A 60,967-nucleotide genomic window follows, 5' to 3' on the forward strand; every position below is an offset into this window, starting at 1 on the left:
CCTTCCCTTGACCTGTTGACTGGGAAAAAAAAAAAGCACAACCTAGAAGTTGAGAGTTGTGTTTTATTTGGTAGACTTTCTGAGGACTTCAAGCCCGGGTGGGGACAGACGCTCAGATCGCTCTGAGGAACTTCTCCCCAGAGGTAAGGGAGGAGCTAGAATACATAGGGGTTTTTGCAACAAAGACCAGGTAGTCAGAACGTCGAAAGATTAGCATCAATGAAAGAAAACCAGACATCTCAAGTTAAAGAATTTAGCATTTTTGTATGTATGAGAAGATGCAAGAGTCTGGGCTCACTGAAATCATTCCTTTGATACGCACCTTTGATATCTAGGGCCAGTATCCTGTGCTTTCCCATCCTGAGTCCCCTCAGGGCTCACTTTGGGCGGAGGAGCTCTAGTGGCTGGATGGTTGCAACACCCTTTGTTTACCGACAGGGCAGGCAACATTTTTCATTCACAGATCTTAACCCATGACCCCTAAGAGATATTCCCTAGGTTTTTGCTTTCCTTTCAGTTCTGTCTATTTACGCCTTTGCCCAGGGTAACTCCCCACTCCTCAACCTCCTTGGAAAAGTCTACCACAGAAAATGTGAGTCACTGGGGAGAGCCTGTATGTCTTCGAACTTAAGGGACTAGAAACCCAGGGTGACCCCATTTAGAAAATAGCACTGAGAGCTTTACGTGCATCAAGTCAATCACAACACCCCTACCAGGTGGGTTCCTTATTGTCCCCATTTTACAGATCTGGAAATGGAGGCACAGAGAGGTCCAGTGACTTGTCCAAGGTCACACAGCTGGTAAGTGATGGAGCTGGGATTTGAATTCCAAGGGTCCAACTCTGAAGTCCTCACCCTTAACCACAGGTTACATTGCTCTGAGGAAATGTAAACGGTGGTTCTCTCAGGAATTAGTGAGGACAGGAATGAGGCTTCTAGAATGTTTGTATCAGAGTCCAGAGGAGGAAGTTCACACAGAGATTTTTGTGTTTGCTGCTAGTCCTTAAATTCTTCCTGATAATGTAATGCCGGTGATCTTTTAAAGCTGGGTGAAGGAGGAGGAGAGCTATAAAGTATTTGATCTGAATGAGAGCCGGACGACATCCACAAAGAAAATTAACCTGGGTTATGTTTACAGGCTACCAGGCAGGCAGGGCATCTTGGACTGTGGCCTGAGGTCATCAGACCATGTGCTCCATCCCTAAAAAGGAGCATGAGGGCAAAGACTAGAGGGACTTTAGGTAACCCTTGGACCCCCTTAATTAACAGATGGGGAAACTGAGGCACACAAAATCAAGTGAAGCGATGACCTCTCGGTGACCTTCCTTACCTTTGCTAACTCAGCTCACGGTGGTGGGCAGAGCTGGGACTTGGGTCTCAGGATTCTTCCTCGGGATGCCCAGCTCAGCCGCCAAACAGGTGTGAGCCCCTGGGCAGGTTACTTAAGGCTGCTCTGAGCCCCGGGGTCCTCATCTGTAACAGGAAAGTCAGAGAACAAACCTCCTAGGGCAGCTGTTGCAGGGGAGGGGGGCGTCAAAGATAAACAGAGCCTGACATTAGTTAAAGGGGTGAAAACAGATTTTACGCAGTGACTACTGACAGTAGGGAAAGAGCTGAGTCCCTTCTGATTTCTGCAGAGGCAACTGGGCGTTTTAAGGAAGAATGAGGGGGTGCGGAGGGGGGAAATGGAGCTCAAGTGAAAAGTTGCAAAGGTTTGGGTCAGGTAAATGGGATGAGACGGGGGTGTCTGGAGGTGGGCAGTCGTACAGGCTGAGATTCTGTCCTCCTACAGATACTGGGAGACAGGACTGGCCTCCCTGGTGATGGCTTTTCAAAGGGATGGTTTTCATTCCGGTCCTTGAGGAAGATACTCCTGGGCTGTAGGAGAAAGAGACATCTCAAAGGGACAGAGGAGGGATTTGTCATGGTGAGCGCTTTCCGGCAACCTCTCTAAGAAACAGAGGACAGGGACCTATGGTTGGGTGTTGGCTGCAAAGGACAGTACATTCTCCGTGCAGCGTGAACTTTCTCAGGCAGGCCTTTCAATGGGAGGCCTGGGGTCATCCTAGGGGCACAGCCTTACTCTGCCAGAAGGCATGGTAGAGTTTGGTCAGCTCTCTTAGTGCAGGGGTTTGCACGAGTCTTTATGCGCTAAGAGTTCTGCAGTTTTGAGCGGCAGCCCGGCTGCCCCTGTTGTGTGTGGTACCCAGGAAGCCAACCACCCCATTTACCGTTCCCCAGCAGCCCGAGTCAGAGACCTGAGGCTCTCGTGTCCTGGAATACAGAAACCTGCTCTCTCTCACACACAAACACACACAAATACACCATCATGGACATACACAATCACTGGAGCAAATGTGTATTCACAGATGGCTGAACATGGTCATGACGCTTACACACAAATACACGTGTTTGTACACACGTACACATATGCGAGGCATAGAAAAGCATCGCAAACACGCACACATCCAGACTCAAGTGTGCAAGCAGGGATGGCTTCATGCAGTCGCACAAGGCGTCACGCTCACAGGGACCCCACTCTCGGTTTAATGATCTACTGTCGTGCTTTTGAAATGCTTCATAATGTTTGAACACACGCACACACACAGGTGTTCTCTATCTCATTCTGCCTTGCTCTTTCCTCCCGTCTTCTCTTCACACTGGAAGTTCCCACAAGTCTCCATCTTCAGCTCTGAAACCTAAGGACTTGGAATGAAAACTGCCGGCTGGAGGGGCTGCCCCTAGATAGCGGTTGAAGTTATGTCTGACGCTGACCTCCAGGTGGCAGCACTAAGCCGAGCCAAGCCTCAGCTCAGGCCGGGAAGGAAGAAGGGCGGGGCAGGCGGAGGAAGTGGGTGACCTGAGAGCCACCAGGCATCTACCCTATTCCAGAAAGTTTGGAGATTTCCCAAAGCAACAGATCTTCCAAGGGTTTATCTCTTCCATTCTTCTGTGCCTATATTTTCATCCAATTCATTTTTTCCTGTTCACTTTTTTTTAATAAAGAGATTTAAAAAAAAATTATTTATTTATTTAGGTTATGTTGGGTCTTCGTTGCTGCACCTGGGCTTTCTTTCGTTGCCTCGAGCGGGGGCTACTCTTCGTTGGGTGCGCGGGCTTTTCATTGCAGTGGCTTCTCTTGGTGCGGAGCACGGGCTGTAGGCACGTGGGCTTCAGTAGTTGTGGCTCGTGGGCTCAGAGGTTGTGGTGCATGGGCTTAGTTGCTCCGCGGCATGTGGGATCTTCCCGGAGCAGGGCTCGAACCCGTGTCTCCTGCATGGCAGACAGATTCTTAACCAGTGCACCACCAGGGAAGTCCTCCCGTTCACTTTTAATATTTTTCTTCTTTTGTTCCTTAAAATTTTCTGATTACAAATTCAACACATTTTATTATAGAAAATCACATGCAAAAGAAAGTAAAAATCATCCATAACTTGACACTTTTTTTTTTAGCCGCGCTGCGAGGCATGCGAGATCTTACTTCCCCGACCAGGGATGGAACCTGTGCCCCCTGCAATGGAAGCACGGAGTCTTAAACACTGGACTGCCAGGGAAGTCCTTGGCATTTTTTTTTAAGGCTGTAAAAGAAAGTGACAGTATCTCCCCTCCCCCAATGACATACTCCTCCAGACATTTTTATCTACTTCAACACAATTTCTTCTGTATACATGTAAACACACATACAAGTGTTTTATTCCACCCCCCCAAATACACTCATATTCTACACACATTCTCCAACTTACTTTTTCACTTAATATGACTTCGTCCTGTTTTCAAGTCATCATGTATAGATAGATCTGCCTCAGCTTTTAAACATTCAGAATCTAATATTCCTAAGTCTGATTTTTGCATAAGTTAGGTATGAAAAGGCCACCTACAAAACGGAGAAAATATTTGCAAACCATATATCTGATGAGGGGTTAGTATCTGAAATATATAAGGAAATCTTACAACTCAACAGCAAAAAAACAAATGGCCTGATTAAAAAGTGGGCAAAGGACCTGAACAGACATTTTTCCAAAGAAGACATACAAATGGCCAACAACTACCTAAAAAGGTGCTCAACATCACTAATCATCAGAGAAATGCAAATCAAAACCACAGTGAGATATTACTTCACACCTGTCAGGATAACTTTTCTCCAAAGGACAAGAGCTAACAAGGGTTAATGAGGGTATGGGCTAAAGGGACTCCTTGTGCACTGTTGGTGAGAATGTAAATTGCTGCAGCCACTATGGAAAATAGTATGGAGGTTCCTCAAATTAAAAGTAGAGGCACCCTATGATCTAGCAAGCCCACTTCTGGGTATATATCCAAAGGAAACGAAATCAGTATTTTGAAGAGATAATTGCCCTTCCACGTTCATTGTAGCATTATTCACAATAGCAAAGATATGGAAACGACCCAAGCATCCATCAGTAGATGAATGGATAAAGAAAATGTAGTATATATACATAGTGAAACATTATTCAGCTATAGAAAGAAAGAAATCCTGCTATCTGTGGCAACATGGATGAATCTGGAGGACGTTATGCTAAGTGACATAAACCAGACACAGAAAGACAAATAATGTATGATCTCACTTATACGTGGGATCTAAAAAGTAGGACTCATAGAAATGAAGAGTAGAGTAGTGGTTGCCAGGAACTGGGGGTGGGGGAAACGGGGAGAGGCTGGTCCAAGCGTACACATTTTCAGTTTTAAGATGAATAGGTTCTGAGGTGTAATGTACAGCATGGTGACTGTAGTGACTAATACTTTATTGTATGCTTGAATCTTGCTAAGAGAGTAGATCTCAAAAAATGGTTACCATGTGAGCTGATGGATGTATTAATTAACTTGATCGTGGTGATCATTTCACAACGTATATGTATATTAAATCATCACGTTGTATGAGAAAAGCACACTGTACCACCTAAATATGTACAATTTTTATCTGTCAATCATAGTTCAATAAAGCTGGGGAAAAATACTTTGGGGTGGTAAGATGTGGCAAAGCCTACTGAGGATGGGGAAGCCTCATTCCCATCAGTCATCCAGGGACACGGAGCTGCACCGCAGTACAGATGTTCAGCCGCACGAGACAAAAATATCCAATGAGCGTGTAGAGCGTCTGCTCAGAATGCTTCGTTGTTAGGACAAGTTCACAGCAGGACATAATTCGTGATGTGCAAGCACTTCGCAACTGATCAGACTAGCTGGATCTTTCAGGTGTGATCTCCCCACTCCCTGCAACCTCTGTAGCGACACTAAGGGAAGGTGTAACTTACTGTTGGAAGATAGGAGAAACCAAATGCTTGACTGAGGGATGTTAGCATCACCGTAACACCTTCTTCTCTTTAGTCTCTTTGCTTCACTTTCTATCAAACAAACCACATGCTCCTAGAGACCTTTGGAAGTGTAATAATCCCTGCTTCAGTGGTGAGAGGAACACAAGCCTTCTTAAAAGGCTCTGCAGTGGTTTTCTTTGCAGACCAGGGACAATGGTGGGAGATGCCACCTTTGCAATGGGTTCCTGGAATTCAGTGGGGCTTGATGGGATCCAGGTGGAGTGGAGCCTAGGAGGAAGTACTTGAAAGGTGGGTGTGCTTGGCATCATGGGAAGCAGAGCTGAAATAGTCAAAGGATAGTACGACCTGAGAGGGCTTTAGCAGAAGTTAATTGGTCACGGGGTACTTAGGACTGATGTAGTGGGGCAGCCTATGGAAGTCTTAATCTGTACAAGTGAAAACACTCTTAATGGACAGAGATGTGATTAGAATCACCACACTAGGGAGCTTTACCCCCTCGTCTGGGCCAGTTCACATACCCGGAGCCCCTTGATTGAAGGGAAGGGTGGGTTCCCTCAAGGAAGGACCCTGCTACACTGCCAAATATGTATATAGTAAATGTTCTAGCCCTCTCCAAAGGGACTGTGCATCGGGGAAAGGAAAAGATCCAGACTTTTGGAAAATACTGGTCCAGGAACAAGGGCCAGAACTGGGACTGGCCTTTCTTAATGGTCCACTGGCAAAAATTTTGTTCCTGTCTCTGCCACGTTGGGTTTTAGTGATTTAGAGATCTTACTTCCCAAGGGAGAAACGCTTCTAACAGGGGACATCACACAAGTGTTCTGGAAGCTGGGGCTGCCACCTAGCCTGTTAGGGTTTCTCACATCACTAAACCAACAGGCAAGAAGGGAGTCACTGTCCTGTAGGGGTGATTAGTTTTGACTCTCAAGGGAGAAGAGGATTGTTATTACACAATGTAGAAGGAAGAGAGCCTCTGGAGCCCAGGGCCTTTTGGCAATGCCTCTTAATATTACATGGTCAATGGTAAAAGTTAGAACAAAACTACAGCAACCCAAGAGAGGCAGAACCACCTTCAAGGATGGTGTGAGTTGCCCCACCAGGTAAAGAACCAGGAGCGTGGAAGTGCTGGCGGAGGGCAAGGAAAACACAGAATGGGTGGTGGAAGGAAAGTTGTTAACACTAGTTATGTCCACGTGGCCAGTTGCAGAAATGAGCACTGTGTAAGTGCTATTCAGTTTTTTCTCCCCCCCCTTTTTTTTTAAAGAAAAAACTCTATACTTCATTTTATTATTTATTGACTGAGTTGCTAAGTGTATCCTGAAGCTTCAACATCCACAAACTAAGTCAGTTTTATCTGTGCTCTGATACTTGACTGATGTAAATGTCTTTTAAGAAATTCCTCAGAGACATCTTTGGTTGGAAATGCATTGTCAGTAAGTTCATACACATCATTTTTTAGATTCTGCATATAAGCAATATCACATGATGTGTGTCTTTCTCTGTCCGACTTACTTCACTTAGTGTGACAATCTCTAGGTCCATCCATGTTGCTGCAAATGGCATTATTTCATTCTTTTTTATGGCTGAATAATATTCCATTGTGTGTGTGTGTGTGTGTGTGTGTGTGTGTGTGTGTGTGTGTGTGTGTGTATATATATATATACCACAGCTTCCTTACCCATTCACCTGTCAGTGGACATTTAGGTTGCTTCCATGTCTTGGCTGCTGTAAATAGTGCAATGAACATTGGGATGCATGTATCTTTTTGAATTATAGTCTTCTTCAGATATATGCCCAGCAGTGGGATGGCTGGATCATGTGGCATCTCTATTTTTAGTTTTTTAAGGAACTTCCATACTGCTTTCCATAGTGACTGCATATGGTTTTGTTTTTGACTTTACTTTTAGTGTTCACCACCACATACACCTTTAAAAATTGTATATAGTCAAATCTGTCAGTATTTTCTGTTAGGGCTTTTTGGTTTCATTTCTTCAGTCATTTTTCAAGTATTACTTAAGCATTTGTAACATGCCAGGTACAGTTTCTAGTCCTGGGAATACAACAGTCATAACAACACCAGGGAGCTTCTTTCTCTCATGAATTGTTCCCACTAATCAGGTTTAGAGGACATTCCTATCTGCAGATCATAAAAACCGTTGCCTGTATTTTCTTCTACTATTTTTATGGTATTCTATTGTTTTATTTTTCATAAATTTATTTATTTATTTATTTTTGGGTGTGTTGGGTCTTTGTTGCTACGCGCGGGCTTTCTCTAGTTGTGGCGAGCAGGGGCTACTCTTCATTGCGGTGCGCAGGCTTCTCATTGCAGTGGCTTCTCTTGTTGCGGAGCACGGGCTCTAGGTGTGTGGGCTTCAGTAGTTGTGGCACGTGGGCTCAGTAGTTGTGGCTCGTGGGCTCTGGAGCGTAGTCTCACTAGTTGTGGCACACGGGCTTAGTTGCTCCGCAGCATGTGGGATCTTCCCGGTCCAGGGCTTGAACCCGTGTCCCCTGCATTGGCAGGTGGATTCTTGACCACTACGCCACCAGGGAAGTCCCTATTGTTTTATTTTTAGATTTTTAGTCCATTTGGAAATTATATTTGTGAATAGTATGAGGTAGGGAACCTAACTTCCAAACGAGAGTTAATTATCTCAACAATTTTGGGGTGAGTCATCCACCCTTTCACCAGGATGTGAAATGATACCTTGTCTGATAGTGAATTCCCACACGTATGTGGTTTTGTTTCAGACTCCTGTGGTTGGCAGCCTTCTCAAACGATTCCCAATGATCCCAGCCTTCTGGAAGTCATGCCCTTATGTCTCCTCCCCAGGAGTATGGGATGGACCTAGTGACTTGCTTCTAATCAGCAGAGCACCATGCAAGCAATGGGACCTCACTTCTGAGATTAGGTTGTAAAAGGCCGTGGCTTCCTCCTCCTGGTACTCTCTTGGTCTCTCTTGCTAACTTTGGTGAAGCCAGCTGCCATGGTGCAAATTGCTTGAGGAACAGCTCACGTGTTACGAAACCGAGCACGTCAGGCTCTGGTCAATAGTCAGAAAGGAGGGCTGCCCTGGTGGCGCAGTGGTTGGGAGTCCGCCTGCCGATGCAGGGGACACGGGTTCATGCCCCGGTCCGGGAGGATCCCACGTGCCGCAGAGTGGCTGGGCCCATGAGCCGTGGCTGCTAAGCCTGCGTGTCCAGAGCCTGTGCTCCGCAACGGGAGAGGCCACAGCAATGAGAGGCCCGCGTATTGCCAAAAAAAAAAAAAAAAAAAAAAAAGTCAGAAAGGAACCGAGGCTCCTATTCCTTCAGTACACGAGACACTGAATCCCTCCAACAATCACTGAGTGAACTTGGCAGCAAATCCTGGCTCAGTCAAACCTTGAGATGACTGTGTCCGCAGCTGACACCTTGACTGTGTCCTTGCCAGAGACCCTGAGCTGGACCGTCCAGCTAAGCCACATCTGGTCTGACCCAGAGACCATGAGATAATGCGTGGTGTTGCTTTAAGCCAGGCACCCTGGCCCTGTTCCCAGCCCTCTGCTCGAAGACGGGGTTCTTCAACCTCTGGGGCAGTCTTAGAGTCTGGCTTTCTACCAGTTCTCTTTCCAATGGTGGCAACACCAGTGGGGTTTGCCTGTGGCCAAGAGACCCCCTGCAACGGCCAGATGAAGTTACCAGGGCCCACGTGACATTCAGTCACATGTTCCTTTCATCTCGTTTGGGATAATGATGCAATCACGCACTTTTCTCTAATTTTTAAGAGAAGCATGTACGTACAGAGACAGCAAGCAAGTGGAATTCCAACCGCAACTCTGAATTATTTTTAAACATAATTTTGAGAAGGCAATTTAGAATGAAGAATTTGCAGACAGGGTGTAATTCCTTCTTTTTAGAGATAAGCTAACTTTACCTGGAGGGACGTGAGGCCCTTGGCATAGCCACTTAAGAAAAAGAGGCAAGAGCTAACAAGAAGGCAGGATGGAAGGAAGGAAGGAAAGAAGGGAGGGAGAGATGAAAGGAGGAAGAAGGAAGAATAATTCCCCTCTTTCTTCCCACCAGAAGAAAGTCCTGATGTTTTGGTATCATGAGGTCTTAGGTTCCATGTAAAGAATTTTCTTGAAGGAACTGATAACGGCCTGCCAAAGGTGAAATGTTAATACTGATGAAGTTGTCACTAGGACTTTTTCTGCTTCTGGGTTAGAAAACATTTTGCATTGAGGGCATTAATGATCTTATCTAGCATATGTAGATTATATCAATAATTTTATTCTGAGTATTTTAGAAGACTTAATGCTGCCCTGGCCTAGATTTAAGTTTTAAAAGAGAAAACAAAAGCGTGTAATGTTTAAATGAGAAAAGTAGATATTGTCATAGAGATAGAGAAAATTAATAGAAGTATAGGAAAATATTATGTGCAACTTTGTGTCGATAATTTGGAAGAGCTGGATGAAATGCCCAATTATCCTGTAAGCTATAATGCACCAAAACCAATTCAAAAAGAAGCAGAAACGCTAATGAGAGAAAAAAAAGATGAGAATCTTTCTGATGTTGGTTTTAATCTGATGCTCAGTTTAATAATATGCACCATTGCCATGGGGGAGGGGTGGGGGGAGAGGGAAGGACTGGGAGTTTGGGATTAGCCGATGTGAACTATTATATATAGGATGGATAAAAAACAAGGCTCTACTGTGTAGCACAGAGAACTGTACTCAATATCCTGTGATAAACCATAACGGAAAAGAATATGAAAAGAATATATATGTATAACTGAGTCACTTTGCTGTACAGCAGAAATTAAACACAACATTGTAAATCAACTATACTTCAACACTTCAATAAAATTTTTAAAAAGTTGGGCTTCCCTGGTGGCGCAGTGGTTGAGAGTCCGCCTGCCGATGCAGGGGACACGGGTTCGTGCCCCGGTCCGGGAAGATCCCACATGCCGCGGAGCGGCTGGGCCCGTGAGCCGTGGCCGCTGAGGCTGCGCATCCGGAGCCTGTGCTCCGCAACGGGAGAGGCCACAACAGTGAGAGGCCCGCGTACCGCCAAAAAAAAAAAAAAAAAAAAGTAAATATGCCACAGAAGCATATTAAGTTAATACTACGCTGCAAAAGACAGACATAGCTCTTACAGGGGCTTCTGCTTTGGACACAGATCCTTGAGAGGTGAATGTAGAGTGTTTTTCAGACACCAAGTCTCCTTTTAAGTTGTAAAATACCAAAAAACAATAACCATAGAAACAAATGGAAAAGCATATTTAATAATTAAACACTTATAAATGTATCAAGTCTAGACAGTTTAACAAGCAAGTTCTTTTAAACTTTTAAAGTCTTTTAAGTTTTTAAGTTCTTTTAAGACAAGTTACCTTTTAGCAACAGATAGTCCTTGTGTTATTTAAATGATCCCAGAGGAAAGGTAAAGATGGAAAGAAAACTTCCTAATTAGTTCAATGCAGCTGCCACATCCCTAAACTGTGGGGAGAAAGCACATAAGCCCCTCTTTATTTATTTTTTTTTTTTTGCGGTACGCGGGCCTCTCACTGTTGCGGCCTCTCCCGTTGCGGAGCACAGGCTCCAGACGCGCAGGCGCAGCGGCCGTGGCTCACGGGCCCACCCGCTCCGCGGCATGTGGGATCTTCCCGGACCGCGGCACGAACCCGCGTCCCCTGCATCGGCAGGCGGACTCTCAACCACTGCGCCACCAGGGAAGCCCCGTAAGTCCCTCTTTAGAAAGAAAACCTAAGATCAGGAAGATGAATGGAGATCGGTCAGCAGCTAAGCAGAAACAGGCTTGCAGGCTAGAGTTTAAAACTAAAGAAAAAGGCTCAAAATGAATGCAGTTTTTCTTTACCTGCTTTACCTAAACTCGAACTCACCTCCCAGAAAAAAATGAATTCCTCTGATGCTAATAAACGTGTTCATTTACTTTTTATTGCTCATATTAAGAATCTTTGAATAATTCAGTTGTTTCAAAGGCTTCTGAAACATTGTTCAGGGTAAATTATATCATTCATGAAAACTGATGATGGTTCAAAAATTATGTCAGAATACATAAATGACGCAACAGCAAGCTTAGTAAATTTCTTAAAGCAGCGTGATATTCAGAGAACATGCTACCTCAATGCATATTGCAGCATTAAGAGAGACAGCCTTCTGTTTCCTTTTTTACTGTAACAGAATTTTAAAATACTTGATATTTGACAGCTTTTTTCCTCCTGAAATCCAAACGTGAAAGCAATGTTTTTTAACTTATCATACTCTTTAACTTTTTCTTTCATGTTCCCAAAATTTGATAAAGCTAACGTAAAAAGAGATCTATAGATTAACCTGACTTACAAATGCTGGTGCAAAATCATCAATAAAATATTGGCAAATCAGATCCAGCAGTGTTTTAAAGGGATATCTGACTGAATAGAATTCAATCCCACAAGGCAGTGATAGTGCCAACTTAGGAAATCAATCAGCACAATAAATTAAAGGAGGGATCCTACCAGTAGGTCCCATAACATTAGAAATCTCTCCATAAGCCATAATCCCTGGTGGGTTTGGGACTCCAAGGGATTGCCCCACCGCTGTGGCTTCCATTGCCAAAGCGAATTGTACCCGGCAAAATAAAACAAGGAAGACTTTATTTAAGATCACTGCAACAGTAGAGAAAGATTAGAACCAAGTTTAAACTCAACTTTCCTGAAACAAAAAGCAGGGTTTTTTTTAAGAGCTTACCAGAGAGGAAGCTCACGGGCTGTCTGTGTTTGCCAACTGGCTTTAGCCAAAGAAGACGTAAACTTTATCTTATCTCATGTCAGGAGGCAGTTTTACAACTTGGAGTGAGGTGCCCACCGTGGTTAGGCACCTACCTCTGTGCAGTAACTGGGAGAGAGAGACACATATTCTTTGCTGATGAGACTTCAAAGGGCTGGAAGCCAGGTCCTTGAGAAAGACAGTTCTGGGTTGTAAAACTGGAAAGGGGCTTTTAAAAATGATGTGATATCTCAAAGGGGCAGAGAAAGAGCTTACAAGTTTTCTAAAGAAAAGGCTCTAAGAAAAGGGACGTCAGAGCCTAGGGTCAAGAAGCTGGTCTAAGGTTTAGTAAATGATGGTTTCTTTCTTCTTTTCTTTTTCCTTTTTTTTTTTTTTAAAGGGAATGCTATTTATTTATTTATTTTTGGCTGTGTTGGGTCTTCGTTTCTGTGCGAGGGCTTTCTTTAGTTGCGGTGAGCGGGGGCCACTCTTCATCGCGGTGCGCGGGCTTCTCACTATCGCGGCCTCTCTTGTTGCGGAGCACAAGCTCCAGATGTGCAGGCTCAGTAGTTGTGGCTCACGGGCCTAGTTGCTCTGCGGCATGTGGCATCTTCCCAGACCAGGACTTGAACCCATGTCCCCTGCATTGGCAGGCGGATTCTCAACCACTGCGCCACCAGGGAAGCCCTTCTTCTTCCTTTTTCTTTGCACGGCATGTGGGATCTTAGTTTCCCAACCAGGGATGGAACCCTCGCCCCCTGCAGTGGAAGCACAGAGTTTTAACCACTGGACAGCCAGGGAAGTCCCAAACGATGGTTTCTTTCTTTCTTTTTTTTTTTTTAATATTTATTTATTTTGGTTGCGCCAGGTCTTAGTTACAGCAGGCGGGCTCCTCAGTTGTGGCATGCATGTGGGATCTAGTTCCCTGACCAGGGATCGAAGCCGGGCCCCCTGCATTGGGAGTGCGGAGTCTTATCCACTGCGCCACCAGGGAGGTCCCTGATGGTTTCTTTTTAATTGGTCTGATTAAAAAAAATAAAAGTTGGGGGCTTCCAACTTCCAACATGGGAAGCCTGTGGCCCTGGGCCTGGTCACGGGGAGCTGGCTCGTTTCCTGTCCTGGGAATCTCCCACGTCACCAATCACCACTGGCAGGCACCTGCCCAGGTTTCAGGGGTGCCCAGGTCTGCATCCCAAGTTCCTAGCTTCAAACGCACAGATCTTGGGGGTCAGCGTTCGAGCCTGCCTTTCTCTGGGCTACGGTTATTCCAGACCTTTCCATTGCTCCCTCTCCACTGTATAATTTAATTCTTTTGAATTAATAGCTTTGAATGAGACAGAGGAAGTGGTCAGCTTGTGCCTTGAGAGATTAGGACAGAGGTCGCTTAGACACAGGGCTGACTCACACCACAAGGGTCCCAAGGAGATAAGGGGTTGGGGCTTGGGGGTGACTTGGGGAGTCAAGTGGATCTAGGCTGCATGAGACCATCAGGTCCTGGACTGTCCCTTCTCCACAATCAAGGTAATGAACATACCCCTCACCCCATCCTGATGGAAGGACTGCCAGGTCTCCTCAAGGTACCCCAAGGTGGCAGGGGCTCGGGTTGGGGGCTGTGGCTGACATGCAGTAAAAAGCATCACAGCTGCAGTAAAAGCGTCAGTCTGACTCTGGGACCACTTCCTTGGGTGAGATCGACTTGCAGGGCCTTTGCCTCCGTGCTACAGATGACATTTTTTTTTTTCCCACCTCTGATACTCCGCTGAATGCTGATGAATCTTAAAGGAGGACAAAATCATGCAGATTTAAAGTTAACACAAGTTAAAGATTTCATTTAATTCATTATTAATGAGAAGACCAAGTAGACATTACATCCAGTTCAAAGGAGAGTCCAAAGAACAGACATATTTACACTTACAGATTGAGAATGTTGAAATAAACCAAGTGTGTGTGTGTGTGTGTGTGTGTGCGCGCGCGCTGAGGTTGGGTGTCCCTCTGCTGAACAGAATTTATTTGCATGTCTATAGGCAAGGATTATTTTATATTGCTTTAGGTTATGTACCATTTATAGAGTTTAAAATAGCTCAAAGTCAGTAAAAGGCTAGGATCATATGTCCCCTCTTCCTACGCGGGTGTGCTCCAGACAAGGTGTCATCTTCCCTTGGAGAAAACTTTTTTTTGTTTATTCCAACTTTCCTTAAAAGACAAGAGGAAATTTTAAGTATCTGATTAAAGGTGATGTAGAGTTTCTAGCCAGCCAGGGGCAAGACACAAATTGTACTGCAGCCATTATTCATAAGTCAGATGTGTCACGGTGTTCAATTTATCTCATGGGCACTCTTTATCTTTGACTTTAGTGATTATACAAATATGTGTCTAAGGACTTTCAGAGCCTTCCTGGCAATCTCTACCACCCAACTCTGTTGAAAGATTTTGCAGAAGTGGTGTTGTGGCTCTCTCCCCTCTATTCCCAGCTCAGGATAGAGGGGACTTGGAGAGGGGCACCTCTACCTGGCCCATAGGGTGGGTGCTGCTGGTCCCTTTGGGACTTATACATATCCTGAGTGTTGTAGGGAGGCAGTGACCCCATTTGGGAACTGAACCATCACCGTGGAAGCTTCCAGGCACAGGTGGCATGTGGAGCCCCCTCAGCTCAGGCTGAGCTCCCAGGGTCCTGGGAGGCCTGCCCCTTGGAGGGTTCTGGAGTGGTCCCTGACCCAGCATGGCTCCTGGGCGCTGGCCCAAGGGAAGTATAATCACCCACCTCCAGCCCCTGGCACTCTTCAAATCATCACATTCAAGGTGTGAAATAAAATTCATATTTTATGGCAAGAGAAGAAAATGTAAGCATAAACGTTTTCCTCTGCCCTTCGGCCTCCTCTGTCCCCCGCACCATGCACTGTGTACCTGCATTGTGTGTCCATCAGCAGCAATACCTGCTCAACTACAAAGCGCAACATTCTCCCAGCATTGACAAGACAACAAAAGGTAACATTCCTTCTTGATCTTGTAAGGACGCTTAACTCTAGATTGTGTAAACTGTCAATAATACGTCATTCTGTAACAGGGAAGAGCCAATTCTGACTCCATGTTGGATCTGTTTCTTTTACTTTAACCCTTGCTTTTTGTTGCTTTTGTTATTACAATCATTGTCTATAGCTGTAAGCATACATAATGGCCTGCCACAGGGAACCCTGCCTCTCTGCCTGACTGTTAAAGTGCCTTTGTTCAACTCACAGAGAGACACTCTTTTTGTTTCTTTTTTAGATTTTTTTCCTATGTATTTATTTATTTTTGGCTGCGTTGGGTCTTCGTTGCTGCAGGCCGGCTTTCTCTAGTTGCAGCGAGAGGGGATTACTCTTCATTGTGATGCACGGGCTTCTCATCGCAGTCGCTTCTCTTGCTGCAGAGCACGTGCTCTAGGTGCGCGGGCTTCAGTAGTTGTGGCACACGGGCTCAGTAGTTGTGGCTTGCGGCCTCTAGATCGCAGGCTCAGTAGTTGTGGTGCACGGGCTTAGTTGATCTGTGGCACGTGGGATCTTCCCGGACCAGGGCTCGAACCCGTATCCTCTGCATTGGCAGGTGGATTCTTAACCACTGCACCACCAGGGAAGTCCCCCACCTCATTCATTTTGAACACAGGATTCCACCTTAGAATGGACTCAAATGTTGTGATTAATTTCACTATTGGTGAGGATTTAAATTGTTTATCATTTTCTTCGACCACAGACAATGCTGTAATGAACAGGGATTTGTGGACAAAAGGAACAAGAACATTTGCTCTGCCACCTATTAAAACATATTATAAAGCTAGAACAGTTAGAATGGTGGGGTGCCATGGAGGGGACAACTTAATAAAAAGGAAAGCCTAGAAAATGACAATACACATGGATTTTCTATATCATAAATGTGACCTTTCAGATACATGGACGAAGAATGGGCAATTCAATCCATGATGCCGGAACACCCAGGCGACTCGTTTAGGGGAAACATAAAACTGGCTTTCCGTTTCACGTGCATATATTCCAAAATCACTATAACTTCACATGAAAAGCTTGAAACACAAAAAGAACCAGAAAAAAATAACTTTGGACAAATGCAATTTTGAAGTGGGGAAGGGCTTTGTCAATTTGACACCCAAAGTGGAAGCGTGAAGAAGTTCACCCGTAGATCTATCCAATCCCTCAGACCAGTCTACGTTGAATACATCCGAAAGCGTCACATACAAAATTAAGAGACAAACCACAAACGAGGAAAACCAATTTACACCATCTATGAAAGGCAGGAGCTAAATAGCTTTTAAAGCTTAATCAGAAAAAAGTGGACATCCAACACAATGAAGACCTTAACGGGCTTAGATCAGTAAAAAAAATACACACGCCCAAGAACTATGAAAATATGTGCAAACATGATCGTTCTCAAATAATGCAAATTAAAACAATTTAATGCTATTTTTTTGGCATATCAGAAAGGCAAAGATTTAAAAGAACCATGATTCCCAGCGTAAGCCAGGCCATAGACCAAAAGCCCCTTGTACATGGCTGGTGGACATGGCATTTGTAAGGTCTTTCTGGAGGACGGGCAACGGGGAGATTTGGACTATAAGCCCAAGTGTACATGCCCTTGGGTCATTTTCCTTTTCCCCTTGTTGAGCAGTTCTTTCCAACTTTTCTGCAGTCGATGTGGGTTCTGGACTCCGCTCCCATCCTGAATTTCCCCAGGCCCCACCAGCCTGGGTGTGGGAAGGACATCACTCCAACCAGGATCTGGCACTGTCCGCTGCTCAGGTCAGTGGCCTGTACAGGATGCAGGGCCTGGGGTCCCTGAGGCTCCCCAGTCACCTCTGTGAGACTAGCAGGGCTTCCTAGGAGCTCAGAACAGTGATGCTCACACCATGCCCATTTCTTGGAGTGACAATGGAGGCTGGCGCTTTGCTACCACGTCTGGGGCTGCAGCGCCCGACAGAAGCATGCTGAGTCCAGGGCTGCTCTTCCAAGCCTGAAACCCCCAAGTCCTCACCCCACGCCTTCTGCCTCCTGCCTCAGGGCTGGAATCTCTTCCCCTCCCTGCACTGGGCCACACCACAGGGTATGGCATGTGGGATCTTTGTTCCCTGAGCAGAGATCGAACCTGCGCCCCCTGCATTGGAAGGGCGGAGTCTTAATCACTGGACCGCCAGGGAAGTCCCTGGGCTGGAATCTTGTCGTGTGCGTTCATGCCCGCCAGGGACAGACAGAAGTCCTCCATGAAACCAGACATGTCAGAATCTGAATAGGCTCTGACTGAGACATGGCATCTCAGAATAGGCTTAGCCCAGACCTCAAACTCACTCTAATGATAAATCAGTGGAAAGAGAAGACAATAGGAAAAGCAGGGAAACTGGGAAAAAAGGAAAATGGGGGCAAATGAAATGAGTATGTGTATAAATCTCTAATAATTCAGAACCTAAAAGAAGTGAATTTGAAAGAACAGTGTGTGTGTGTGTGTGTGTGTGTGTGCGCGCGCGCGCGCGCGCGCGCGTGCGCCTGTGTGTCAGAGAGGGAGGGAGAGAAAGAGGAGGTTGACCTTGCTGAAGGTCAAGGGAGGAGGTAGATGGTTGACTTGTTTTTCTGGTCTCCACGTTACAACATGGAAACTTCTCCTTGGCTTTGCGGAAAGGACCATGGAAGGGACCAGGGGCTGGCAGGAGGGAAAGGCAGGGCGGGAGGAAAGGCAGACCCTGTCTTTCTATGCCCCTCCCTCAACGTCTACAGGGTCTCAGCGCACCTCCCCAGGCCTGCTGACATCCCAAGGGGGCAGTGACAAGTAATCCTGCTGCTTCAGGGCTTTGAAGAGCTGAATGGCCGGCACCTGGGGAGTGGCCTGAGACGGGGGCTTCTTGGCCTGGAACACCTGGTTGAGGTCCTTGATCTCAGGACAGGGTCCTGGGGAGGTGGGCTTACTCTGGGGTGAGAGAGGGCCAGACCCTGGGCCAGGGAGGAAACAGTAGTCACCCACCTGCTGCAGCACGAGGAGCCCCTCAGGGGTTGGGGAGACTGAGAACACATCTGCCCGGGGCGGTCCTGGGCCCAGGACAGGACTGCTGGCTGCAGGAGGGGCAGGGCTGGCCAAAGGGGACTGGGGAAACTGGCCTGCGGTTGGAGGGAGATCCACATAGCCCTCGAACTCTGGCTTCAGTGGGGCTAGGGGTCCAGGGGGACCATCAGCCAGTCCAGGACAGAGGCTGGGGTTCCGGTCTGAGGGGAGGCTCAGAGGGGGAGCCTGGGAAGGAGATGGGGCCCCCGTGGGTGGGGTGAATGTCAGCTCTGCAGTGGTGACGTAACCAGTGGCCACAGTGCCTTCCTCAGGACCCCGAGAGCCAGTGGGCAGACCTGGGGGGGCCCTGTCCTTCGGGCCTTGACCACCCACCATCACCCCAGGCTCAGGAGGGGCAGGGCCTGCCCCTGGCTCCAGGGAAGGGCTCCCTTCGGTGCCTGGGCTGGACCTCAGGTCCGCATCCCTGGCTTTGCCCGGCCCCATCACCTGGGCCAGTGGGACCAGCTGCACCTGCCCCCCTGTGGGCAGACACAGGTACTCCAGGGGCCCCGGGGGCTGCGGCTTCCTGCTCGTGCCTGTCCGTAGGGGCCCCTGCTGGCCCACGATGTCCGGCAGGGAGCGGCTGTCAAGCGGCCCCAGGTAGGGGCCATTGAAATCGAAGCCGGAAGCCTGGCTCTCAGGCCTGCTTGCGGGGGTGGCCAGCTCTGGCAGGGGCCCGGGCGGCTGCTCCGTGCGGAGGTCCGAGGTGACCAGAGTCATGTCAGGCTCAGATGATGAGTCACAGGCATCTCTAGGGTCCTCTGTGGTGAGAGGTGACACCTCACTGTGCCCGAAGCCTACAGGGGACGCCCTGTGGGGAGAACAAGGCCAGGGACACTGACACCACCCTTGACAGACGCCTCAGCTCGCGCACAGGGAGCCAGGGGGTGGGATGGAGGCCGGGCTCCACCCAGAGCTCACGGGAAACGCAGAGCAGGGCGAGGTGAGGGAGCCGGCCAGGAACAGGAGACCGGGCGCCCCTCCAGCCTGCCTGTGGGTCCCCCTCCAGCCCCCGCGCTCTCCTTCAAGGTCACGCTCCCACCTCCCTCTCCTTGCCAGCACGCAGCGTCAGCGCCCAGCCTGGGCTCGGCCATGCCCTCGGCCTTCACCTGCCCCACCTGAGGCTTAATGGTGAGCCGGCCACTCAGCTGCTGAGGCCATGAGGTTTCGCAGATCCTCTGCCACCCAGTGGAACCAAGGCAGCGTGGCGACTCCCTGGGCAGCAGGGCCGGGGGAGGTCATCTGCTCCCGTCTCCGGCTTCTGGCCACGACCCTCCCTAAGCTGGGAATCGGGAAGCTCTTCCCGCCGTCCAGCCGGGACACCTCTCGCTTTAGAGCAGTCAGCCTCCAGGGCCCTGTTCCCACTGAGCCCCAGTCCCAGGCCACCTCCCCGGAGCCCCGACGTGCAGGAGGGAGTCACCGTCCCGCCTCCTAGGGATCCCGCGCCGACACTCACCCCTCCGGCTGAGCGAAGCCGCCGCCCCAGAGCCCCCTGTGTGCGTGGCTCCCACTGCCGGCGACGCGCGTGCCCTGTGGGAGCCGGAGCCCGGCGCGCCCGTTCTGGGGGGAGAGGGGGCGTTTGTGCCTGTGGGGTGGGGGCACCCCAGGAGGTGAGGTGGGGGGAGGGCCTTGAGGGTGGCGAGGGTTCAGGAGTCCCCAGACGTGGCGGCACCTCAGCATGGGCAGCAGCGACCACACCCTCCTGACCCCAGGAACACAAGGCCAGAGAGGGGCTGGGACTTGGCCCGGGGCCCTGGGCAGCAAGGACGGGCAGCCTGTGCCCACGAGGACGCCCATCTGGGCTGTCCCTGTCTCCATGCTCACCCCTAGTCTCCTCCGCACTGGCCGTGAGACCCTCCCAAGGCCGTCCTGGCCCTACCTGCCTGACCAAAGGGCTCCCGCCCCCCACGTGCCGGCGCCCTCCCCGGGGTCCTCTCAGCCTCCCGTGCTGCGCCCCAGACTCACCGCCCACGCCCCTCAGGTCCCCTCTCCAAGGAGTCTTGTCTCCACCCTCCACTCGCTTCTGCCAGCAGTGGCCTCTCCCACCTGCCACCACCCTCCATCCTTCAGAGCTCAGCGCTGCTGCCCTGTCCTGGGGAAGCCACGCTGCTTCCCACCACCCCTCCTGCCCCCGATGTGACTAAGGCTGTCCTTGCGCCCCCCAGGTCCTGGCATCCCCACGCCAGCCCTCTCTGCTGTTCCACGTGAGTCCCCCCGGGCGGGGTACCCTGTGCATCGGGGGAGCCCAGGGAATCGCAGTGCTGGGCTCGCAGGGGCCAGCCCGGCTCTTAGAGCTTCCCAGCCCCTGGCCTGGCCACATACCACCCCTACTCAAGGCCCACCGGAAGGGGAGGAGGACACGGGTGTGGGGACGTGGGCGCAGGAGCACAGCCAGCCCCTACCTGGAACAGGTGGCTCTTGCTTGGGTTGGGGATTTTCTCCTCCCACTTCTGGTTCAGCCTGGAAAGACAGCAGGGAGGTGACCGCTGCCCAAGACCTCAGGGCAGCTGCCTCGTGCTCATGTACCGAGGTGAAAGTAAAGCCCAGGGAACGGGCAGCTTTGACCAAGGCCCCACAGGGTGTGAGTTGCAGAGCAGAGACTAGAGAAAGTCAGCTGTGGGGTCCCTGGCATCGTCTGGGGCCCTGGGTAGCGCCCTCCTCCATCTTGGAGTCACCTTACCTGTACCCGTAGATGCCACAGAAGCGCAGGGACACGAGCAGGATCAAGGTGCTGATGACCAGGGTGAGCGCCAGGACCCACGTGGGCAGCACTTCCAGGCAGCCAGGAGGAAACAGGAGCGTTAGCTTTTGGGGAGGGAAAGGGCTGGGGGCTCAGGAGATGAGGTGAAGTTGCTGCTTTGGCATGCAGAGGGGAAGAAGAGGCCAGAAACAGACTAAGAAGAAGAGGACATTTGTCTGAGCCACCCACAGTGCTGGATTGCTGGCAGGACACAGAGGGTTAGATCCTGTCCAGTAGCTGGTGTTGCTGTAGGTGGGCAGTGACTGGAGCCAGAGGCAATCATAGGGCACTTCCTGAAGGAGGCAGCATAGAAGGTGGTCATCAAGAACAGGGAGGCCTGGAGAGGCCGAGACGGGGAAAGGGGTGATGGTGGAGGAACCAGAAGGTGCAAAGGCCCATCAGGGGCCCTCACAACTCTCCACTTGGCCTCAAGCCCCTCAGAGGCTGGGCGCCTCCAGGACTCCCCTGGTCTCCTTCCCTTAGGTCCAGGGGCCCAGCCCTTCTTTCTGCTTGGTTGGGGTCCTCTTCCTCCTGCTCTTTCCCTGCCATGGCTGGCTGGGGGACCTTGCTGCCAACACTTATTTTTTTTTATTTTTATTTTTTTGCTGCCAACACTTTTTCCTCTCTCTGCCACCACCTCCCGGACCTTGTTCTGTACTTGTCTCCTGGTGGCCGCTATGGCAATGGTGACAGATAAATGAAATTAGCAAGTGCAGATTGAGGGAAGGTTGAGAAATCAGGCCAAAGCTTTCCAATCCCAGGCCCCAGTCTGTAGCTCTTCATGGTAACAGAAAACTCGGGCTGAGTGGTCCCTGGGTAGTAGCTGCCACAAAAGCTAATGGAAGCATGGGAAGCACGGGCCATATTAACAGAGGGTAAGGTCCAGGCTTAGGGAGACCTGTTGGTGAGACGTGCTCTCCTCTGCCTTCTTGAGACCTCACCTACAGTCCGTGTTGCACCCCAGGTGTCACTTTCTCATCCCTAATGACACCTGGCAGGGAAGGATGCTAGCCTGGGGTGGGGTTACATCTCATGCCCATATCATCCCCGTCCTCTGTCCAGTGGGGCTGTGCCTGGAGGGGTGAGTGGGGGCCAGGAGGACATACCCCACTCAGTGTCCCAGGAGCTCTCCTCACTCCACTCGCTCCAGATCCCGTTGTAGCCTCGGGGGTCAGGTTTGACTCTCACTCTGGCCTGGTACCTGGTGGCAGGCTCCAGAGGTGGCAGGCACATGCTGTGGGCGTTCTGGAAGTCCTCTGTCTTGGTCTCCTGTGGGTGCAGGTGTGTGAGCAGGTGTGCTGAGGTCTGGTGCACGTGGGCACAGCTATGAAGCCCTCCCGCCTCAGCACCCCAGATTTTCTGCTACCCATCAGTCTCCAGCTTGTGATCACATCAGATCTGAGGCAGCATCACTCTCACCACGGAGGACCATACTCCAGTGCCCACAGGGGGACAGCACCTATTGCAATGCACCCCGTGACATATGACAACACCGAGGCCCAGAAACCCTGAGGAGTCAGTCACCATGTCCCCACTCAGCCTCCCAGCTCCTCCTGGGACAGCCTGGACCCTAATTATGGTCTTCCCAGGGGTGCAGTGCACGATGACTGGACTCTGGACCCTTAGACAGATGTTCAGGAGCCCAGGGACCACTTCCTGCTCCACCACTGACACACCCCCTTCTGGCCTCAGTTTCCCCATTTCCAGCCTGAAGGTCTGGGGCTGGCTCCGAGGTTTCTGAACTGGCCTCTGTGGAGCCCCAGGCTCTGCCCACAGGCCCTGATGGATACCTGGGGGCGGGGCCCAGACACTGAGTCCCAGGCTGGAGCCCTGCGCACCTCGCAGGGAGCAGCTCTCCTCTTAGCAGCTGCACATTTGCATTCTGGATGAGATTCTCGCGAAGAAATGCCCCCTTTATGACTTTTGAAAACCCTTCCTCCACCTGTCTCTCGTCCTGAAGTCTACAGCTCCTTTGCGATTCAGGGTCACGCGTTCATTTTGGTCAAGTTCACATCAGCTCTGTGAGTCTCAGTTCCTTCACCAAGGGAAGGGACAATGACCTGCTGACTGCACAGGGGCACGACCACCAACTCCCAGTGGCTCCCTCTGACTGGGCACCTGCTGGGAGCCAGGAACCTGGCAGGTGGCACTCTCCCTGGTCTTTCTCGTTTCCCCCTTCCCCCATCCAGGCCACTCCTCGGGCACAGGCCCTCACCTCCCATGAGGCTGCTTCTTTCTTGTACTGGACCTGGAAGATGCAAGCTATGTGTTCATAGTTCATTTTTCCTTCTTTCCAGTGCAGGATGTAGCCGTCTCTGCCCTTGGTCAAGTTGAGGGTTGGAGAAGCCATCTGGACTGGAGGGAGGGAAACTTTTAGAGAACATCATTTCTAACATTCCTCCAGTGGAATATCCCTTGTGTTCCATGCTGGTCACAGGTGCTCTCTCCACTGACCCAGGACCCCAGGTTTCACCATCTCAGGGTCTTTGCAGCCCCACTTCACCATCTCATCTATTTTGACCTGAGCCACCCTTCTCTTGGGAGATGCTGAGATACACTTGTTTTGTAGTGAAGTGACCAACAGTATGGGTTACCTCTAGTATTTAAGTAGAAATAAAGTTACTATGAATTTTTTCTAATCTACAGTATTGACAGTGTCCTAAGCATTATTATGAATGCTCAATCTACATGAATTATTTCTCTCAATTCTAACAGCAGCCCTATGTAGTAAATACACAATTTGTCCACTTCTCAGGCAGAGAACTGAGCCCCAGAATGATCAGGTAACTTGCTAAGGACAAGCAGCTAACAAGTGGTAGAGACAAAGACTGCAACCTGGAGGATCCCAAAGAGGAAGTAGTGGGTTCAAACCCAGGTGACTAGGACAGACTGGCTGCTTGTCTCTGATACACACTAAAGACTGGGCAGAAGAACTTGATCATCGTGAAGCAATGCAGGAGATTCCTTTGCATAAGGTCCTTGCTATGTACCAGGAATCAGGAAAATTAACCTGTAAGGAATTACAGTCCATTTGCATACGCGCTAGTCCCCAGCCATTTGCATACGCTCTATGAAGAAGTAAATCATAGATCAATTATCTTGAAGACTGAAAATATCCGTCAGGGGAGGACTTTGGAAACCTGAAAGAGAAAAAATCAAACAGGGAAAGAAAGGGAAAATTTGGTGGGACGACCAAGAGGCCACGGGCAACAGTAGGAACTTAAGAGCAGCTGCAAAGCTGGAAGGGAAAATAGAGTTAAAAGAATGAGGTCAAGGTTTTAGTATTGATATTCTTCAGAAGATCAATTGCATCTTCCTTCATGTTATTGACCATCGTCATTGTTGCATTATTGCCACTTGAGAACTTCCAGGACCCATGGGAATCATGTTTGTTCAATTTGCTCCCTGGACTTTTCACTGAAAGTGACAAACATGAAGACTGGGCCCTGGGGAACCCTGAGTTTATACGGGTTACAAAGGAAACAGTGCTGTCACAAGACTCTCCGTGCAGAAGGCTGGGGGCAAACTCACTGTTATCTGAGCTCTTTATAAGTTTCTCTTCCGCTTTAGGTCGAACAGAGACAATGTACTGGCTGTGGTTCCTGGGGTCAGGCACGGGAATCTGGCAGCAGTGCCGGACGTAAGGGCTGCTGGTCTCCTCCGTCTGCACTGGGGAACATTCTTCCTCCCTGAGGATCACGGCAAAGGTGAGGCAGGGGGAGGCAGGGCCACATGAGGGATGAGAGCTCCGGATGAACTGTGGCTTCTGCTGGGCCCCCAGGGGCAGGAGGAGGCCAGGAGATGGTTAGGCCTAGAGGAGCAGAGGGGACAGAGGCAGGGGACACTCACCTTGCACTGGGGCCGGACTTGTAGAAGAGGGTGAAGAAGACCGAGCTGGTCACCTCGGACCTCACTTCCCAGGAGCAGCGGAGCAGGGCAGCCCCGTCGAAGAAGCACTGGAGGTTCTGGGGCTGGGACTCATTCCCTGGGAGGGAGACAGTCCCTCATTCAGTCCTCATTCATTCATTTCCTAGCCCTCAGTGGGCCCACCATGAGGCTCATCACAGAGAGATTATGGGCATTGGGGCCAAAAAGACCAGGGGTTGAACTCAGCCCGAAGGGCCAGCTGTGTAAACACAGGTCAGAGAGTGAATTCTGTGAGCCTTCACACCCCGCTGTGCAAAGCTGGGAGGGCGTGTCAGCCTCAGGGTTTGAGAATTTAACACAATCACGTTGGTATGTCTGTGTACGGTGCAGCTCTCACGAAAACACAGATGCTCATACGCCTTTGTGATTAAATTGTAATTGTTCCTCCACAGAACGTGGGCAACAAACTGGGGCCCAGAAGTGAGTAAGATGCAGCCGCTGCCTCTGCAGAGTCACAGTAGGGACGGGGTGGGCCAGGGAAGTCACCGTGAACGCATGGCTCAGAGCCTCTGTGGATCCCATGGGGCGGACCCCTGGACGCCTTCTGTCCAGGAGCTGTAATGAGCTGCCATCCCCACATGGGGGCAGTGTCCCATTCCGACTCTGTTACCTGGCGGGGAGGTCCAGCGAACCTCTGTGCTCCACTGGCTGGGCCGTCCCGAGAGCCCCGAGCCCGGGGCCAGCCTGGTGCGCACTCGGGCCACATAGGTGCTGCTGGGCATGAGGTGCTCTGGCCCCAGGATGGCCCGGGAGGCGCTGGAGTAGATGGTGGGGGCGTCCTGGGGGAGAGAGGGGTTGCTGGAACAGGGACGGCTGGGCCAGGTCCCCGTGGGCGCAGGGCACAGCTGGTGGGGTCCCTACCTCCCAGGAGTCCTGAAGCCGCCTGTAGACCACCTCAAACTCCAGGCTGGACAGCCAGTGGCTCTGGGAACCCCCCTGGGCCACACTCCAGGACAGCAGGACACTGTCCCCGGCAACACTGACGTTGAGGTCCCTGGGTGCGGGGGGCTGCACTGGAGGGAGAGGAAGGAAAGGGTCCCTAAGGGGCTGGATGACTGTGTGGGAGGTTCAGGGCCTGCATGGCCCATGTGTGGACAGACCTGGGTTCCAGGCCAAGCACTGCCGCCACGGACTGAGCGACCTTGGAGAGACCCCTCACCTCTGTGGGCCTCAGACCTTCATCTGCTGAACTGTGAGGATCCAATGTGCATGTGAATGAAGATGTGCCGATTGCTGGGCGCCCAGAGCATAAGCTCCATGCAAAGGGCTGCCAGCCACACTCCAACTGGAGCTTCCTTCTGTCCCCACTGCCCATGAGGAGGTGTGTGTGGCCTCCTTCCCAGCAGAGGACGCTGTGACTCATGTTACTCCCTCTCCTGTCCACACTTTCTTATTTCAGTGTCCAGTGTCATCCTGCACTTCTCAGTGCCCAGCAGACATGTCTCCTCCTCTAGAACATTCTTGGACCCCTCCCCCAGGCAGAATCCCTTGCTCCTTTTCCTGCCCCACCATAGCCCTTTGTATGATCCTTATAGCCCTGGAGGATATAGATGCTTCCACATCTGTCCCCTCAAGTAGTCCAGGAGCTTGTGGATGTCAGGGGTGGGGTCCTGACCCCCTTGCCTCTCCCCAGGGCCTGAGATGAGTGATTCATTACATATGGGGACAAAGTGAATGAATCAATGAAGGAATAAATGAATGAGTACATGTAGGTCCACCTTCAGAGACTTTTCACGAAATCATTCCATCACCAACAGCAGGCAGACACCTGCTGGGACCTACAGGACTGGGTGAGCAGAGTCATCCATGAATGGCATGGCTGCAGACTTCCTGAAGCTTCTATATCTGAATGCTGAGAGAGGACTTTCCAACACAAAAAATTCCGTAAGGGACAAACGAGATGTCAATATTCTATGCCGGACAGGGGACAGGGCATGATAGAGCGTGTCAGAGCTGGAGCCTCAGAAAATTTTCAGCCCAGAATGGCAGATCCAGAGCACCGCTGCCCCAGCCCCAGCCCCAGCAGGCATCACTAATCAATCATGCACTCCTAGCCCCTGAGCCTGTCATGCAGTGGGACTCCTTGTCAGCCTGGAGCCCTAGGAAGCTGCTCCCAACTGAACAGATTGGGAAACCAATGGAAAGCCTATTCATCCAACCTGAGAGATGTAGTCCATGAGCTCATTTCACAGGTGGAGGTGACAGAGGAAGTGAAATATTCCGATCCCCACATGTGTAACCTCAGAGCAGATCAGATGCACATCTCTCCGTTCCCCAGCACCTCAAGGCCTCCCTGATTCATTGCCTAAATGGTTTGGGCTAAAACTGAACTTCCCACTCAACATATGCTCCAGCAGGCAAATGCCACACTGCCCTCGCCATTTCTAAGTGGTCCCCATCTCAACCATGACACCTGTCATCACTCCTAAGCTTCACAGGGCCAGGGACACTGATGGCTTGTTCACTGCTTTCCTGTATGTGCAAGTGTTCTATTGAAGAGCAGATTAATGAATGAATTGCTTGTATAGCCTAACTTTGATTTGTATCCCTCCAATTTCCCATCCCTTGGCTGTACGGCAGTTGAATCCCTATCATTTCTCTCTGGGATGAGTACCTTAGGTCACATTCTGTTCTCCGTCCTCCCACCACCTCCTGTCGCCTGCCATCTACACTGTACATCACCCACTTCTGACATCATCACACCCACATCTGACCATGACATGCCCTTTCAGTGGCTCTCCATCGTCTAGATGTTGACCCCTAAACAACTCCTTTGCAGAGCACAGAAGCCTCTCCAGGTCAGGCCCCTGCCTTTCCTGCCCCCCTCCTTACCACTGCCCAGTCCTCTTAAAGTTGATGCTTCTGAGACACAATTACTTGCGGTTTTCCCAACCTGCCTCGTTCTCTCGAGTCGCCCAGCCTTTGCACACACTCCTTGCTCTGCCAAGGATGCTCTTCCCACTCTCCTCCCTCCCACCCTTCAGATCTCCCTGCAAAGCTCCCTCCTTGGGGAAGCCTGTCCTGACCTCCCAGGGGCTCCTTGTCCACTGCCGCTCGGCACGTGGCACGCATCCGCCTTCAGTAAGTGATCACACCCGACAACATCTGGTGTGCCCCGCCCTGTACGCTCTGAGCTCCACCGGGACGGGACTCCTTCTCATCCATCAGACACATGTTTTGAGACATTGTTTGGAGTGAATTCATCACAGCCTAACTCATCCCCTCCTCCAGGCAACAGCTCTGTGCTGCTGTGATGAACAGAGGCGGGAAGCAAAGCCTGGAGCCCCTTCCCCATCCGACACTTGCAAGGAGCAGCAGGTGGCCCAGGGTTTGGGATCCAGGACAATAAATTCAGACACTAGCATCTGAGTACCTAACCTTGGGCAAGTTCCTGCTCTCTCAGCCTGTTTCATCACAGCGGCCATGGCTCACGGGCCCAGCCGCTCCGCGGCATGTGGGATCTTCCCGGACCGGGGCACGAACCCGTGTCCCCTGCATCGGCAGGCGGACTCTCAACCACTGCGCCACCAGGGAAGCCCAATACTAACTTTTAAAAATGACCCCATGTTTATTTCAGGATCATTCTAAGCACAAATATAATTGAATTAATGTAATGAGAGTGCTGGTTGTATTTCTGTCTGAGGTACAGTTAAATGAAGCCCGATTATTTATATAAAATGATCATCGACTCCCACCCAAGACCACTGACTTTCTTAGGCTCTGTGGACATGCAGCGCACACACTGGGGGCCGCGCGGCGAGGGCAGTAAGGGGATGACCTTCATCTCCAACATGCAGAGAGCAGCCGGCAAGTCCGGCCCATCACTGTCATCATGGTTCATTTTGGCACTTTGGAAAAGTTACGTAGTTGCTCTGGGTCTCAAATGCCTCATCTATTAAATGGGCTGTCACAGACGTTCCATGAGACCAAATCGATGAACGAATAAAGTTTGTATCTGACTAGGAAGGACTGTTCTTCTAGATGGGAAGCCTCAGTTCTGGAAGGCAATAACGTGGCAGGTGCTGGAGCATCTGGGAGGGGGTGGGTACCTTTGGCTGGGGCTCCTCGCCTTGAACCTGACCCAATGCCTCCATCTAAGGAGACTGTATCCTCTTCCCCCAAGAATCAAACCCAACTCAAGCCGCTGTCTACACCCCTTGAAGGATCTCCCTCCCTGGCCCATCTCTTGCAGCCTGGACACCCCTGTCCACACAGGGGACCACCCTTGGCCAGGGCCCCCAGGCCTCACCATGCTGACTCAGAGTAACGGTGAGCTGGGCACCCAGAGGCTGGTCTGGTCGGAATGAGAAGTAGTCATGGTCAGCAATGACAAAAACTTCGTAGGGAATGACACACATTCTGGGCACACAGCCGGGACAATGGCCATTGAACCAGGGCATGCCATCACTGAGATCGCAGGACACTGGCTGCGGAAGGCCCCTGTCAGGAGAGGATGCAGGTTAGCCCAGAGAGAAGAAGAATCACTCCTTCACAAACATTATTGAGTGGTTCCCATGTGTAAGGCTTTGTTTAGGATCAGGGGGCCTGGGGGGGAAAAAAACACACACAAATCCCTGTCAACAGAGCTGACATCCTAATAGAGGGAGACACACACGAAACAACGGAAGAAACTAGGTCGTGTGTCAAATGGAGAACACTGTGCATAGACAAGTCAAGAAGGAAAGAGGTATGAAGAGGCCAGAAGGGCTGGGTTGGGGATACAATTTGAAATAAGGGAGGCAGGAAAGGTCTCTTAGAAAAGGTGGCATCTGAGCAGAAACTTGAAGGAGATGAGAGAGGACTCCATACAGATTCTGAAAGGGGATTTCGGGGAAAGGGGATTTCAGTGAAAGGGAACAGCAAGTGCAAAGGCCCTGGGGTAGGCACAGGTTTGGAGTGCTGTATAACTAGGCAGTTAACCAGTGTGCACAGAGTAGAGATGTAAGGGTGGGAGGTCTAGAAGCCTAGTTGTGGGAGGTGACGGGAGGCCAGTGCTCAAAAGGAATTTAAGGAAATATGATTATTTTGATTTCACTGGAACTGGGGAAAATTCAGAGTTATGAGCAAAGGAGTGACATTTTGGCATGCTTTGAAAGGATTCCTCTGGTTCCTGGGCTGGGGATACATTGGGTCGCAGGGGGTGGCAATATTGGAAGGGGAGGGACCAGTTAGGAGGCTTTTGGACTATCTCAGTGATAGGAAGTGTTTGGAACCATGGTGTTAGCCAGATTCACATTCTATTTGAAGATAAAGTTGACAGCATTTGCTGATGGATTGAATGCTGTGGTGGAGAAGGAAAGGAGGGAAAGGCAACTGAAAAACAAAACAGTGGGGACTGTGGTGGCAGTGATGTCCTTGAGCAGCAAGACCAGGTGGGACCCCGGCTGCAGCCTCAGGCAGCCCTGGGACAGGGCAGATCCTGCAGGACGGGGCCAGGAAGGCGGCAGACGTGTGAGGTGGGGGGCTAGGGGTCGGGGTGGGAGGATTTCTTGTCCCTGAGCAGAAGGAAGTGGGTCACAGCTAAGGGTGGGAGGTGGGGTGGGGGCTGAGGACAGCGGACAAGGAAGACTGAGGCTCCTGGGAGGACAGGAGAGAGAGCGGACGGGCAGTGACGCTGTGCGGTGGGAGCGGCTCCTTCCCAGGGGCGGCCTCCAGGGCACACCCCAGACCCTGTGATGCCAGCTCTTTCATTTCTATTATGGTGAGTCAGACTCTCACCAAATCCCAGAATGATGGGAGCACCTTCCCAAATGGGGTAGGCCCGGGAGATGCTGTGAGGAGAGAGGAGAAACCACCACCGCCCGGGGGGTACGTGGAGCCCAGCCATGCAGGCTGGACGCAGGACACTGGTCCCACTCAGGCCACTTCCCCACCGTGTGGCCTGGGGGAGGGACCTCACCTCCACGGCCTTGGTTTCCTCATCTGTGAATTGGGCATCATATCCCTGCCCGCCTCACAGGGAGGATGAACCGAGATCAATGTCTGCCTGGTGATCTTGTTCAATTGTGACAAAACAAGAGAAGATTATCATCACCATCATAACAACGAGATTAACACAGGAGGCTCTTCCCCCAAACCTGATGTCAGACACCAGCCCGCGGGCGTGGCAGGCCGCCTGATGGGGCAGCAGCTCCTGGGCAGGGGCCTCCCCGCCCCGCCCCCCGTCCAGCCCCGACCCCGGCACGGTCCCCACAGCAGAGGCCCTTCCTGCCCTCCGGCCCCAGGCCCGGCCTCACTCGCCTGTTCAGCCTGCGGTGCAGGGTCACGTTGACCAGCCGCTGGGCGTCCTGGGTGTCCGCCCACCTGCAGACGATGCGGCTCGTGTAGTCGTTATGGCAGCGCAGGGTCTGCAGGGGGAAGGTCCCTGACAGGGGGAGGCAGAAAGGGGGTCACAGCTCTCCCCTCCAGATGTCCCTTGTCACCGCCCTCCCAGCCCCTCCTGGTGTGTGGCACTGGGGAGGAGTCTCCCAGAGCCCCGTAGAGGCTCCTGGAGGCCAGACAGAGGTCCCCAGGAGCCCTGGGCGGGGCTGGGGGCTCTGCAGCTGTGAGGGTGCCGGCCGTGGGCCCTCCTGTCTGCACAGAAGCACATAGTCCAGTTGATTCACAGTATATGTCCTGAGTCCCCACCTTGCCCTGCTCCTGGAACAGGGTCCCTCCCACCCCAGGGTGGGGACAGGCATCAGGCACATGCCCTGCCCCTGGGCCCCTGGGTGCTGCGGCCTGGGAGCAGAGGCGCAAACCCACCCCTAAGGGGCAGTGTGGCAGGGCCTTACTCTGGGATGTCCCCACCCTGCTCTCGTGGTCAGCTGCTGGGAAAGGGAGCGTGGTCTCCAGGGTTATCAGGGGAGCCAAGCTCTCAGTGAATCCTTGGGGAGGGGGGTTCATGGGCCTGAAGAGCCCGGGGAGCATCTCAGCAGGGCCTCCAGGCAGGAGGAGAGACCCCCAGGCTGAGAGTCCCCGGGACCAAAGGTGCCGTGGTGGGAACTGGGTGAGGCCGTCTAGGTGCCGATGTCTGGGGGCGAAGGAGGGTCAGAGAATGGCCAGCCAGGAGGTCAGAGGCCTCAGATGCCACAGGGACAAATGTGGGCAGAGAAGCCACACAACCAGAGAGGCCTTCACAGGAGGCCAGAGAAGAATGAGCGGGAACGTGGGAGGAGGGAAGAGGGGACTCCAGGGATGACCGGGAGAGAAAAGAAATAGCAGGGGTTGTGGGGGCAAGGAAGGAAGGGAGGGAAGGCTGGGGCGTAGGGTCTGGAGCTTCCTCAGGGATGGGGCGCAGCAGTGAGAAGGTGGAGGGAGAGGGGGAGGGAGCGATCAGGCTCACCTTGGGCCCCTGCCATGCAGGGCCCCCAGCAGAGCAGCAGCAGGGCCAGGGGGAGCAGCCCCCGGGGCAGCGCCATCTCTGGAGTCAGCTCTGGAAGAGCATGTGGCTGGCTCAGGTGGGTCCAGGTCTGGGTAGGGTCTGGACTCCTCATTGTTCTAGAATCTTGTGTTCCTGCCCAGCTGGGGGCCAGGCCAGACCCATGTCCTCGCCTCTTGGGGATCCTCTCTCCAGGACCCTGCCTCTTCTAGGCCTGCAGAAGGAAGCGTCAGCCCTTGGGACTCGGCCCACGTGGTGGGGCGGACCCAGGAGTGGCTCTGCTGCCTGGGCTCCAGCTCCCACTGCTGCCTCAGCCTGGCACCTGGGACAGTCCCTTCTCCTCAGCCTCAGTGCCTGGGACGTGACCGTGAGGGAGATGCACTTAATGGCCTCTGAAGATGTGGGTTCCCACTGGATCGCACATTGGGTACCCAGTGCACCGGAGTTGAGAAAAATCTAAGAGGGAGGCCTGGTATTTGATTTGTCCCCAGGTCCCCCTGGTACTGACCCACATCTGCCTGGGGGAGTCGCTGGGTGTTGGGAGTGTGGTCCTCTGGATGTGAGCACATGCACGCTCACACACACACGCAGGGGCCTGGGACTCTCCCTGCCCTTTTCCATTTACCTCATTCCTCCCACACCACCCCCTGAAACGCCAGTTCCCTTTTCTCTGCAGAAGCCTGGGGATCTCCTTTTTTCACTTCATCCAGCCCTGGGAAGTACCAGGAGAGTAGAACAGAGAGGACTGTGACTCCTTTTCTGCCCATAAGATTGTCTAAAACTTCACTCAAGCTGTACACATGCACCCCAGAAGCTGCCTTGCTGGGAAAAGCATGGCCCTGGGCTCAGCCAGACTGACTTTCAGCACAGGCTGTGCCCCTCCTGTGCACTGGCTGACTCACCAGTGCTCCCTGAACCTTGCTCTCTGCATCTGTAACATCAGCACAACCCAACGTATCTCACATGGTGGTCATGAGGAGAACCAAACTCAATGATGTGTACAGGGTGGTTAGTCCAGGAAATGCTCAGGAAGGAAGCGTGGGTTTGTCTGGAGCTGAGGGACGGTATTGTCCACTTCAGGTCCTGCAGGGCCAATGCCATGGCCGGCTTGGGAGAGTCTGTGTGAGCTGGTGCAGCTTGCTCTGCCTACCTGTAACTTGCCTAAAAACTCAGAGCTTGTCTTTGGGTCTTAGCACAAATGTAAATACTGCACGTGTAAAGAGGTCAATTCATCTGAAAGTCAGTTATAGGTTTAACACAATTCTAATAAAAAATTAACAAGATTTTTTTTTTTGCGGGAACTCAGAAGAAAAAATATATATATGTGAAGACAGTTAATGAGATTTTTTTAAATAAGGAGTCTCATAGAAAACAAACTTATGGTTACCAAAGGGCAAGTGGGGGAGGGATAAACTGGGAGTATGGGATTAACAGATATACACTACCATATATAAAATAGATAAACAACAAGGATTTACTGTAGAGCACAGGGAACTATATTCAATATCTTGTAATAAACTATAATGGAAAAGAATCAAAAGTAAAAAAAAATAGATATATACATATATATGTGCCCCAAATCACTTTGCTCTATACCTGAAGCCTACAAAATATTGTAAATCAACTGTACTTCAATAAAAATAATGAGTCTCCACCTAATGGCAAAATCTATTGCAAAGGTCTAAGTAAAGAAATGTGTTTTCACACACACACACACACACACACACACACACACACACACGATAAATCAATGGATGTACTGACCAGACAAACTCTATTCCACCAGAGAATGTACTCTGTGATGAAGAAGCAACCACAAATCAGTGTGAAGTGATGGAATAATAAAAAGTGTTGAGACAATTGAATAACAACATAAAACATATCAGCCTAAATCGCTACCTCACACCATTCTCCACATATCAGGTCAATGAAATGTATGTAGTTACATCGTATGAAACTTGCAAACCATAGAAGTGAATCTTTGAACTATTTAAGCTTCAAAGCGCTAGAAGAAATCAGAGAGACAAAGGCTGACAGAAGTGCATAAAAGTGAACTCTTCTGTATTTTATACAAATAACTGAACCATAAAGCAGAGGACAAATTGCAAAATAAATGTGTTAGAAGTATGGAGAACAGGTGACTACCCTTACACTGTAACTAGTTCAAGCAAATTAATGACATCAAAGGACACAAGTCTAAAAGACACATACATGCAGAGAATACATATTAGTGGCTAACAATTATAAAGTGCTTACCATTAGCCAGGCACTGTACTAAGGGCTTTACAGATGTTAATACATCAACGTGTAGGTTAAAATCTCCACTTCGTAGTTGAGGAAATCGGTATAGGGTCCATGATCATACAGCTAGTAAGGAACAGGCTGACATCGAAACCCACAGCAGGTTGGCTTTAAAGTTTATGTTCTTAACCACTATGCCAATAGTGGTTGTATTTCCCAATTATTGGTATCATATGTGTCTATTCTGACGTATACTGACCCAGTAGACATTCTACAGACATGCACAGATACAGCAAAGACAACACAAAACTTTAAAACATCTTAATTAACATCCTCAGGGAAATTTGAGAAATCATAGGCATTTAAGAACAGACTGCTATGCAAAGAACAAACAGAGTTCTTGGAATCTGAAGGTATGAGAGCCATAAAAAACAAATGAACAAACAAAGAAACAAGCACCACAACTCAATAATGGGCTAAATCACAGAATTAACACTATAAACCATCATGTTACAAAAGTAGTTATTGAAGACAGCAAATAAGCAAGGAGATGGAAAGTCTTAGAGAAAAGTTGAGACCTAGAAAAGAAATCCAGGAGTTCCAACATCTAGAAGCAGAAGACAGAGAGAATTGAGGGCAGGTATGGCAGACAGTGGCAGCTACCTAGCTGTCCCTTTCCTCCTTGGTAACAGAAGCTCAGGTTTTAGCTAGGTTTATTGCTGCACAGAATAAAAGATTATATTTCCTACACTATTCTATTGCTAAGTGTGGTCATGTGACAAAATGTTGTCCAAGAAGATGTGAGTGGAATCATTGGGTGTGCCTTCCGAGAAAGGCTGCTTAAAGGAACTTGGCTCAGGTAAGAGGAATCCATTTTTGTCCTCCTGCTTTTTTCCTTTCCTCCAGTCTGCAATTTGGAAGTGATGGCTGGAGCTCCAGCAGCCATTTTGGATTATAAGGTTATCTTGAGAGTGGAGGTCATATGCAACAGAAAAAGAGGAACCTCAATCCCTCTTCTCACTGTGAAACAACCATACCAGTCTGAGACTGCCTACTTCTGAACATCTTCTACGTGAGGGAAAAAATAAACTTCTATATTATTATGCCACTGTTATTTGGGGATTTCCACGTGCAACCAAAGAGATACACTTGGAAACAGAAGAAAAATTCACAGGGCTTTAAAGGAGACGATAATCCACTAAGTGAAAAGCAAGATTCATTTTTTTTAATAGCACCAAACTCAGTCACATGCTAATGAGCTTTCTGTCATCGAAGAGTAAAAGGGTAATCCTAGAAGCTTCCAGAAGGAAAAAGACAAGCAAACGAGTTATTTTCAATGAAAAAAGATCAGGTTGGCAAGATTCTGTCACAAGTGACCTGGAACTCTAAATAGATAGTAATGTCTTGAAAATACCGAGAGGAAAATATGTTTGAACCTAGAATCTTAAAAAGTCAAGCTTATTTTGAAGTTCAAGGGCAAAACCCCACAACATTTTGGAAATGTAAGGACAATGAAAGCTTTTCAGATGTTTTCTAAGAAAATGAGTCCAGTGTGGATTTCAGAAAATATAAAAGGTCCAGGAAAGAAAGAGAGCATGTGATACTGGAACCAGTGTTGAGAGAAGAAACCAATAAGACTTATAGTTAAGTAAATAAGAATAGTTACTGTATAAAGTGAAAAGAAATAAATATGGTAACAATATTGAAGTAAAACTAAGATGATTTTAACATGGCAGCTGGCTGTGAGGTTAGGGGTGAAAAGAAGAGGAGAACTGAAAACTTGTTAAGGATCTTGTCTGGTTCTGGAGGAGCGTATATATTCTAAGTAAGCCCAAATGCTGACGGAAAATATAAGTTAAATATGTGTGTTTAAAATGTAAGGGTTAAAAATCACAAGAGTGAGGGGTAAACATGGGAGCAAGAGGATGACAGGGAGGGGCAAAGGAGGAGGAGGGAGAGGGAGAAAGAGGTGAGAAAAGCCAAAAGCTTTCTCACTCCAAATAAAATAAACATGTACACAAAAATTCCCAAACTCATGACGAAATTTAATGATAAAAGTAAAAACTGGAAAAGGAAAATAAAAATCAAAGCACAAATTCACTCCAGACAAAAACAATTTCATAGGACAATCTGACAAAGACTTTAAGAATGCATCAACTCTATACATGATTAAAAGAAATAGATCAGGGCTTCCCTGGTGGCGCAGTGGTTGGGAGTCCGCCTGCTGATGCAGGGGACATGGGTTCGTGCACCGGTCCGGGAAGATCCCACATGCCGCGGAGTGGCTGGGCCCGTGAGCCATGGCCACTGAGCCTGCGCGTCCGGAGCCTGTGCTCCGCAACGGCAGAGGCCACAATAGTGAGAGGCCCGCGTACCGCAAAAAAAAAAAAAAAAGAAATAGATCAGCAGATTAAAAGGAAAAAAAGGATAAGTTTATCTTGACAGTTGCTCCTAAATTTTTGGTAATACAAAAGCCATTCCTGATTAAACAAAGAAATAAACCTTGGCAAACGAGGAATTGAAGGGAACATTGGCATTTCTGGGTATGTACTAGAAACCTGGGACAATATCAGAGTCAAAGGGAAATGTTAGTGCCCTCCCAGTTAAAGGGATGAAAAGGAGAAGGCTGCCTGCTGTTGTCATGACCACTATTTGGGGGTCAAGGGGTCAATCCTTCCCAAAATAATCCTTCCCTTAGTTTAGATTAGGACTAAATTAAGAGTAAATTAAGACTCCAAAAGGATTTTCAATTGGCTTAACAAACTGATTCTAGATTACAACAAATCAAACATGAGGGACTTGCTCTATTAGCAAGAAAAATAATGAGTGTAATAGTAGACAGATGGTTATTTAAGGAAAATAACCAAGTAGGAAGTTGGGAAGTAATAATGGAATTTCAAATCACAGAGGAAAGCACGGGTTGCATACTCATAATTAATGATCTTGAGACAATCAGCTGATCTTTTTTTAAAAGTTAGATTACTACTTTACATATTACCCACATCTCCAAATTCTAGATGGATTAAAGATTTAAAAGTCAAAGCTAAAATGATAAAAGAATTAAAAATATTTCTTTAATCTTAGCGGTTGAATAAGACGCCGAATCCAGAAAGCATGAAATAAAAAATAATGACAGATTTGACTTAAGAGCAATGAGCACGTTTGCATACAATGCAAGATATCTTAAACATGTCAGATAAAAAAGACAAATGATAATCTGGAAGAATATATTTTCAACGTATATAAATAAATGGTTCATATAAATAATAAATGAAGCACTCCTAAAATTAATACATACATACAATGAACCCATCAAGAAATGGAAAAAGGACATTTCCATGCACATCATACATGGAATCCAAATGGCCGTTAAACATATGGAAGACACACAGCTTCACCCATCACCAGGGAAAGGACGTATCCAAGCAAGAACCAGATACTTTTCATCCATTACATTGGACACAATTAAAAGATTGTTTCCCTAAAGAGAAATCAGCTTTTTTATGCACGACTGTGAGGTGTATGTTAGTTCAGCTACTCTGAGGATGGTTTGACAATATCTATTACTAGTTTGAACGTGCAATCTCTTGCCCAGCAATTCTGCTTCTAGGAATCTGAGCTGCAGAAATAGTTTCACAGGTGTGGAAAAATTGGAAATCACGTAAGGGTCTAGCAACACGGGATTGAGTAAATTGTGGGGTGTCTATACTAATAAATGCTATGTATCTCTTGGGGCTAATTTATGAGTTAAATCTCCATGTATTATTCTGGAACGTTGTCCAAAATGTAATATTAAGTGGAAAACTAAGTCATAGGACAATATGTATGTTATTATCTCATTTATGTACCCCTATTTTTTAACGAAGAAGATATCCATATATTTACTTAGTTAGTGTTAAATACGTTCATTAAAGAACTCATGAAGTATCCTGTAGTATTAGTGGATATAGGACAACATAAGTAAAACTAATGAATGAAAAAAAGGGTGACCAAAAATTAATAGGAAAGGTTTTACTCATTATAAAACCATTAGAAAACAGGGAAGATGATAAGTAGAGAAAATTAGAATCTGTTTATACAAAAGTGTAACAGTGGGGCCTTTGAAGACTTAACATCACACATGTGCAACTTGTCACTGGAGCCTGTCTGGCAAGTGTTCACAGGCTTGTACCCCCCTGGGGACCCACAGAAACACCTGCCCTCCCATCCACAGGGCAAGTGCACACACCTGCACACATCCGGATGCAGACACCCCCAGACGCTCCCCACTCAGCCAGCACACGTCAGTACAGGGCATCCACATCTGGGCCCAAACCCAATTAAGCAACAGTGTGTCAAGGAGGAGTGCGACCGTAAAGAAAACATTCTTGGACGGGGGAAGACAAGTCTCTAAGTAAGTAAGGGACTGGGCGTCTTCTTATCTTCCAAAGTGAGCTTCTCAACCCGCACCAAGCTCTGGACCTGGCCACAGCAAGGCTCCCGGCTTCATCCTCTGTCTCCCAGTATCTCTCCATCTTTGTGGACATCCACATATGTATATGCGTATGCTCGCACACACACACACACACACACACACACACACTCTCTCTCTCTCTCTCTCTCTCTCTCTCTCTTTCTCTCTCTCTCTCTTTGAACCAGGATGTCAGGAACTATCAGTGCTCTCCCCATTCCAGACGTGAGACACAAGCCCAGGGCAGGATATTCTCACTGCCACCAACACCTTTGTGACAACTTAGTGACAAAGCAAAGACAACGGTACACAGGGGTCTGACTCCCAGGCCTGAGCTCTCCACCACCCCAGGTATCTTCTCTGCTGCCAGGACAGCAGGATCCTCCAGGGAGACCTGGGCCCCCCGAAGCCCTTCATACAACACCCAGGCAGGTCGGCCCTCACTGTCTCCTCGTCCACTGGCTGCCTAAGAGTCTGGGTTCAGGACTTCCCAAGAGACCAAGCCCTGACCTCCCAAGTCCTCAGAGCACACCTGTGCACTCAGCACCCCCGGGCTCTCCCTGTCCTTTCCATCCCAGGCTCCTACACTCCCCCTGCTCCCCACCCTGCCCTTTAGCCTACCCCCAAAGCCGGGCCGTACCTCTGTGCTGGGACAGACGGACCTTCTGCTGGAGTCTCCAGCCGGCAGCCAGCCAGCTTCTCAGTCTTCCTACTTATGCTGACGTCATTAGGAAACAGAGAAGCTGAAAGAGGAAGCGGTGCTGGCCTGGCCTCTTTCCGTACAAGTGACTCTTCAGGAGACTGCCCAGCTTCTCGGAATTGTGGACACCAAGATATCAATGTTTTTTTCTGAGCCTTACTGACTTTGCAAACGTTGTTCCTTCGGCCAGAAGTACTTCTACCTTCTATCCTTGGTCTTCCTGTAAACCTCCACGCATCCTCTCTCAGCTCAATGCACAGTTCCTCCACGCAGCCTTCCTTGACACCCCCAGGGGGACACAGGGGGAAGTGGCTGCAATACCCAGAGCAGGCGAGAGCCCAGAGCCACAGGGACCTGGACTCCCACCGCCACCTGCTCAGAGTGTGACCTTTTGCAAATTACCTGCATGTAACTTCACCAGGGTCCCGGAACCACCTCTGTGACTTACGGGCATCTGCAAACATCGAAGGGCCATGGAAACGTCCCAGAGCAAGACTTTAGCTCAGAGCCTGGGGCACGATAACCCTAAGTGTTAGCTGCTATGATTTTGATTCCCCTGGGGTCCCTTTGCCTTGCACCTCCCTCCCCCACTGTCCCACAATCCTCGGGGCTCACAGCTGTCTTTCCCCAACACTGTCTTGTGGGGCTCCCTTTCTCTCCCCAGTACCCAGCTTGTGCCCTGGCACTGATGGGGCCCTTAGCGACTGTGTGTGGAACGGATGAATGAATGAACGAATGACTCCCTGAGCACAGCAGGGCTGGGGTTAAGACCAAGTGAGTGTGGCATCCCCGTGGGTGCAAAATTTCAGGAGACACCCAAATACTCAGTAATCAAGATAATATTTTAATACAATATTGTAAAACAATTTTTTAAATCCATGATGAACAAAATATAAAATTTTAAACGAAGACAGGCTTGGTGACAGTTCACGCTGAGCCGTACTGGAGTCTGGCTGTAGGAGGAAGCAGTATCTTTTCTCCTGAGCAGAGACACAGTGACAGGAGAGAAGAGACGCGAAGGAAGAGGGTACAGGGCAGGGGTGGGGACCAGGGGCGGGGAGTGCCCAGAACCTGTGGCCACTGGATTTCTGGCCTGATTGTTCTTTGCTTTTCTTCTTCCAGGAAAGGCCTGGCTGGGAAGCGCCTGGAATGCCCCACGGGGCAGAGGAAGCGTGGACTGTGCTCCTCCGATGTGGTCTGGGGGGTGGGAACCCCACCCAGCAGGGGCCACCCCAGGCCTGGTCACTAGTGGGAGGAGATAGACCTTTCCAGAAATCGAGGTGGTGTGGGCTCACTGGACCGAGCTTTGTGACCTGGGATCAACGCGCGCTGGGCTCTCCAGGGAGCATGAGGGGCTCCATCGTGTCACCTCGGGGAGGGCCTAACACCTCCCCACCCTGTTTCCCCCACCTAGAGAGGGCAGCAGACCCACACTGCTGAGATGTCTGGCTCCTGACCACATGCAAGCTTTCCCTGGCTGCCCTCCACCTCAGACGGGGTCCACGCAGTGCAGGGCCGGCTCTGGGGGAGCTGAGGTCGAGGACTCAGGCGCCTGCCTCTTTTGCATCTTTGCATTCCTAGGCCTCTTGGGTGGAGGCCTCCTTATGGGGGGAGGGGAGGACACTTCCCCCTTCTGACTCAGAACCCTGTGCTTTTCCACTCCAAGCCCTAGCCCTGGTCCTCCCCCAAGCCCAAGGTCCATAAAAGGGCTGGAGCCTTGTGTTCTGGCTCCTTCAACAATGAGAGCATCTATCTGACCCTATGGGGGAAGGGAGTCGGCTCTTTCACCAGTTTTACAATCTTGCTTATACCATCTTATAGCATCTTACACCATCGCAGTAAGTGATGAAGGTTAACTCTCTCAGTTGTTGGCTTGTTACTGTAATCAGCTCTCTGATACCTGGTAGCCCATGTCCCTCTCCCCGCTCAGCTGAGCTCCCAAAAAAGGTCGCACTCCTTCCTCAGTGGGCAGAGGTACCCCTTAGCCTCGGGGCTCCCTGTGTGATGAGGACTCACTGATGGGAATGTGTGACCAGGACCCAGCAGGGAGGTGGCCTGAGGATGGAACATCAGAGGTTAACAATGGTCCACTTCTAAAAATAAAGTTGCCAATAATATAAAAACCAATAAGCAACAACAAGAAGTTAGGCAAAAATAAACCAACAGAAGCTCAATTAGGTTGCTGAAGCGTGGCTATGATGTGAGTGCGAGCTCCCAGAGGGCAGGATGGGGTGGGTGTTTGCTCAGCACTGTTCTGATGGGAGGGTGGAGGATGCCTGCATCCCACCCAGTTCAAGGCAGGCTGGCTTTTCTCAACTCTGTGATTCTTTTCTCAACTGCCACGAATGCCATGGAGCCCAGCTCCTCTCTGGCTGGGACTTAAGAAGTTTCGCTTGGAGAATTAAAAAAAAAAATTCTCTACCGTATTTGCATTTTTGTTTGCATTTTTTAATTTTATTTATTTATGGCTGTGTTGGGTCTTCGTTGCTGCACGTGGGCTTTCTCTAGTTGCGGCGAGCGAGGCTACTCTTCGTTGCGGTGCGCGGTCTTCTCGTTGCGGTGGCATCTTTTGTTGCGGAGCACGGACTCTAGGTGCCACGGCTTCAGTAGTTGTTGCACTTGGGCTCAGTAGTGGCTCGCGGGCTCTAGAGCGCAGGCTCAGTAGTTGTGGCGCACGGGATTAGTTGCTCCACAACATGTGGGATCTTCCCGGACCAGGGCTCGAACCCATGTCCCCTGCATTGGCAGGTGGATTCTTAACCACTGCACCACCAGGGAAGTCCCTGAATTTAAAATATTTTAAAGTTCCATACTCTAAAATGCAGAAATCCTGAACGTGCAGTTTAGGGATTATTAATAAATCTATACACTCTTATAACCATCACTAGATCAAATACAGGACATTCCCAGACCCCAGAAGGCTCCTTTGTGCCCTCACCCTGTCACTCTCTCTCAAAGATAACCACGACTCTGATTTCTCTCACTGTAAATTAGTTGTCTTTTTTTTCTTAATTGGAGTGAAATATACATAGCATAAAATTTGCCATTTTTACCACTTTGCACAGTTCAGTGGTATTAAGTGCATTCACATGGCTGGGCAACCATCACCGCCATCCATCTCCAGAACTTTTTCATCATCCCGAATTGAAAGTCTGTCCCCATTAATCAATAACTCCCCATTCCCACCTCCCCCTAGTCCCTGGCAACCATCATTCTACTTTCTGTCTCTATGAAATTGACCATTCTTGGTACCTCATATAAGTGGAATCATACAATATTTATCCTTTTGTGACAGGCTTATTTCACTTACCATAATGTCTTCATGGTCCATCTATGTTGTAGCATGTGTCAGAATTCCTTTTTTTTTGTTTTGTTTCTAATCTTTTTTTTTTAACATCTTTATTGGAGTATAATTGCTTTACAGTGGTGTGTTAGTTTCTGCTTTATAACGAAGTGAATCAGTTATACATATACATATGTCCCCAGATCTCTTCTCTCTTGCGTCTCCCTCCCTCTCACCCTCCCTATCCCACCCCTCCAGGTGGTCAGAAAGCACCGAGCTGATCTCCCTGTGCTATGCGGCTGCTTCCCACTAGCTGTCTACCTTACGTTAGAATTCCATTTTTTTTAAGGCTGAATAACTTTCCATAGTATGAATAGACTATGTTTTGTTTATCCAATCATCTGTCAATGGACATCTGGGTTGTTTCTACCTTTCAGATTATTGTGAATAATGTTACTATGAACACTGATGCATGCATACCTGTTCAAGTCCCTGCTTTCACCTCTTTCGAGAATATTCCCAGAAGTGGAATTGCTGAGCGTATAGTACTTTTGTTTAAATGATTGAGGAGCTACCATTCTGAATTGTGCCTGTTTTTGAACTTCACTTGTATGGGATCACTTTATACTTAGTTGCATCTTACTTGCTTCAATTAAACAAAGTGATAGGCAAAAGCTTTCTGACTCCAGACTCGTCCACAGCCTGCTCTGTTCCGTTATTCATTCTAACTCGCTCATGCCATGGGTAACCCCTGACTCTCAAATTCTGGTCTAAAGACCACCTGCAACTTCTGAGGTGCTGTGAAAAATGTAGATATCAGACCTCCAGATGAAATGAGAGTGAAGCAAAATCACAGATTATATCTCCTAGATACTAATCAAAATGAACATGAAAATCAGACAGAAATGTACCAGTAGCAACCAGTCGAGGATGTGGAAGTGACCTTCTGCTCTCGATTTTGTGACACAGAAGCAAGGAAATCTCGAAGAGGCCGGCAACCCAGCACAGGAAGCTCCTCTGGCCCTTCAGTCAGAAGCAATAGTGAGAAAGAGGGTGAATCAGCAAATCTGAACAGAAAAGCCCTTCAAAGTGGAGAGGAGCTGGTCAAGGGACAAAGTAGACACCCTGCAAAAATCTGGGGAACGGCCCCCAAGGCTCCTGCATACCACCTGCACGGGATCAGAAACAGTCAGGCCAGCCTCTGCTGCTCCCCTGTGGCATTCCACAGTGAATCAAGCAGCAAAGACAGCACAAGATCTACGACTTCAGTTGGTGTGATGCTCTAGATATGACGAGGGTCCCTTTCACAACGAAACCCCTAGATCCTGGGTCCACTTAGTCTTTAAGCGCACTGCTGGACTCCTGAGGGGAGAAGGAATTCTCTAAGGCACCCCTTCTTTTCAAACAAAAACCAAAACAGCAACAAAAATCAACAAAAATAGTGAGCTGAAACCCGAGTATTAAGCAAACTGGAAATGTGGTGTCGAATCTGCGATCAGTGCAAATGCTGATTAACTGCTCTGACCATTTGGAATGGATGCCTTGGGCTCCCAACAACAGGGGAGGTTGAACTCAAGATTCTCACCTTGAACTCAGAGCCCAGGAGGAGACCACAATCGATTCTAGGGTAGGACAGCCTCTGCCTCCTGGCGGGAACAAATGCAAATCTCTCTGGAGGAAAGCGTTCTTGGTTTCCCATCTATAAGCTCAAAATCAACAATCACCAAACTCATCAAAAGAAGCTGCAGAAACAACAACAGTAGATAGAGACCCCGTGAGAAACAAAGGCTTTGGAATAATCAGATATTGGACATAAAATATATGTGTAAGAAAGACAGTGTGTAGTCCCACACTCTCTCTCCTAACTCCCCTCCCTCTCTCTTTTCTTTCTTTTTTCATTATCCTTATTTGCTCACCGGCTCACGTGTAGCCCACCTCTGTGCTGGGCTGTTACCCTGCTCTGACATCCACCGATACAGGGTAGAATTGGGCCCTTCAAAAAAAAAATGTTGCTGTCTTAACCCCTAGTACTTCAGAATGTGACCTTCCTTGGAAATAGGGTCTTTACAGAAGTAGTCAATTGAAAACGAAATCATTAGGGTGGACTCTCATCCAATATGACTGGCTTGCTTATAAAAGGGAAATGTGGAGACAGAGATACGCACAGAGGGAAGATGTAGAGACACACGGGGAGCAGGAGGCCATGGGACTGTAGTGATGCAACTCCAAGCAAAGGAACGTCAAGGATTGTCAGCCAACACTGGAACTTTGGACGAGGCAAGGAAGCGTTCTCCCCTAGAGCCGTCTGGGTAAGCTCCGCCCCGCTGACACCTTGATTTTGGACTTCAAGTTTCCAGAACCGTGAGACAATAAATGTCTGTTGTTTTGAGCTACCCAGTTTTGGTACTCCGTTCCTGCAGCCCTAAGAAAGGAATTCACCCTCCTTGTATGAGTCCTGGCTGCCTTCCCGCCCTCATCAGGCCACCTAGTAACTCTGACTGAGAAGGAAGGAAGGGAGGGAGGGAGTCTGGAATCAGAATTTGAATACAGGCCCATCTGTCTCCAGAGGCCATGTTCTTAATTATTCCACTCTTTTTGTGCTCCAGTAGGAAACCTAAGTAGTTGAAACAAAGATTGTGTGTCCTGTAAAGCCGTATTTGCTATCTGGTCCTTTCTAAAAAAAAAAAAACGTTGCCAGCCCCTGTTCTGTAGTAGATAATCAAAGAGCGTCTGATGAGAGTATGAGGAATGGAGGGGTGACTACTGCCCAGCGAGGCAAGGGAAGGCTTCCAGGGGCAGGGACAACGGAGTGAAGGAGGATGTAAAATGTTGACATTCACTCACATATCCATCCATTCAAATAGCACTGAGCACCTGCCATGTGCTAGGTATTGAACCTCCTATGCCCTGTGAGGACCTCCCACTCACAGTGGAAGCACGTGGAAACCGGAGGTGCATCTCCTAGGAGATCAGAAAAGGCTCCACGGAGGAGAATTCCTCAGAGCTAGACCTTGGAGTTCATGGAGGCTCTCGCCAGGCAGGCTTCTTGGAGGTGAAGGCTTTTACTGATCGTCTCTGGGGTCTACTCACTGACCTGGCTCACTGAGGAGGGCACCAAGCGGTCAAAAGGGCTTCCACACAGGACTGTGTCCACACCCGCACTTCCAGGCTCCCCGGCAATGAGTGGCACCCCAAGGTCAGAGCTAGTTAGAGGTTGAGTGGAGGCCAACACTACCTCTGATGACTTTGAGGAGAGTCAGGGATCCCAGGAGCAAATGGGAAATCCTGAACCTTCTCTACCCTTTCCTCCCACTGCACACTCCAGCTCCTGGGGCCTCGGGAAGCAAGATGACCAAGGAAAACTCAACATCGCCCCATCTCTTCACTAGGAAACTCAGTGAGAGGAGGAACCATAATGGTCCCGACCTTCTCCTGCCTCTGCCCTCCCCAATCCCTGCAGAGTTTTCATTTTAGCATATTGTCCACGGTCTACAGCAGTTGCTTGCATTTCTGTCTTCCTTGGAAGCCTGACAACCAGTCAGGAGCAGGGACCATACCGTTTATTTCTTATCATTTATTTCTTATTCTGATGCCAAGGATAGGTCGATACCCAATTAACGTCTATGGAATGGACTAGAATGTAGTTAAATCAAACAGAGGGGACAGGATGGGATGGAATCAAATAAGCATGGGAAAAGCATAAAAGACGAGCTCAGTAGCTCATAGGTGGCCTCCCTACATCAGTCTCAAAGGTCACAGGCTCTTCCAATCGTCCTTTTTTGGGTAAGTTCTAAATTCCCTTTGTGGCTTTTGACTGGGAATTTATCTACCATCATACTTTTAACAAAACATTTTATGGTATCTAAGTGACTTCCTTCTTCTTTCTTCAGCAACTGCAACCACCAGAACCTCAGCTCATTATCTCCTCGGCCCAGCCAGCCCCTGTCCTGAAGGTCTTTCCATAAACCATTTACATTCAGTCCCTCTGACCCTCTTGCCTTCCCACCTGCTAATAGAGCTGAATTTGTGTTGATTCCGCTCTGGCAAAAACTCAGCCTTCTAGAACTTTCTACCTGCCTCTCTGCCACACCCTAGTCAGGCCTTATTATGTCTCCAAGAGTTTCCCATCAGACAGCCCTGCCTTGCGCCACTCTCAGTGCCAGCCCTTCCTCAGAGGGCTGCCGTGTTGCACAACTCCAGAAGACACCATTCACTTGTGCTGTGTGGGATTTGGAATGGTATGTCCCGAGACATTGCAACACTGTGACCCCGAGTGGTCACCAGAGTGATCTGTCAACCTCCTTGCTCAAAAAAAGCAGCAACCCCGGGATTTTCATTACCCAGGGCGTTAACTCTGAGTCCATCGGAGTAATTTAAAACACTCCATGGATCAACCCTTCCAGACTTACATGTCACCGCTTGCAACTTCCCCCCAACCAGACCGTCCTCTCTAAGTGTTCTCTGAAACTCATCATTTCTAAGACGTTGAGTCATTATTTTCCACTTCTCTCTTTTGTGTTTTCAAACTGTCCTCTCAGCCATAAACATAAACAGGCTGCTGTCAGCTTTAAAAACAACCCCCTCCTTTGCCCCAGCATTCCTCTCAATCACCATCCTCCTCCTCCTCATTCACTTAACCAATATTTTTGAACACCCACTGGGTGCCAACCCTTTGTTCTAGGCGCTTAGGATATATCAGTGAACACAGCTGACAAGGGTCTCCGTCTTCGGGACCATTTTGGTCTCACGAGGGAGAGACACACTCACCGAAGATCGTAAGTTAGTGAAGGATAAATGCACGTAATATTTTTGAAGCGGATAAATGCTACCATGGGAAAAACAGGTGGAGTAGGGTAAGGGGATTGGGTGGGTGAGGGAAGAGCAGTTTGCAGCATTAAATGGGATGGTCGGGTCCACCTCCTTGGGCAGAAGAGACACTTGCCACTTCTAAAAATCTTGTCTACAGTCACCACCATCACTTCTCACCTCCCACTTACTCCTCAGCCCAGGGAAGTCTGCTCCGTCTACACTGCCTCTGACAAGGCCAGCAAGGCCCTCCACGTTGCCAAATCCATGGTCACCTCACTGTGGAAACAGAGCTTAGACGCTGTTGAACACTCGGTACCTGAGGCATGTTTATGCCTTGGCCTTGGAACACTACGCTTTCCTATTTTCTTCGATTTCTCCTTCATCATCTCTTCTTTCTCTGCCCACCCCTTAAGTGACAGCGTTTCCAAGGCCCATCCATGCCCTCGGCTCAGCTCAAGTTGCTTTCCCAAGAAAGTTTCATCCATATAACATGCTGAGAAGCCCAGATCTGTTTTATCCCCGAACCCTGGAGAAATCTACAGGATCCTTTCTGCTTAGGAAAGGTGAAGCCCTTGCTCTCTAGCCAGAAACTTGCTCCGCATAACTAAGTTGCAGGAATCTGAAGGGTCCCTGGCAGAGCAGGAAGAAGGAAGTGGAGGATTTAGGTTAGAGCCCATGGTCTAAGGTAAGAGGAGTAATAGGAGAAGGATTGTGGTGGGCTGCAGAGACCCTGTAAATATGGTCACAAGTGAAGCCCAAGTAGAGAGACCACCAGTGAGAGCTCCTTGGGGTCTGAATGGCCATTTCCGGTGGTGTGTTCTGTTCCAACCCTGCAGTCATGGTAAAGGCAGGTTGCCTAGATTGCTGTGAACCCCAGCACAGGGTGTTAGAAGAGAGAACATCCTTCTCTGTCTGTGCCGGGTCTTTGCTTTCTGTGGTTTCCCTCCAGGCGGCCATAATGAAAGAGGGAGCAGGTGTGTCAGTGTGACTACGGAACCATGTGACTTATTACAATACCAACTTGACCAGAAGGAGCAATGGGACAGCTGAACCCCAATGCCTCTCAGGCACTAAGATCTAGTTGTCTTCTAGTAGAAGACACCATTTTTTTGGCCAAACCATGTTGACTTTCCACCCAGCCACATAAGCCTGTGATGAACGATCACCATATTCACAAGGAAATGAGCTAGAAACAACAAACAATAGATACTGACCCTCAAGAACCAAAGATATTGGAATAATCAGATCTTGGCTATGATATATTCTTGTCCCAAGGCCCAAGGAGGCAGAACTTGATCAGTCTGAGCTATGTATGGTAATTCTCCTCTTGCCAGGGATGGGCTTAAGGAAGAGGCATGTGCACTCAATCTGGCCAAAGAGTCATGAAGGGTAACCTTGCTTTCCAAGGGAAGACATCATTCCTACCTCCTGACATTGTCCTCTGCCTGTGACGTCCGGAGCCACGCCAGCCATCATCCCCTACATTCTGAGCTGTTAGAGCAGAAGGAGGGAAAGCACGTGGGTTCCTGATGAGGTCGAGACCCTGCATTGACTCACACGGTACTGTTCCCCCTCCAGGCACCATGTCTTACTGCTCAGTTACTTTCAGTGGTTTTCTGGCCGCTTGCAGCTGAGGGGGCCCTCTTTGCTGCACCCTTTTATATACTATATATTCTTCCCCCATTCATGGCATCCTTCTTTGCTCCACAAACACTCCCAGATCTTCCCCCAAAGTGATGCCAGCCAAGTCCTTGTGACTCCAAGCGTGGCCCCTCGACCACCAGCAGCAGCATCACCTGGCATCTTACCAGAAAAGCAGAATCTCAGGCCTCACTGCAGATCCAGTGAACCAGAATCCATATTTTAACAAGATTCTCCGGGTGATGTGTAAGCGCATCAAAGCTTGAGGAGTGAAGAATGACTCCAGATGGTGCCTCACCTCGACTACTTGTCTCTTTCGTGTATATTAAACTCTTCTCGTTGTAATGCCGTTGTTACCAACGGCAGGGCAGCCAGAGTGGAGCGTGTGCAGGGTGGCCCTGAGTTCCTTGACTTTACCAGGCTAGGCTGGAGCTCTGCTCCGGGGCCCCTCCCTCCTGAGGGTCGAAGTACGTAAGCTGATCCTCAGTGATTGCTTGCTTTCTGGCCTCATTTTGGGTTTTTTTTTCCACACAAGATCTGACTGCAGAGCAAAGGCATGACTTAAACTCCTTAACTGAAAGCTGCTTAACTTACACCACTGAATTTACCTATTTAACTTGATGCTTTTCCTTGCTTTCTATCATAGACAGCTCCATTTGATCAATACCCCATGCATCCCCCTAACATTTTGGTATTTCGTGTCTGGTGCTCAGATGCAACCCCATCTGTGAGCCTCAGACCTCCAGCAACTCAGCCTCCCACACAGCCTTGTGCAAAGGTGCCGTGGGGCATGACTACAGGCCAGTGTCTACCCAAGGGACACCATTTTTTAAAACTCCCTTGTTTTGAAAATGTTCCCCTGAAATTCTGTGTATTCATTTGATATTCCTGAAGAGATTCTGGTATCTGAAGCTTCTCATGCATTCAGCTCTCTTGCATGATGCCTGAGCTGATCGGTAATAAACATTGCCATGAAGTAGCAGCTATGATCATAATTTCCTTACAATCTGAAAACAACCGGAGGGACCTCCCAGCCGGTCCAGTGGTCAGGACTCCATGCTTCCACTGCAGGGGGCATGGGTTCAATTCCTGGTCGGGGAACTAAGATCCTGCATGCCTCAAGGTGTGGCCAGAAAATATAATAAACAAAAGAAAAGAAAAGAAAATAACAGGAAATTTTGCTTCTGTACAGGCAGCCAAGAAGTTATGAGGAAGTAACTGTGTGTCTGCAAGGAATTGGGGGTATCTTCCTTGATCACTTAGTATGTCCAGCCGAGAAACTTTGACAGGACTGCACAAGATGGGCAGCGTCATAAGCCTGCCATTCACTTTGATATGATCCCAGATATCCACTCTTTTCCATGCTTTCTTCCCCTGAAGGACAAAGCACTACACTGCAAATTGGCTTTCCAAACCTTAGGACCCAGCATGGCCTCGTGACCGTGACAGTGTCGTGTGGAGGCATGGACAGTGGTCCTGGGTTCCCACGTCTCCAGAGAAGAAACAAACTCTCTCTTCCCTCCAAGGAGAAATGGAATGGGGAGGTACGTAGACAGGTAGAAAGATATACACTAGATGGACTTTTCCAAATTTTTCTGTGGGGATATACTACTGTTATAATCATTTAAAAATTACAATAAAACTCAATTTTTAAATATCACCTCGGGTGGGAAGGAGATTGTTAGGAGATCAAGTGAGAACCTTCACTGAATATAATTTTAATTTTTGATTGTATTACCTATTCAAAATATTCGCAAAAAATATAAATTCTATTCATCCTTAAAGCTCATTTCAAACCCATTTCAAACTCATTCCATTTCTCCATGAAACTTTCCTTAATTCCCCACCCAGACAGGTTTCCCCATCTTTAACCCTCACAGAAACATGGATTCTTTGTTTGTTTGGGTTTTTTTTATTGAAGTATAGTTGATTCACAATGTTGTGTTAATTTCTGCTGTACAGCAAAGTGATTCAGTTATACATATATATACATTCTTTTAAACATTATTTTCCATTATGGTGTATTACAGGATATTGAATATAGTTCCCTGTGCTATACAGTAGGACCTTGTTGCTTATCCATTCTATGTATAATGGTTTGCATCTGCTAACCCCAAACTCCCAATCCATCCCTCCCTCTTGGCAATCACAAGTCTGTTCTCTAAGGACATGGATTCCTTGAATAAGACGTTGTCAGACCCTTGACATCTGCCCTACCTTGTGCTCTACCTCAGATGTCTCAGATTTTGCAAAGTTACACACCGGTAAAGCTTCCCATCCCAGTTTTCCCCCAATTATTATAGTGACCACCGTAGGGTTGCCAGTATTTGGGTGGAAGGGCGGTGCTAGGTACGGACATTTTCAAAAGCAACCACGGGTCAGTCAGTTCCCTTTTTGTTCAAGGCTGCTTGTGTAGCTTGCCATCAATTCCTGATTCTTATATTGGGGATGTTCATCTTTTTTCTAGTTCCCTTCCTGGAATGTTAGGTAAATAAAAGGAACTATGAAATTAAAAAAGTCAAAACCAGGGCTTCCCTGGTGGCACAGTGGTTGAGAGTCCGCCTGCCGATGCAGGGGACGTGGGTTCGTGCCCCGGTCCGGGAAGATCCCACATGCCGCGGAGCGGCTGGGCCCGCGGGCCATGGCCGCTGGGCCTGCGAGTCCGGAGCCTGTGCTCCGCAACGGGAGAGGCCACAACGGTGAGAGGCCCACGTACCGTAAAAAAAAAATGTCAAAACCAGTCACCACACCACCTACCACTGTTGATTTCACTAGAGAAAGAATGTTTGTTGGTTTTTTTTGTTTTTTTAAGGAAAGGATATAATCTCAGAATAAATAGTCATAAATTTTAAATACAATTGTTTTAATTTTCCCCATTACACTTCAGACAGATGAAAGCTTGATCTGGGCCACAAATTTGGGAACAGTTTGTTTGTTGCTCTTCCTGTGAGGGTATCTCTGCAGGTAAGTTTTGTTCTATTCCTGGATTCTAAGTTTCTCAAAGCTGCCTCATCTGGTAGAAACAGAGCTTGGGAGAGGCACACATTCCTTCTGCTTACTCCCACAGATGGGGCTTTGTCTCATGGCCACACTCAGCTGCAAGGGAAACTGGGAAACTCGGTCTTTATTCATGGCAACTATGTATGTTAGTTTCCTAGGGTTGTGGTTACAAATGAGCACAAACTCTGTGGCTTACAATAACAGAAATCTTTTCTCTTTCAATTTCAGAGGCCAAAGGTCCAAAATTGTTGTGTCATAGGGCTGTGCTCCCTCTGGAGGCTCTAGGGAGGAGCCATCCTTGCCTCTTCCTGCTCCAGGCGTTCCATGGCTTGTGGCTGCAACACTCCAATCTCTGCCTCTGTCTTCGTATGGTCTTCCCTTCTCTCTCTGTCTATCCTCCGCCTTCTTCTTATAAAGACACTTGTCATTGGATTTAGTGGCAACTTGGATATTCCAGGATGGTCTCATCTCAAGATCTTTAACTTAATTACATTTGCAAAGACTCCTTTTCCAAATAAGGTCACATTCACGTGTTTTGGGGGTTGGGATGCAGACATATCTTTTGGGGAACCCACTACACTCTGTATCCAGCACAAATTATTTTATTAGGAAAAGGGAAATGCAGACACTGGGGAACAATGAGCAGTCTGTGCCCTCTGCAGGATGATGGGAATCCTCGGGAGCCCACAGAGCCAAGCTTTGCAGAACTGGGAGAGTAGATGGGGACTTGCGTGTGGCTGAGAATTTGAGACAGCTCTAAGGACTGGTTACACTGTCAGCTGTTCAGCAGTAGCACCTGCCACCACTGTGACCACTCCCCTCTATTTCTGCCCCCTCCCTCCTGTCCCTGCCTGTTTGCACCCTCAGCCCGACTCCCTGTATTACTCATGGCTCCTACGGGCTCTTCCATCGCAGGGTCTCGCTCACCTGCTTTCTCTCTCTGTGTCCTAGGCTGGGATCCTGTTAGGCAGACTCTGAGCTGGTGTTTAGCGTGTTGTGGGGTGTTTACTAAGATGTGTCCTTGGGAATCAAAACCTGTAAGAGGGAAGGACAGGAAGCAAGACTAACAGCAGAAGTTGAGCTCTGCTGCTGACACAACAACAGCCTACACATGAGTCTATATTTACTCTAACTCTGGGCCACTTCTCTTTCCATACTAAGTAGATAGCCAAATGCTCTGCTCAAAAATGCCCATTGGGAGGATTTTTCATTGGTTTTTCAAGACCACTCCTCAATGGGACTGCAGTGCAACTGCCACGCCCTTTCTGCTGGTACCCTCCTGCATCAGAGTGGGACTTTAGTCACTAGTGATGAACCTACGCTGACACATCATTATCACCCAAAGTCCATGGTGTTGTACATTCTGGGTTTGGACAAATGTCTAAAGATGTGTATCCATCACTACAGTATCACACAGAGCGGCTGCACTGCCCGAAAGATCATCTGAGCTCCACCCATTCATCCCTCTCCTAACCCCTGGCCATCACTGATCTTTTGACCGTCTCCATAGTTTTTCCTTTTCCAATATGTTGTATAGTTGGAATCACACAGTATGTAGCCTTTTCAGATCAGCTTCTTTCATTTAGTAATATGCATTTAAGTTTCTTCCATGTCTTTTCACATCCTGATAGCTCCTTTTTTCTTTTAGTACTGAATGATACTCCATTGTCTGGATGAATCCCAGTTTACTTATTCATTCCCTTACTGGAGAGCATCTTGATTGCTTTCAAGTTATGGCAGCTCTAAATGAAGCTGCTATAAACATCTATATGCAAGTTTCTGTGTAAACGTAAGGTTTCAACCCCTTTGGAAGAAGCCGCCAAACTGGCTCCCTAAGTGACTGTACCATTTTGCACTCCCATTAGCAATGAATAAGCATTCTTACTGTTCCGCATCTTCACCAGCATTTGGTGTTGTCAGTGTTCTGGATTCTGGCCATTCTAATAGGTGTGTAATAATGTCTCATTGTTGTTTTGTGTTTTTTTTGCGGTATGCGGGCCTCTCACTGTTGTGGCCTCTCCCGTTGCGGAGCACAGGCTCCAGACGCGCAGGCTCAGCGGCCATGGCTCACGGGCCCAGCCGCTCCACGGCATGTGGGATCTTCCCGGACCGGGGCATGAACCCGTGTCCCCTGCATCGGCAGGCGGACTCTCAACTACTGCGCCACCAGGGAAGCCCTCTCATTGTTTTTTAAATTTGCATTTCCCTGACGACGTATTATTCGATGTCCGTATATCTTCTTTGATGAGGTGTCTGTTAAGGTCTTTGACCCATTTTTTAATCAGGTTGTTCATTTCCTTATTGTTGAGTTTGAAGGGTTCTTTGTGTATTTTCTATAATAGTCCTTTATCAGGTGTGTCTTTTGCAAATATTTTCTCCCACTCCGTGGCTTGTCTTTTCATCCTCTTGACACTATCTTTCCCAGAGCAGATATTTAAATATTTTCCAGCTTATCAATTTTTTCGTTTATGGATTGTGCCTTTGGTGGCATCACCAAACCCAAGGTCATCTAGAATTTCTCCTGTGTTACCTTCCAGGAATTTTATAGTTTTGCATTTTATATTTAGGTTTATGATCCACTTTGAGTCAATTTTTGTGAAGGATGTAAGGTCTGTGTCTAGATTCAATTTGTGCAGTACCATTTGTGAAAAGACTATCTTTGCTCCATCGTATTGCATTTACTCCTTTGTCAGAGATCAATTGACTATATTTCCGTGGATCTATTTCTAGGCTCTCTATTCTGTTGCATTAATCTATTTGTCTGTTCTTTCAGCAGTGCTGTGCTGTCTTGATTACTGTAGTTTTTACAGTGATTTGAAGTTGGGTAGTGTCAATCCTCTAATTTGTTCTTCTCCTTCAATATTATGCTGATTATTCTGGGTCTTTTGCTTCTCCATATTAGCTTTAGAATCAGTTTGTTGACATCCACAAAATAACTTCCTGGGATTTTGATTGGGATTGCGTTGACTCTATAGATCAAGTTGGGAAGAATTGACATCTTGACAATATTGAGTCTTTCTATCCATGAGCATCTTTCTGTTTACTTTGTTCTTTGATTTTATTAATCAGAGTTTTCCTCATATGGATCTTGTACATATTTTGTTAGATTTGTATCTAAGTATTTCATTTTGGGGGTGCTAATGTAAACGATATTGTGTTTTTAATTTCAAAGTCCACATTTTCATTGCTGATATACAGGAGAGTGATTGACTTTTGACTTTTGTATATTAACCTTGTATCTTGCAACCTTGTTGTAATTGCTTATTATTTTCAGGAGATTTTTTTTGGTCAGTTCTTTTGATTTTCTACATAGACGATAATGCCATTTGCGAACAAAGACAGTTTTATTTCTTCCTTCCCCAGCTGCATACCTTTCTATTTCCTTTTCTTGTCTTATTGCATAACCTAGAACTTCCAGTGCAATGTTGGAAAGAAGTAGTGAGAGGGTATATCCTTTCCTTGTACCTGATCTTAGTGGGAAAGCTTTGAATTTGTCACCATTAGTGTGATGCTAGTGGTAGGCTTTTGGTAGATATTCTTTATCAAGTTGAGGATCATCTTGAGCTTTTTAGGTTAGAGACTCTGTCATGGGGAGGAACGTAGGAATTCAGCTGTCAGGCATAAGAGAGCCCCGGCTTTCAGAAACAAGACTGGACCCAGAGGTGAGAACAGAGCCTCAAGGAGGGGTGGGGAAGAGCTGTGACCCTGTTCATTCCTCCTCTTGTGGGTTAGGAATGGTTCTAGGGCTGAGGATGGATCTGAGTCTCCAGCTGGGGAGTGAGGAGGTTCAGCCTTGGGGAAAGGAGGAACTGGGACTATCTCTGAGACCACTGACCTGTGAGGTTAAAGGCCATGCTCCAGGTGAGAATGCAGGGACCCCTGGGAGGCATCTTGGGGAGAGGCCTAGACAAACAGATCCTGTGAGTGTGACACGAGGCATGAAGCTGCCTCTGATCGAGGCCATTCTGAAGGCAGAAGTCTGATAGAACAGTCAGGAGAGGTGGGTGTGGACTGCTGGGCTCAGAGATGGCAGCCTAGGCTGGGATCCCACACAGCCTTGGGGAACATGGGACACTGGCACTGGTTGAGGGAGCCAACAGAGAGATGGGAGGGAGTTCAAGGCTCACATGGCCTCCTTTTCCCATCCTGGGGACCGCCATCCAACCCCACCATTGGCAGGGACCTGCCCAAGGCTCAGGGAGTGCTTAGACTCTGTTCCTAGATTCAGACACATCTTCCCCGGGGTTCTGCATGAGATTCTGCTTCTCTCTAGACTGTGGTTTTAGTCTTATCTCTAGACTGCTCTCTCTGTTGCATAATTTGATTCTGTTGAATTGATGGTTTCTTGAGTATGACAGAGGAAATGGCAAGCATGTGTTTTGGGGTGATTAGCATGGGAATGGGGGAGCTGACGGGACACATGGGTCCTCTCACACCAGGCTGTCTCAGGTAAGGGGGGAGCTTTGGAGTTTGGTGGGAACGCAGATGAGGAGAGCTGAGTAGATTCAGACTGCATGGGCTCATCAGCCCTGGGGTACAAGGCCATCAGGGCCTCTCCCATCTGGGTGCTGCCTCAAGACCTGACCCCCAGCTCTGATCCTTCTTCCCAGCCTGGCCGATGGGGTGGCTTTCCATGCAGTTAGTTCTCCTGTAGGCTTCAGAGATTCTCTGCATCACTGTCTCTCTTCAAGGGGCCACTCCCTCTGCAGCCTCCTTCTCCCTCAACACCCACTAAGGCAGGAGGCCTCAAAACTGCCATAAGGGCGTTCCACATTCTTAGGATTTTGTTTCCCTGCTGATTACAAGATAAAACTTGACAGGGGTAATGAACCTGGCTCATTGAGAGAAGTCACAAAGGTTCTGGAAATTCCACGGACATTCCTCTACACAGAATTGTCAGTGGTGCTCAGTGATGTTATCTCGACTTTGATGGCCTTGCGGAAGGTCCCTTGTCCTTTTGTTTTTAGGAGGAGAAACCACACCCAGCCTCAATGCTGCCTGAGAGAGGGCCCTGAGGAGGCCTTCATTCCCAACTTGGCCCTGAACTATCAACAATGGAAGAGAGGTCAGCTGTCTGGTGGCCCCAGGCCAGCTGGAACTGGTTACCATCTTCCCCAAGAGACCATCAGGGCCAGACCCAGCACATTGACTTTCTGATTCATCCCAGTCACTGCCAGAATTCCAGGCTCCCAAGGCTTCCCCTGTGACCCAGAAATTCATTCCCAAGTTCTCTGTGTGCTTCCTAATTGGACCCCTTGTCTGATCCCTCAGCCTTTCCAAACCCTACCCTGCACTCCTGGGAACTCCTGGTCTAGCAACAGCTCAGGCTCTCTTCTCTGACTGTTCCCTTAATTCCTGTTAAGGGTTGAATTGCAACCCCACCCCCACCCCATTCATATGCTGAAGTCCTAACCACCAGGACCTCAGAATGTGCCCTTATTTGGAGATAGAGTCTTTACAGAAGCAATCAAGTTCAAATGAGGTCATTAGGGGTCAAATGAGGTCAAAATGGACCCCTAAGGCAATAGAACTGGTATCCTCATAAAAAGAGGAAATTTGGAAACAGGCATGCATACAGAAAGAACAGTCTGTGAATATAAACACTGCCATCTGCAAGCCCAGGAGAGAGGCCCGGGACAGATCCTTCCTTCACAGTCCTTAGAAGGAACCAGCCCTGCCAATAACTTGACTTCAGGCTTCTGGCCTCCAGAGCTAAGACAGATTTTGTTGGTTGAGCCACTCAGTCTATGCTACTGTGTTAAGGCAGTCCCGAAAACTATGATACCCGTCCAGCTCTGAATCAAGCCTGCCCTCCCCTGAGGACATTTGCTTCCTCTACAGCTCTCTCCAGCAGAGGATTTTTTCTCCCATTCCTGTCTTCTAAAATCCCCAGCTCATTTGAAGTTCACGGCATCAGACTCTACCCAGCTTCCTTCCATGTTGCTGGCATCTACTGATGCTACAGTCGACCCCTGTCAATCACTGATGGCTTGAGGACCTGGTTTGCTGTCTCCCTCCCTCCACTCCTTAGGGCATCATTTCCAAGATCCAATCCATCCAGTACCTCAGCCTCTTGGTCATTCATCACATGAGTGGCAGAGCTGTGGTTCAGAGCCTGTTTCTTTCTACAATCCCACAGCCAACAGGTGAAGTACCTGGATTCTGGAGTCCATCTACCTGGGGTTGATTTCCGTCCCTGCCACCTAGAGCTGTGAGTCCTTGGGCACTGCCATCTTCTAACCTCTCTGTGTATCAATGTCTTTGTTTATAAAGTAAAGATAAGACTAGTGTCTTCTTTATGAAGCTGTTTTGAGGACTAAATTAGAACATTCAACTAAGAAACTATGTGGCACATAAAAAACTCATAATAAATGAGTAGTATTAGTATTAGTATTAATATAGCCTGGAAATAAGAGCAGTCTAGTAGGTAGAACTTTGTATCCCAAGAGGATGACAGCAGAGTGAGAGGACAAGCTGAGGAATTGTTTACTTAATTACTTTATATGCTATATACTTTATATACTAGCTACTTTATATACTAATGGTAGAATCAGGTCTGGAATACAGACTTTCTAAGTCCCAGAAAATGACAATGCAATAAATAAAATTAATTTATATTTATTGTATAAGTCAAGGTCTGATCCAGAGATTACATATTTAACTTTGCTGTGTAGCAGAAACGAACACAACATTGTAAATCAACTATACATTGATAAAATAAACTTTATTTTGATTCATTTGTCTTACTTTTTAATTAATTTTTATTGGAGTATAGTTGCTTTACAATGTTTAAAATAAATTTTAAAAAAAGAAATCACACGATTTATTTGACCAGAGAGAATCTGACATAAATAATTGTTAAGTATAAAGTTGTTAACTTGGTAACTAAAAGGTTAAAAAGAGAGAGCGGGCACTTTAAGGTATCATGGAGGCAGCAACTGCAGAATGTAGCTACCAGCCCAAGTGCTGGGGGAAAAAAGGGAAGAGCTTGGAATTATAAAAACATAGAAATTGGGAGAAGGGACCCCATTCAGGTGAAGCTCAGACGCCTGAAGAAGGGACATTGTTCAGCTGGTGCCAGTGTCTTGGGAGGTCGGGGGCAGAGTTGCCCAATGAAGCTGGTCCTGCCAGTGCTGGAAAAACCACAAAATGGAGAGGAAAGAATTGTCACGGCTGGGGTGAGGTAGAGTTCCCAGAGTGAGGCCCATGAGAACAGCTAGGAGGCAGGAAGGGGCAAGTCCTTTCTTCCTCCTCCAGCCTCAAAGCATCTCTCTTGGGTCCCCGTTAACAGACGCTAAGAGGGTACCAGCTGAAAAAGCAGAAATGTGGTTGGGGAGTCCCAGGCTCAAAATGACAACAAAGCAGAGGACAGAAGGACCGATTTGGAGCTGAGAGACAATAGCTTAATAACCAGCACAGGCAGGTTATCGATATGGGAGGAAAATAAGGACATGTGTGTGGCAGGGTGGCTTGGGAAGGGGCTGGGTTGTCCAATCAAAAGATGAATTTCATATTAATGTCAATAAATTGTGCACTTATAATGCCAAGTTATATCCTATATATTTTATATATTTATTGTATATTTGAAGGAGATACAATTTAAAAAAATCTTCCCTACCTGCCCGCCCCCCCCAAAAAAAAACCATCACTGAATTCCTACAGCTAAGTTGATCAGGGAATCCCTTGTTTTTTTATTTTTTAAAAAATGTTTTAAAATTTTATTTATTTAAAAAATTTTTATTTTATATTGGAGTAGAGGTGATTAACGATGTTGTGTTAGTTTCAGGTGTACAGCTAAGTGATTCAGTTATACATATACATGTATCTATTCTTTTTCAAATTCTTTTCCCATTTAGGTTATTACAGAGTATTGAGCAGGGTTCCCTGTCAATCAATTATGGGGCATACTCATGAATAAAAATATGTTCTCAATGTACTGTTAAGTGAAAATGCTGGTTGAAAAATAATACTTTTTGTCCTCAAATTATAAATCATGTATTTTTGCAAATATAAGAGGAAATATAAATATAAAAATATAAAAGGAAAAGACTGGAAGGGCATACATCGAAAAACGTCAAAAGTTTTTTTCTCTGGCTAGGACTATGGGTGATTTTTGTTTACTTCTTTTGCTTAGCTGTAGTTTCTAATTTTTTTTTTTTTTTGCAGTACGCGGGCCTCACTGTTGTGGCCTCTCCCGTTGCGGAGCACAGGCTCCAGACGCGCAGGCTCTGCGGCCATGGCTCACGGGCCCAGCCGCTCCGCGGCATGTGGGATCTTCCCGGACCGGGGCACGACCCTGTGTCTCCTGCATCAGCAGGCAGACTCTCAACCACTGCGCCACCAGGGAAGCCCCTGTAGTTTCTAATTTTTCAACATGTATTTTTTTTTAATTATTTATTTTTGGTTGCGTTGGGTCTTTGTTGCTGCACACGGGCTTTCTCAAGTTGCGGCGAGCGGGGGCTACTCTTCCTTGCAGTGCACGGGCTTCTCATTGCGGTGGCTTCTCTTGTTGCAGAGCACGGGCTCTAGGCTTCAGTGGTTGTGGCTCGAGGGCTCTAGAGCACAGGCTCTGCCTTTGTGTCACACGGGCTTAGTTGCCCTGCAGCATGCGGGATCTTCCCTGACCAGGGCTCGAACCCATGTCCCCTGCATTGGCAGGCAGATTCTTAACCACTGCGCCACCAGGGAAGTCCTCAACATGTATTATTTAT

The 60,967-nt window shown here is 48.4% G+C and overlaps 1 protein-coding gene across 1 annotated transcript; it reads right to left on the minus strand.

Moving 5' to 3' along the window:
• Window positions 1–15,906: 15,906 nt before the first annotated feature.
• Window positions 15,907–39,532, minus strand: CSF2RB (colony stimulating factor 2 receptor subunit beta). Its single transcript, XM_060165243.1, has 14 exons — window positions 39,464–39,532; window positions 32,097–32,346; window positions 31,013–31,136; window positions 29,022–29,212; window positions 25,634–25,785; window positions 25,383–25,551; window positions 24,695–24,830; window positions 24,377–24,534; window positions 23,061–23,200; window positions 21,952–22,114; window positions 20,786–20,876; window positions 20,508–20,565; window positions 19,562–19,665; window positions 15,907–18,916 (listed from the first exon to the last, which is right to left on the minus strand). The coding sequence occupies exons 2-14, from the start codon at window positions 32,245–32,247 to the stop codon at window positions 17,788–17,790; spliced, it is 2,766 nt and encodes a 921-aa protein (XP_060021226.1). The 5' UTR covers window positions 32,248–32,346; window positions 39,464–39,532; the 3' UTR covers window positions 15,907–17,787.
• Between the last annotated feature and the right edge of the window lie 21,435 nt (window positions 39,533–60,967).

This window comes from Lagenorhynchus albirostris, chromosome 11, assembly GCF_949774975.1.
Source record: "Lagenorhynchus albirostris chromosome 11, mLagAlb1.1, whole genome shotgun sequence".
Taxonomy (NCBI): Eukaryota; Metazoa; Chordata; class Mammalia; order Artiodactyla; family Delphinidae; genus Lagenorhynchus; species Lagenorhynchus albirostris.

Coding starts and splice junctions, on each gene's coding strand:
- CSF2RB (XM_060165243.1), bottom strand. CDS start 32,247: ATGAGGAGTCCAGACCCTACCCAGACCTGGACCCACCTGAGCCAGCCA. Junction 25,552..25,633: donor GGCTTCAGGACTCCTGGGAG/GTAGGGACCCCA, acceptor TCTCTCCCCCAG/GACGCCCCCACCATCTACTC. Junction 22,115..23,060: donor AAGAAGCAGCCTCATGGGAG/GTGAGGGCCTGT, acceptor CTGCACCCACAG/GAGACCAAGACAGAGGACTT.